This window comes from Nilaparvata lugens, chromosome 5 (genome assembly GCF_014356525.2).
Source record: "Nilaparvata lugens isolate BPH chromosome 5, ASM1435652v1, whole genome shotgun sequence".
Taxonomy (NCBI): domain Eukaryota; kingdom Metazoa; phylum Arthropoda; class Insecta; order Hemiptera; family Delphacidae; genus Nilaparvata; species Nilaparvata lugens.
In genome coordinates, this window is record NC_052508.1 from 24,154,708 (window position 1) to 24,226,796 (window position 72,089).

The following is a 72,089-nucleotide window of genomic DNA, read 5'->3' on the forward strand; positions in this document are numbered from 1 at the left end:
AAGCTACATGTAATTGCAAACTTTGTAATAACTGTTCAATTTTGTGGAGGAGAAAAATCATTTTTGGATTCAAAGGAAAAAAATATACGGTGAAGCTGGATTCTCACACAACAGTGACAGTGAAAGTATAATTGCCACAAGTTCTAAATATATTGGATTATTCCCTTTCAGCCAGCCTGGCGAGACAGTATACAATAATCACATTAGAGCGTATGGTAATTATATTTTCTTTTATTTCTGGTTGTCATAGCGTAGGTACCAGTTTAGAAAGTTCAATTTTCCAGAAAAATATTATTTATTCTGAGCTCAATTCACCCAACTACTTTATCACTCCTGAGTTCAGATACTCCGCAATTGGAAAAATATAATGAGAAGTAGAAATTATAATTTAAATCAACCTTATCTAAAAAATACTGAACGTTAAATGATTAAGTTTATAGTTGAATCATCAAGATTGACTTGAGAGAAATAATGATGGAGAAGTTACATGCACAGTGAAACGAATATGAAGCTACTAGGCATGATTAAATCATCAAAATCTACACGAAGTTTTCAAGGAAGAAGCTGCTGGCTTCAAGAAAATGTAAACACTTGCCTCCTGAACGTAACGTAAGGTGTATCATATGAGAACGACGGAGATTCTGAACAAGTACAACCGTGCGCGCCGATTCAAACTTGAAGCAAATCAATCAGAGTAAACAGACAGAGAGTGGGAAGTGGAAGATAAACCGCATTCCTCTCTTTACTCCTCTCGCTCTTTCTTTCTTCTACTATATTCTCTCTTCCTATCTCCTCTTTCGGTTGATATCAATCAGAGCCTTCAGCCTACAGTGGCTTACCGGCTGCACTTTACATCGGATTCCAATACAACTTGCATCCGAGCCAACTTCACAGCAATCTGTCCCCTACATCAACCTGGCGCCATTTCTTTCAAAGTCACATTAATTTATTTACGGTAGAATGTTTTCATTATTTATAATTTCCATTCATATGGCGCGTATGGCCATGTAATATGTACATTGATTATCATGATTAATTTGTTAAAAATTACAATTCTTTGATGGTGGCATCCACATGTAGGCTATAGCTTATCCAGCTTATCATAGTATGCTCACGTCAGTGAATAATATTGAATATTCTTGAGCTTTATATTGTTATTTTGCAATGTGACAATGTGCGTTCATAAAAATTTTATTTTGTCCACTATTTATTCGAACGATTATCAATATTATCGTTCAATATCATTCAATAAAAACATATTACACAGTTATTATAGGACAAATATTTAAGGTTCCCAAGATTATTATATAAATATATAAATCAAGATTCTTAATCATTAACATTGCTTAGTCGCGAAAGTAATATTCAGTTACTTATTTGCTGGAAAATATTGTCAAAGAAACCGTACGGGCTTAAAACTTTTTAATATAAAGATTCTAAACATTTTCTTTTTACTTTGCGAATTATTTCTATGTAATGAAGTAGATTGTTTTACTAAGTTTTCAAATGTATAGTGCCTACATTTACTACACAAAGGACAAGAGGATGATTACCGTACACATAGTTCCTACAATATAAGTATCATCACATATAAGTATCATTACATAAAAGTATCAACTCTACAACGCAATACTTTGTCCACATAGTCATAGCAGACATATTTACTCACCAAAATAATGGAAAAGAGGTTGAATAAAAACTGGTTACAGCACTGAAATAGATGCAGAAAATTGCATGCAACCCTCTCTTCAAATTCTCTCACTCATGAAACTGCTATTTTGTCATCAAGTACTTTGTAAAGTGAATAAGCTGAAAAACCGAATAAGATTTTCAATGAAAATTTATATTGCTACTGGAAAATAGGATTTTCAACTGGAAAGTTACAAAATCATGTTCACCCCAAAGGGCAGCAACCAAACATAGGAAATCTTATTTTCAAGACCCCCACGTAAAATATTATATCCGATAATAATTAAAAATCAAAGTACAATAATCACTACTTTCACAATACTTTAAAATATGTGATAAATAAAAATATACATTGAAAAGGCTAGGCTTCTTTGGTTATCAATTTTTATATAACTTGAATCCAAGAATCTTTGGACAAGTAAAAAATAAATATTACGTAATTGACCGAGCGAAGTGAGGTCTAAGTTTCTAGTCGACAGTTTGGCATTTCTCAATGTTTAAATGTTTATATGTTGCGCATTTACGGCGGAACGCGGTAATAGATTTTCATGAGCTTTGACAGGTATGTTCCTTTTTTAATTGCGCGTCGACGTATATATTATACAAGGTTTTTGGAAATTTTGCATTTCAAGAATAATATAAAAGGAAAAAGAAGCCTCATTCATACGCCAATATAAGAGTAAAAATCAGATTATCATAAATCAGCTGACAAGTGATCACACAGATGTGTGGAGAAGCCAGTCTATTGCTGTATTTCCATAAGGTCTATAGTTTCAATCAGGTACTTTAGTCCAGTCACTATATACATTGGTGCATGCAATTTATATTGTAGTTCTGATTTTCCAATATACTATTTGGGTACATGAGAGAAGTCCAGAGCCAATTTCTTCATGCAAAATTTCCTTGTGCTAGATACAGAGTGGCCCAAAAACCTCGTATTTTCGCCTCATTTTCCAGTTTTCAGATAATTTCTGCCAAATCACGTAATCGGACAGAAAAATTTGCTCTCGCCTTTTTTCTAGAATATGAAATTCTGAATGAAATGAGATCATTCGGAACTCTCTATCTTCAATTAGTACTGAGTTATGATTTTTCAAAAATGAGTGAAATCTGAAGAGAAAATCAATTTTTGATGAATTTTAGATTTTGATCAACAATATCTTCCGATTGTTAGCATCTAGATGTATAATTCAAAATCCCTCTGGGCGTATTTTTGTGCTCTACAATCTGAGATCAGGTAGAGCGCTCTATCTCATACAGATTTCCAGGTACACCTGACTACAATGCTCCTTGTATTGTGAAAAACACCTAATTTTCAGCTTCAACCATCATCACCAGCTACATAGTCTTCACATTGATAATTCGCACAATGACATAAGTTCATAAGATCATGTTCTATGAGAATCACCCGTTAGATGCACTTCATTTCAGTATTTCCTAGTGGAGAGGTGCGCTTAAGGACACCTCAAGGATCAAAATTTCAAACACTTAGAATTATCAATGTGAAGACTATGTAGTTGGTGATGATGGTTGAAGCTGAAAATTAGGTGTTTTTCTCAATACAAGGAGCATTGTTGTCAGGTGTACCTGGAAATCTGTATGAGATAGAGCGCTCTACCTGATCTCAGATTGTAGAGCACAAAAATACGCCCAGAGGGATTTCGAATTATACATCTAAATGGTAACAATCAGAAGATATTGTTGATCAAAATCTAAAATTCAACAAAAATTGATTTTTTCAGATTTCACTCATTTTTGAAAAATCATAACTCAGTACTAATTGAAGATAGAGAGTTCCGAATGATCTCATTTCATTCAGAATTTCATATTCTAGAAAAAGGGCAAGAGCAAATTTTTCTGTCCGATTACGAGATTTGGCAGAAATTATCTGAAAACTGGAAAATGAGACGAAAATACGAGGTTTTTGGGCCACCCTGTATCTAGCACAAGGAAATTTTGCATGAAGAAATTGGATCTTGACTTCTCTTATGTACCCAAATAATATATTAAAAAATCAGAAATACAATATAAATTGCAAGCACGCCCCCTTTTTTATGTCTATATTGACTGGACTACTTGTGGATGAGAATACTGCGTGAGGTCTACTGTTCACAGAACTACTAGTAAATATTATTCTCAGCTTTGATCGGAAAAATCTCTGGACGTTAACATTCAAGGTGTCGATTCTGTGATTAGCAGACAGGTAAAATATTACAGCACATCAATGTACTATTGGTAGTACTTAATGAATACTAGTAGTTCTGTGAGCAGTAGACCTCGCGCAGTTATAAACCGCAGCCCCCTCTTATACTGTCCATCAGAGTAAATTCTGTCTGTATGTCGCGTCGGCGAGATATCGGTGTGAAAACGGCTAATGGCTGTTGGGGTTGGTGTATCAAAAATACTAACATCAAAAGCTAATCTCCTTCAAGACATACTGGCATCAGGACAGCCCAAGTTCAAAGCAGAGAAAGTTCGTGAGACAATACTATGTTATATTAGTTATTAATTGCATGCAATCAATAGTTCATTTATTTATTTATTCACAATGGAGACAACAGGTTTCCCCAAATATGTCTCCTTAACAAAAAAAAAATTGTACAGATAGAAATGGAAAAAGAAAAATAATACGAACTTATGCAATAATGAATAATACAAACAACAAAAATACCACCTAATTCAAAAATGAAAAATACAAAGTCTTCAAATACTTATGAAAAAAGTAAAAATAAAACAAATTGGGAACTCGAAATTTATAAAAATTGAAGAATATAATAACAAATAATGAACAAAAATTGTATCAATAGAATAAATAGCATAGAATATATAACTGAACGACATCCCAAACCATAAGCACATCCACACTGATACACCAACTATTTATTTGATCAGATCATGCTTACACAAGATTTAATTATCATATAGGCTGATGCTTTCCGAAATTTAGCGCGAGAAAACCGGAAGACATCTAGACGCCCAGACAAGGTGTTATAAGTTCTTTGTATCCTATTTAATAGTGTATAAAAATTGCATTCAATGAGGCATGCAATTTATAGTCTACACAGCTGTTGATTTTTTACCAAGTTACATTAAGATATTGAATTGCATGCGTCATGGCATGCAATTTATAATAAACTCGACAGCTGATTTATGATGAATAATTCTGTAGTCTGATTTTTCTATATATATATAAAAGCGAAATGTCACTCACTCACTGACTGACTGACTGACTGACTGACTGACTCACTCACTCACTCACTCACTCGCAAAACTAAAAATCTACCGGACCAAAAACGTTCAAATTTGGTAGGTATGTTCAGTTGGCCCTTTAGAGGCGCACTAAGAAATCTTTTGGCAATATTTTAACTCTAAGGGTTGTTTTTAAGGGTTTAAAGTTCGTCTTTTAGCATGTATATTCTTCTTCTCCCAATCTCTCAATTATAATTAATTGAAATTTCCATATCATATGTTACTATAGAACTATAATCTAGATAGAGTACCTCTTCGAAACAGTTGTTAACTGGCAACTAAATTGATAATTTTGTCAGGTTGTCATTAAGTTGAGTTGACTTTGTTAGGTTGGCACCAAGTTGAAGATTTAAATGCATTTATCGCGGGAAAATTGATTGGGCACTGCTACTTCAATCCTGGGAATATTATATTACTAGCCATCAGGCTCGCTTCGCTCGCCATATCCGTTTAGCCAGACGTTTAGTCTGGACCCCCGACTGGATTGTCCTAACATATGATAAAAATTCTCAAATGAAAAATGCTGATCTCATTCCTGGACGATCCAGTCGGGGGTCCAGGGGGCGGAGCCCCCTGGCTAGACGGATATGGCGAGCGAAGCGAGCCTGACGGCTAGTACTCTAATATTGACGTATGAAGTAGGCTCCTTTTTCCTTTTATATTATCCTTCAAATGCAAAATTTCCAAAAATGCAAAATATACCTTGTAAATACGTCGACGCGCAATTTAAAAAGGAACATACCTGTCAAATTTCATGAAAGTCTATTACCGCGTTTCGCCGTAAATGCGCAACATATAAACATTCAAACATTTAAACATTAAGAGAAATTCCAAACCGTCGACTTGAATCTTAGACCTCACTTTGCTCGGTCAATCAAGTTTTTAGAAACATTGTGAGGGTAAATAAGGTGAAGTAACAGGTGAATTAAGACAGAATTGAAATTAGTAATTTTGACAATATAAAGTTGTTTTCTTTCAATATGAAGTAACAGCGCCCAAGTGGTCAAACTACACTCTAGAGTTATACCTATACCTCATTATTAAAAGATATTCATAACTATATAATTATTGATTCTTCCAAGTGACAACTTCAAGTAAGTGAACGCTTCTACTTCTACTTTAAAGTATTAAGTTTACAACTACCAGTTCGGTAAGGTAAATAAGAAGATAATTTTCAAGTTTAAAAAGGCCTTTTTCAAGATCGGAACAGGCAGTTATGCCTACGCCGTGGAAGTCAGATGATGATGATGAACTACCAGTAAAATCAGTGGAAGCAAGATATCCATTGATAATATCAAGTTATTTGTGCCTACTACCTCTTCAGCACTGACATGCATACTATCCACACAATTTCAGAGCAATTGCAATCAAAGTTCTTTTGCGCAAATGATAATTTTATTCTTGTAAATATTATGTGATTGTATGAATGAATTACTAGAAAGAACAGATACATTTGAATTTGAGAAAGAGAAATATCATGCGCTATCTCTAATACACTTGGAATCGGCGAATGGAGCTATTTTAGAGCTCACAGAAATTGATGTGTTCTTCACAAACAATTTCTTGTTAGCTAGTAATCTAAAGCATTTGTATAGTTGGATAGGTCACTCCTAGAGTTCTTACAGGAAAAATTGAAACGATTTGCTGCCACATCCTATATTATAGATTTTAATTTCATTTTTATTAATTTAATTTATTTACACATGCAAAAAAATTAAAAACTATTGAAACAACAGGATTAGCCCAATACTATTTCTCTCCCCAATTTAGGTAAGCTTAGTTGATGAGCCAGTCTGAATAAGGTTATGGCACCAATTCTTATATCTTTAAAAAAATATACCGCACAAATATATAAAAACTAAAATTCTAGAATCTGGCTGATTATACCAAAGAATAATTATTTTCATGAGGATTCCTCAGCAAATCGCAGAAGACGATTGACACTCGAATTTATTGTAATAGTTTTCAAATAGGATCACCACTTCACATGTAGCGAAGTGAATAAGTCAATTGTAAACAATATAAACATCGATTTATTCATGTAGCTCCAATAGAAATAAATATGAACAATCAGTAAAAGCTTCTGAATGTAATTTATACAAATATAGTAGTCTATTTATTTACAAACAAAAGTTATGTGTAATACATTCAGCTGCAGTTGAAGCATCTAGTAATCGAATACTTACTATCACCACGAACATAGAAGCACAAACTCATTTTAATGTTTTCACTATGAAGTGGGACACTGAGGTCTTCCCACTACATCATCACCACTTGAACTCGAAGAAGAGCTTCTCGCCCTTTCCAAGACATCCAGATTCCTGAGTGATATCGGGTTATCGCCCTGCAAAATCAATCACTTTTCAAAAAACAAGTTAACATGAGCATGTTTATGTGTATGATAGTAATAGTTGGTAAATTGATCTCCGTTTATAAACCAATCATTCATTGGAAATATAATCCACTATATCCGAAAACTGTATCTATTCAAAATTGAATCTATAAAATAGTTATAATGTTACGCTCAGGTTCAATATCGAAATAAATTGTAACTCTCATAACCTACAGTTTTGGACTGTGTGTTGTTTAAATTTGAATAAGAACAGCTTTGGGCTTCAACTTATTGTCCTTTCAGCAAATGAAGCAATTGGTCAGAAAAGATGGGAAAGGAATGAGGGATGGTACGATAATGAGTGCAGGGAAGCAATTAGAGAGAAGAATGAAGCCAGATCTCGAATGATACAACGAGAAACAAGAAGAAATTATGAAGATTACAAGGAAAAACGAAGAATTGCCAATAGAACATGCAGGACAAAGAAAAGAGAAGCTTTGAACAAACAGTTAGAAGAAATTGAAAGCTTATATAAACAGAATGAGACGAAAAAGTTCTATAGAGCGATGGAAAGAATAAATAAAGAATATAGACCAAGAATTATTTCATGCAAGGACAAAAGAGGGAGAGTTTTGAATGAAGAGGATAATATCATGGAGAGATGGGCAGAGCATTTCAGAGAACTGTTAACAGTAACAGATATCAATGAGGAGAATGTACATGAAGGAACAGGGGAGCTACTTAGTATTGAAGCGGAGTTTGTTGCAGGGCCAACATTAGAGGAAACAGAAATGGCTGTAAAGCACCTAAAGAATGGAAAGGCAGGTGGCCAAGATAATATATCGGCAGAAATGATAAAGTATGGTGGTGATGACACAGTCAAGAGAATACATGAGCTGATAAGTATGATATGGAGAGATGAAACTATGCCTCAAGATTGGAACATAGGTATAATATGTCCAATTTATAAAAAAGGCGATAAACTGGACTGTAATAACTATCGTGGAATAACTCTTCTCAGTGTAGCTTATAAAGTCTTATCAAGTATTCTTAACAATAGAATTAAGGCCTACACAGAACAAGTGCTTGGAGAATATCAATGCGGATTCCGGCCAGAAAGGGCAACAGCAGATCAAATCTTTACAATCCGGCAAATCGCAGAAAAATTTTATGAGCATGACCTGGATTTACATATTTTATTTATTGACTTCAAGCAAGCCTTCGATAGCATAGTGAGAAGTGAGCTATGGAAAACATTGGAGCAATACGCCTTACCAAAAAAGCTCATTAATCTAGCAAAAATGACAATGAGTAGGACTGCAGCAATGGTCAAAATTGGTAATAGAAGGAGCAGCACTTTTGAATTTAACACAGGTGTCAAACAAGGCGACGGACTATCTGCAATCCTATTCAATATTGCATTACATAGAGCTATTGAAGGATTAGACAGGGGAAATATTTTCCACCGAATGTATCAGGTATGTGCATATGCGGACGATGTAGCAATAATTGCAAGAAGGAAAGATGTCCTACAGGAAACGTATTTGTTGCTAGAAAGAGAGGCGAATAAGATTGGCTTGATAGTGAATGAAAGAAAAACGAGGTACATGAAAATATCAAGTAGTCAAGCAAGAAGAGTTCCACAAAACCTCCGAATTGGAAATAAAATCTTTCAAGGTGTAAGGAACTTCAGCTACTTGGGGGTTGAACTAAATAACGAGAACAAGATGGGTTACAGCATAAAGCAAAGAGTATTGGCTGGAAATAGAGCATACTTCAGTAACATGAAACTTTTGAAGAACAGGCTCATATGTAGAAACACGAAACTTAAAATATATGAGAGCCTAATTCGACCTGTTGTAACGTACGGCTGTGAATCTTGGACGTTAACAAAAGAAGACAAAAACCATTTAGGCGTTTTTGAAAGGAAAATCCTAAGAAAGATTTATGGTCCAGTTAAAGAAGGAGAGGAGTGGAGGAGAAGAACTAATTCAGAGCTCGGTCACAAGTATGAAGAATCTTGGTGCTACCTTTGATAGTGATTTAGAATACATACAGAATGGAAAGCATCAATCAGCCAATCCTTTTTACAAGTCGCCAATACTTGAGTCACAGAATACATAACAATAAGTGTTCTTTACTCCGTGCTTGACTCTTGGCCACCTTGAAAGTGAAGAATTTAGGATAGCTAGGAAATAATGAAAGATAAGCCCCATGCCCTTGAATGCTCAAGGGGGTTGGGGCTTGAAATGAAGAAGAGTTTGACTAGATGGTCAGATAGACAGACTAAAAGAGAATGGCTCACAGCCAAGTCAATAGAAAATAGCCATTCTAGTATTCAACAGTTCCAAAGCATGCATGAGAGAAGAAGGGTGATGGGAGAAGGGCTTTGGAAATTAATTCGATTTAGTTCTCCAAATCTTGGTCTCCATCCTGATTTGGATATCCAGGCGCACCGCGTGGAGGCTCTTCCAGCTTCATTAAAATGGTGTTAAGGATGTTTTGTTGGAGAAAACTTCGAAGCTGGAACAAATTGATTGTGCCCATATAAAAGAAGAAGAACTTGATCTGGCTGTGAGAAAGATGAAACTTGGAAGATCACCTGGACATGATGGCATCACACCAGACATGATCAAATATATGGGGCCAATAGGTAGAAAGTGGCTCTTGAGAGTGATAAGATTAGCCTGGAGATATAAGAGAATCCCCAAAGACTGGGAAGTATCTGTAATGATTCCCATTTACAAAAAAGGGGACAATAGAGAATGCAGTAACCACAGGGGAATATCCCTTCTGAGCGTACCGGGCAAGCTCTACTCAAGAATACTGCATGAGAGGCTGAAATGTTTTATTGAACCAGACCTTGAGGAGGAGCAATTTGGCTTCAGACATGGTACAAGTACTCAAGATGCCATTTTTATCCTGAGACAAGTCCTAGAAAAAAGTGTAGAGTATGGCAAAAACGTGTACTTGTGTTTTATAGACCTCATCAAAGCATTTGACAGAGTACCCTGGAATGCTTTATGGAAGGAATTATGAGATAGAAGAGTGAATGATAATTTGTTGAAGGCCATCCAGAGCTACTACAGAAGCTGTAGGAACTATGTGAGAGTCGGTAACTGCTGCTCTGAGCAATTTGAAACAAGAGCAGGAGTAAGGCAAGGAGATATTCTATCACTGTATCTTTTTGTTATAATGGTGGATGGAGTGATGAAGGCCTGCAAGGATAGAGAAAAAAGATTGACAGTTGGTCACTGGTGACTACAGAGAGTGAAAGTCTCAATGCTGGCTTACGCAGATAACCTTGTCCTGTTGGCTGCAAAGGAAGAGGATCTACAGCATAACATAAACATCTGGAATGAGGAACTGGAGAAGAAGAAGATGGAGATAAGCATAGACAAAACTAAAGTGATGGCTGTGGCAACCAATCACAGAGAGATAGAGATTAAGTTGAAAAATAGAAGAATTAAACAGGTCACCAACTTCAAATATCTTGGAGCTACCATACATCAAGAGGGCAGAATGGAGAAGAAATAAATTCTAGAACTGCTTCTGGTGGTAGACTCTACTATGCGCTATCAAGAGGGTTCCTCAATATGAAAGATGTCAGCCAGAAAGCGAAAATGGCAGTCTTATGAGAGAAGTAAAAGTAAGCTGCAGGCCCAAGAAATGCGCTTCCTACGTAGAGTTATTGGGAAGACAAGAAGAGACCGACTGAGAAATCAGGCTATAAGAGCGGTGGTCAACTCTAATCCAATTACTCAGAAGATAGAGGAAGGGCAGCTTAGATGGCTGGGCCACGTAATAAGGATGGGCGAGGAGAGGCTACCAAAACAGATATGGGAATGTAAGGCATTGGGAAGAAGGCGAGCTGGAAGACCGAGACAAAGATTGTCTGATGACCTCCGGAGAAATTTGGAGTCTAGGGGAGGAGATTGGAGAGTGATTGGCCGTTTGGCGCAGGATCGTGTTAGATGGAAATCTCTCGTAAACTCTACACCACAAGGTAGAAGAGGCTTCGATTAAGTAAATAAGTACTCCGTGCTTGAGTGCACCAAGACCACGTCATGCGACTGCATCATCTTGTTAGAAATTAAAATTACCACTATCCACGTATTTTGGCTCGCGGCAGTGAACGAGACCGATTGACCCGGATCAGTAAAGTGATCTGAACCTCCCATCAATACTATAGTCAGGTCCACGTTATAATGGTAGTGGATAAAGATAGAAGAATAGCAATGCCGATTCTCTGCATTAATTAATAATATTTCTACACTGTCAAAAAAATAATTGGCATCGTTGTGGTACTAGAAAAGGATAGTACCACCGGCTTTGTCGAATGATAGACTAGGATAGCAAAACCAAAGTTGATCAAATACGGTCATTATAGCGTGGACCTCACTATATTACAATGCTGAACTTTCTTTAAAGATGGCAGATTTTTGCGTCAGGATACTAGCCGACTTTTCGTTCTGTATCGTATTCTGTGATAGTGAGGTCCATGTTATAATGGCAGTGTTTGATTAGCAATAGTATTGTTATCCTTGTCTATCATTGAACAAAGCGGATAGCGCTATCTCTTTCTGGTTTTGCTTTGTTGCCTGATCGTCTTTCAACAATGTAGAATCAATAATTAATAAACAAAATATTGCATCTTAATTATGAACATTCATTATGAAATTATTGAAAAATATAATTTATTGCTTAATAAAATATGATTGATTATTTTAAACGAGAATGAACAGTTAATATTACATCAATAAACCTGTATCAGCTATCGTCTAAAGAAAGCATTGACAAGTCAGAGGTTCGGCAACGTTGTTCTCTTATCTTTCTCCACTGCCATTATAATGTGTCCTCACTATAGTAAACTTTTATTAGTTAATAATATTATGGGAAAGTTAAGAAGACAACTTGGAGTTATGAGATGGATTGGGAGAGGAAATTCAGGGATGCCTGCCCAATGAACACACTCTATAGTGTGGTCCACCTTATTATGGCAGTGGATGAAGATAGAAGAATAGCGATGCCGATTCTCTGCATCAATTAATTATATTTCTATACTGTCAAAAACATAATTGTTATCGTTGTGAACCTAGAAAAAGATAGTACCACCGGCTCTGTCAAATGATAGACAAGGATAGCAAAACCAAAGTTGATCAAATACTGTCATTATAACGTGGACCTCACTATAGTGTTCACTTGTCCGATGCCATCTGGAGTAATCTTTATTCATTCATACAATAAGTACATCATCAAAATGATAGGGGGGAAAAATAAGGTAACCTTGTGCTATTCCTCTCCCAAATTTAGATAATGTTACACATAGTCCGAAATAGGTTAAATCTTGTAGTTGTTCACAAAATGTTCAGTCCTTAATTATTTTCACAAAGTAGATTTTTAAATTTAGATGCTTCAAAACCAAACATGGAAAGAAATTTAGTATGCTTCCATTATTTGGAACGAATTCAAATTCAAATTGTTTTATTCATAAAATATTACATATTCACAAAATATAAAAGTGTTATAAATTACATGAATAAATTCTCCCTGCCTGGATGATTTGTCCGTGTGCAGGGAGGAGTCGCAAATTATCAGACAGAGGGCAAACACTAGCAATAATAAAATAAATTACAAACTATGAATAATAAATAAATTTGAAAGAATAATAAGAGAGTTTATTTTAATAATACATTTTAAAACTAAAGATAGAAAAAAAACAATAAATAAATAAAATAAAAGTGTCAGCTCGACGGCGTTTAAAGGGCTGAGTTGGGAGTAATATAGCTTTATTAGCGTGGTACTGTGTGTAATATTTGAATGTTATTCTGTGTTCAGAACTAGAAATATTCATCTATATGGAGAATGTAGAAGAGCCTCCGCAGCATCTGAACCGATGCACGGATGCAGAGCAGCCACCCGGTCACTCTCCGCTTGTAGACGGCAACGCTAACCCCCTCAGTAGTTGAAATCTCGGCCGGTACATTACGGTAAAGCCAATGGGCTAAATGAAAACAGTTTCCAAGTTGAATTGAATTACTTAAACGGGGAAATTGAATATGTTTCTAGTGGGATAATAATGTTGAATTTCATTGAAGACAAAGTTACTTTTTTTATAAAGACAAGTAATTTTTTTATAAATAATTGTTTTATATTTAAAACAGGGAATTCTTGGAAAAGTAAATGTGTTGGATATCTATGATTTTTGGCCAATAGTTTTTTAATAAGTGCTCTCTGTGAGACCGCAACAGGACGCAGGACACCCAAGGAGGCACCGCCCCACGCCAAGATGTCATACGCAAGCGTACGCAAATGTCTGCACATATGCATAGTAGACAGAACAACAGTGTCCAGGACTCAGGAACCTTCCCAGCTGTGCAAAAGCATAATTAATTTTACGCAACCTCTGCCTGAGGTACTGCTCATGGTCCACCCAACTCAACTTGTGGTCGAATATTATGCCAAGATATTTGTGAGTTAAGACTTGTTCTATCTCAGGACAGTTACAGTCATTGGAGAATGGGTCACCACATGAATGCATCCTGAGCACCCTGGGCCCGGGGCTATTACGAAGGAATATAGGTAGACACTTGGATTTCGAAATATTAGTTGACAACACATTGTTGTCAAACAAATTTTTTAGTTTAACGAGATCAGAGGAAGCATTATTGAATGTTTCAGTCCATGTGCAGCCTGTAGACACAAGTGCCGTGTCATCGGCAAAGAGGAATAATTGACCATGTAGGTGCAACCTGGATATGTTATTGATGTAAATGAGGAAAAGTAGGGGGCCCAAGGTACTCCCCTGCACCACTCCATAATCAACTGCAATAGAATCACTGTCTGTGCCATTTAATGATATTCTCTGTGTTCTATCTTCAAAGTAGCTTCTAAACCATCTTAAGGTGAGATTCTTGAAGCCAATTGCTTCAAGTTTTGCAAAAAGTATATTCCTATCTATTGAATCAAAGGCCTTGGCTAAGTCCAGAAAATAAATTAAAACTTGTTTATTGCTAGATTGTGTGGTAACATACTTGTTAATTTTAAAAAGAGCATCGGATGTGTTTTTAGAGGTTCTAAAGCCGTACTGGTTGTTAGAAATGATATTGTTGTTGTCTAAGTAGTTATTGACTTGGATTTTCACGCATTTCTCAATTATTTTAGCTAGAGCAATCAGAAGGGAAATTGGCCGGAAGTTACTTATAATTGATTTCGAGCCAGATTTGTATAAATAAGTATAACTCTAGCCAATTTGCAAGACTCCGGAAAACTGCCAGAGGAAATACTGAGATTAATTATGTGTAAAAGCGGGATGAGCAGCCCATGCACATTATCCTTCAACAGCTGAGTCGGAATTGAATCCCAACCCGGCGCAGAACGCCCCCTCATGCTGCCCACCACAGTCAGCAATTCATGCTCAGCAACAGGACAAAGCTCAAACACGGCACCGGTAGCGTAGTCGGAGTCCCTCACCTCAGATGGACCAGAGGGTTGGATCACCGCAGCCAGACGCACCCCCACAGAGGCAAAAAATCTATTGAAATCATTAGAAATTTCTTCCACCTTTGGGGGAGGAGCAGGGTTGCCGTCATTGAAAGCGTCAACCGGAAACTTATCTTTATGAGTGGGCTGACCAGAAATCTCATTAACAACTGACCAGAATTTTCGAGGGTCTCCTCCCGCTGTATCTATTTTATTTTTATAATAAGTGAATTCAGCTCGTTTTATATTTGAGTGAAGGACATTTCTATACCGTATATATCTATTTTTTAGAGCCAGGTTGAAAGGTTGATTTTGTGACTGTTAACCAAATTATAAGTGATCCATGGTTTTAGCCTCGAATTTTTTGCGTTATTAACAACTTCAACAGTATTGGATGATATTATATTTTTATTTTGTAAGGTACTGATAAAATTAATTGAGGATGTGTTTAGATCAGTTACAGCTGTTACGTGATCCCAGTTTTGATGAGATATAGAAAGGTTGATATTGGACCAGTTACGTATTAACTTTACCTCCCGTTGTTCAGGTCTTTTGTTTTCTCGGGTGTGAAGTATAATACATGTAGCAAAATGATCTGTCACAGCTGATTCTATTACTACTGATTTTGCAACAAATTTACTAATCCGTCTAAGAAAAAAATGGTCTAAGCAGCTATTACTGTCCGGTCTTGTAATGTTCTCTATGCACGGTATCAGATTTGCCTCACATAGCGTGTCCAAATAATCGTCACGTAATGGATAAGGATTAGGCTGTAGAAGATCGCAATTAATATCTCCACCAAATATACATAATTTGGAATGGCGAAATTCATTATCATAGTACGCAGAGAGACCCTCGATGAACTGTGGAAAGCTGGAATTAGGACTACGATAAACGGCCAACAGATCGAATTTAACCCCCTCCCAATTGAAATTAAGAGATAAGCTCGTGGCCACTCCACCCAGCAACAGCTGACTGCAAGTAACGGATAGGCTACTATCAATATAGACGACAATACCATCGCTACTATTTAAGTTATTATAGGACCAATTATTCAGAGTGTATCCTTGAATGTTATTTAAATCGCTATCATCCTTAAGCCAAGCTACCTTGAGGATAATACAATGAAATTTTACTTGAAGCCCTTGCAAAAGAACTACGAAAGAATCAAAGTTTTTATTATAACTACGAATGTTTTGGTGGATAACCCTAAACGCCGTCGATTTGTCAGCATCAATGTTAGCGAAATTATTTATATCATTACAGATAACACAGTCTATTAAAGGAGAATCATAAGCATCTGCATCCAGATTCATTATCTCTGAAGTAGGCAACAAAAGAAAAGAAGAAGAAAATGTACAATAATTGTCGTCGCTTGCCACTCATGGTGCTTTATATGTTAAATATAAAATTTAGCAAGCCGCAAAAAGATAACAATTCATTAAATTGGATAGAGTTTAAAACAAAGTTATCATATTAGGCTTGGTAAGTTATAAATCATGTACAGTATTTGAATTTTACCTATGTATTTTTTACTGACAATGCCTTTATACATGTGTATGTTTTCGGACAGTCGCCTTTAATCTAGTAGAAATAAGAACTACTTATTGGATCTACTTACAACTTATTGGATAGATTATGATTATGATTGAATAAAAGAGATCCTCTAAATAAAACAAATAATATCAATATATATAAAAGAATAAAAGAAAAAAATATGAAAAAGCAGTTCACTGAACTATCATAATATTATAGAAGAATGTACATATCGTGTACAATATGCTGAAGAAAACAGCATAAGGATTAAACAAAAAATTCTGTACTCATTGCCGACATCCTTCACTGAAACTTGTAAAAAGAAATGAAAAATGTTTTACTTTATGCAAGAATATTTATCAGAAGTTTCATTTTTATTGCACTCTAATGTTTGGAAGTTTACTTTTTTATTGCTTGAATGAAAGTTTGTGCTGTAAAATGAAAAAAAAATGTATATATGTCTATTTTTTACAAGAAGAAAACAAATCTCGTCCGATAGAAATGCTTATAATCCAGTTGTTTCACAACTTCAGTAAGTTGAGGATAGTATTACCGTATTGTATTGGTTTTCTTATACTAGAGTGAGTATAATATAAATATTGAACATTTTCCATCCATTGAATAAAATCATTGAATGCATGGGATAAGTGAGTTGAAAACTGTCATCAATAAAGCCATTTGGAGGAATTTTACTTTGTTGAATGAAATAAAAGAAAGTTCAGCTAGAAGAACAAAAAGACATCTTCATGCTCAGAGGAATCAAAAACGTAATAGATGTCTAGTATGGCAAAAAAACAGAAATTGGATAAAAACAATTTAAAAACAGAGTATCCTCTTCCACACCGATCATAGTGCTATCATTATCTCAGATTTTTGAGTGGAGACTTATCACCACTAAATCTGCTTTACTTATCAACAGTAATAAGGTAGATACAGCACTTTTATCTTAACTCACAACACCTCATTAAATCGTAATGTTGGATTGTTCGAATGTAAAATGTCTATTTATACAGTTCAAACTTGTAGAAGAATGAGGAGGTCCCTTTAATAGGAGAAAAAGGAAGAGGATCATGGATATAAGAAAAAAATTAATAATATTAGAACGGAAAGGATGAAGCGAAAAATATGAGTAAGCAAGAATTTTAGTGCACTACATAAGCATGATGGGCTACATTAAGCTACATGTTAGCTTATGCATTTGCTAGCATTCAGCATGCAAACCAGAAAGTATTATTAATGATATGCTTTGATTTGTACATAATCAATTATTCAATAGAGTGAAGGAAGGCTTTGCGATATAGTACACCACAATTCCTCCCTCAATATCTATGAATACTGTTGAATAAAAATTTAATTAACTGAATGAATAGTTTTGTGATCTAATTGAAAAGATAATTGTTCTATATGAGAGTGCAATTCTAAATACAATTTAAACAAGTGGGTTCAGCCTACTTGTAGCCAACAAAATAGGTTATAATGGAAATTTCTGAGGAAACCACATTTTTTCGCTTATAAGAGAGGAGTATGATTGAGAGAGAGGTAAAGGAGTTATGGAATAAATGATAATAAAAGCACTCACTGATTGTCCTCGTCCTCACCACTCTTATCCTCGCCATCATTGATGTTATCTGTTGGTTCAGGAGTTTGGGATGCGGATTTAAACCCCTCAAGTTGGTCCAAATTCATGATCCGGAAAACAGGGCTTGTTGCGCTTTTCCTGGCTAACACTCTTCCTTCGCGGACCCATACGGAAGCCAGTTTGTTCGTCTTCAGCAGGGCTCTCGCAGCATTGAAAATGGAACTCGTATGCTGCGCCAGATGTTCATTGATGTAAATCTGTCTGTTTGGAAATTGATTATGAAGTTCTACGGCAGAAAGACCTTTCCTCTGCTTCCTCGCATGAATCCATTCACTTTTCGTCAAACGAGAAACAAAGTTCACGACAATGGGCGGCGGGTTATTTTTATTTCTGTTAGGTAGCCTATGCGCTGCTGAAACATCATATTTATCGTGTCTAATGTTCAACAAGGCTGCTATTCTTTGTAAAATGAAGAAAACATTCTCACCCTTTGTAACAGGGATTATAACCAGTGATTATAACATTGTTTTTTCTTGTGTGTTGCTGAAGATCAGCAACCTGCAATTTCAAGAATTTCACTTCACCACAGAGACGAGAGTTCTCAACCACCAACTTATCTATACTTTCTGTGTTCTTACCACATTTTTTTTCAATATCATTGAATTGAGTTTTTAGCTCACTGACGTCTTTTTTTACTGATGTTAGATCGACTTGGACTTGATCAAGTTTAGCATTTGTTTCTATTCGGAAAGCTTTGATAATAGAAGCTACACTGTCTTGATGACTACACATTTCGCACTTCCAGTTTTTTCTAAGGCTGGATTTTTTATTTGGGTCACTAGACTTATCGTCCAAACAAGCAGGGTGAAACGCACCATTGCACGCTGTACACTTGAAGCAGTCTTGCTTGCTCACTTGGACACTGGAATTACACTTTTTGCACGTGTCTGACATTTCCAAAAGTGATAGAAGAAAGGAACCCAATATATTATAACCTATAAACTTGAGTGTTAATAGGAAATGACATTGGGTAATACGGCAAGGCAGAACATCCAAAAGGATCTCTCTGCCAATAAAAGCCATATGAATAAATAAATGAATAAATAATTTTATAAAGTGTTGTGAGCATACAAGCATAATACACCACTTCCAAAAACTTTTCAAATTACTGAGATTTAGAAAATACTTGAACGAAACTAAACAAATTTTTTTAACATAAAGTAAGACTTGAATTTCTAGTGGACATCGGAAAGGTTAATCTATTAGGAGAAAATAATTTAATAATAATCATCACATGATATTTAATAATTAAGTAGTTGATTTAGCGAAATAGTCAATCGGAGGATTGAAAAAAGTATGTAACAATGCAACAGCATTCAACTTACAATGCCTTCTTCATCTCCAGCCATCCATTGAACAATGCTTTCAGTATTTTTCTCCCAGAAATATATGTGTCCACAGTCCGAGCCAGAAACTATGAACTGACTCTTCGGTCCGAAAAAATTCACTCCCTTAACTGAAACGTAACATAATATATCAGTTAAACCTGATCAAATTAGTACATAGAAGGACAAACTTGACACGATGTCAAGTGCTTTGGACTGTAAATATTCATTCAGTTCATCTTGTAAATGATAATTAAATTATTGAAAAAAGTCACTTATGAATCAATAATTCTGTAACGTGCGATATGATTGATAGATTTGTTTATACTGTATTGTTCGTAACGACTTCCATAACTTTTTAAATATATCTGTTTCCAATGTTTGTTATTCCATAAATTGAAAATGTCCCATATCATAAGATACAATAAGATCGGGAGAGGACAACAGGCAAATCCCAAAACTGTCCCTCTCCGAATTTTTCTGAATAAAGTTTCCAAAAAATAAAATATTTATGAGTAAAAATAAAATAATCATGTTCTTTACTGGACCTTTGAATCAAATTTGAAGACCGCTTTTTGGTCTCTTCTAGGTAAAGCAAGATTCTATTATTTCATATTGCACAAACCTGTCACGTGATTTCTATGGCCGCGATACCTATGAACGTAATCAGAGCCATCCGAAAGTTCAGTATCGAATAGGTAGATGTCCTCATCATTGTATGAGCCAAGTATCTCCTTGCCATTGTAGTTGAATATTGCGCATGTCACATTCACAGCGACGTATCTGCCTACCTAATGCAAAATACAGAGACAGTCGTGAAGCAAACTCTCCACTGACATGTCAGTGGCGATGTTCAAAATTTCATTTTGAATACATTTCAAATTAACAGTTTGCTTCAGAACATTTATAAATTCAACAAGAAGCTCAAAAGATTAAAATTATTTCACAATAGGTTCAAAATTGGATCATACCTTTCATCAGATTTTTCACAAAAAGCTCAAAAGATTAGAATTATTTCTCAAAAGGTTCAAAATTGGATCATAGCTTCCATACAATTTTTTAATAACAAGTTGTAAATTAAACTTTGACGTAATTATTCCACTAAAATTTTAGAACTTGGCCGGAATGATAAGGAAATAATCATGTGTTCATTGAGATATTATGAAGCAGAAAGAAATTTGAAATCAGGTGCAGACCTACAAGAAAAAAATCATCCGGTCAATAGAACGTTTTCGATTGTACAACTGTTTCCTTAATAATCCAGTATCATTTTGTCAAATGAGACAATATAGTTTGTCAAAGTACTTTATGGAGTATTTCGGAATTCAAAAATTTGAAGAAAAATATTTTTCTTGAATTTCATAAAATTTGTCAGAAATTTCCTAAAGAATTTCAGTGCTTATTAAAAAGTTTGTCAACATTTTTATCCTGAATAAAACGGTCTACATCCTGAATTAGTGGGTTTTAATGAGCTGTTATTGCACTTTTCACTAACAGCTAAAGAGTATAAATCTCAAAACACAAAGGAGGCGCGCCGCGCCTCGCAAATAAAAAATATTCCGATCAATACGTAGCATCTATAGCCCATATAAAATTACTTTTGACTTGGAGGAATATGCGGTGCAGATAAAATTGAGGGAGATCAGCCAATTACAGCTATTAATAGAGTCATAGGTAGAAGCACAGTTGTCAATTTTTCGATTAGACTCAGTCGACTCAGTGCTTCCAGACAGGAAACTTCGTTTGTGTAACATGAGCACAGGAACACTCACTAGAAATTAGAGTACGCTGGCCGGTTTTGAACGGCAACATCGCATATCCCCACATTTCTCTACTGCGCATGTCTATCCAAGTCAAAAGTAATTTTGTACGGACGAAAGTAAGTTAGATTGCGCACGCTGGAAGCGTGACTCCTGTGTACTTTAAGCTTTAATGTGAAAACTATAACAATATCAATGCAGGAAGATAGGTTTTAAAATGTAAATCTACTATGTTCCCGGAACATAGTAACATAGTAAGTAGAAGCAACCGTTACCGTTTTTGAAAAGACATTCAAGCATAGATGAAGAATTATTCAAACAGTATAATTCCAGATCTTGAATTGTTAAGGAGGAAAATCATAAATTAATTATAAAATATAAAATTACCAAATGATTAGGGCAGAATTTTTTCAGTGGCACTTTGTTCCCAGCTATCATTCGTTTGTCGTATAATCGAATATATTTGTCATCTCCTGCCACACAAAACTCGTGACAGTTCATTGGGTTGTTATCAATACAGAACAAGGGTATCCTGCCGACCACTTCATCTCTCACCACCAAAAACCTGAAAAGTACAATAAATTAGAAATAATTGGAGCGTACTTTTCAACAGTTTATCAATTCAATTCAATTGTTAGCTGTAAGACAGTGACGACTGTTCACGGAGTGAGTCGTGAAATGGTACGTCTCCAAATGGTTAGAAGCGGATGACAGTACATTATAAAAAGTACGCTATCAATACTGGAAGTAGATAAGCCGAGAAGAATGAGGTGTAGTACGAGAGGATCCGGTCATTGTGTCAGAAGTTATAATATGTTCTTATAAGCGCAAGCGCCTTCCCTTTAAGAAATCCTAAAATTAAGTGCATCTACCAGATGATTCTGATAGAACATAACCCTCATATGATATAAAATATTGATTTGATTGGTTAGAAATACCCTGAAAAACTAGCACAATGAAAATTTTGTATTTTGGCTGTAGGACAGGACATGGTTCTCTATTTTTTCTAGTATTCCCCCTCCCCCTATACTAAATTTCAAAATTTCTGAGGAATCGTGTTTAGAATTAAACGAATTTTCACATGATAATCATGAATTTTATCATCATTACTTTATATTACTCCATTTTATATAAGTTGTATAGAGTTACAACTTATGAAGTATACTTTTAATAAAGAAGTATACTTCAAGTAATAATTTTATTATTACTTGAAGTTTACTTCTATACTTATACTTCTAATGTAAGTAGTAAGTTTCCAGAATTTTTGAAAAAATTTTCCGAAGTTTTCGGAATAAAACTGAAAAAAGTCTCAATACTTGGGGGTTTGTAGGGGCGAAGCCGCCCTCTGGCGATTCAGCAAATTCCATATCCAAATTCAGCGCCTCAAAATACATATATAGTCCGTACAAATTTACTTCAGACTTGGAGGAATATGCAGCGTAGAGAAATTGTGGGAGATCAGCCAATTACAGTGATTAATAGAATCATAGGTAGAAGCGCAGTTGCCAATTTGTCAGTCGTCTGACAGCTTTCAGACAGGAAACTTCGCATGTGCAGCATGAGCACATGAACAGTTTGTGAACGCTGGCCGCTTCAAAGCGGCAACATAGCGCCTCTGTATCCCTCCCACTCTTTGCTTTCTCTGCTGCGCATCCATCTGCTGTCCATCCCAAGTCAGAAGTAATTCTGAACAGAGTATAAATACGATGAGAAAAATTTTTTCGGTGCTGTTTCGTGAAAAATGACCATTTGACTGGACTATTACTATTCTATCTATTCGACTTACTTTTTGGCGCGGGACTCGCGGACATCGATGGTTGTGACGAGGCCGTCCTCGCCGGCGCTGTGGAAGACGTGTGGCGTATCGCTGAGTGTGGCCAGCCGACTGACAGGCCGCTTGTGACGGAACAGCTGACGTGTCGACTTGCACACGCCCGTGCCACTCAGCACGGCCAGACGCACCTGGCCGTCACGAGCCGACGACACGATGTGCCGGTCGCCCGACAAACCCAGGAACCGAGCCTATGCCATCAACCAAAACAATCACACTACAATCAAGTATAAAACTTGCTAAGTTTAAAAAGTTCAAGAAAAATATCTTCGTAGGTAGATTCTAATAACATGAAGAAGTAATTCCATAGTAGGCTACCCTTTTGTTTTTAAAACGTTTTTTTTATATAAAACAAGCTACAGGCTGACGCCCAAGTGCATGAAAACAATGGAAATATAACAATAAATCATTAGTAAATAGAAACTAAAATAGCTACAGAGTAACTAAAACAAATTAAACTAGGCTATAATACTGAGGCATATTGAAATGAATTATTACCGGTATTCTATTACAACCAATGAATCAAATTCATAGAATGAAAATTCGAATGCCATCAACAGTTTTATAGTAAAGTATTGGAACTATTTCAAAAACTGAATTCTTAAAATAAATTATCCATTCTCAAGTTTTGGAAGTTGCTTGAAGTAGTTTTGAAAGAGCTGAAAATATTTTTTATCACACGATTTTGCAATCGATTATCTGATTTTGAATTCCTGGAGCATAGAATAGTATACCTGCAATACGTTGCTGGTGTGACCACTCTCATATTGCAGCATGCATTTTCCCAATGCCCAGTCCCACAGCATCACTTTGCGATCATCCGATGCGCTTGCAAGTATTGTTCCTGACGGATTGAAGTTGAGCGCATTCACACACCCTTCAAACACAACAAATATTCAATTCAATTTGATAATTCTATTTTCATTTTATGCATCGAATATAATACAATATTAACACAAGTCATAAACATCACATCAAACAATAAACATGATAAATACACCACAAATTATTTCACCTCAAAATACATGTAATAAAGTCTAAATAATTGAAAAAAAGAAGTTAAATCACAGATGGAATTGAAATTGAATAAACTAAAAACAGTGGAATCAAAAGTGTCCAATACTTGGAAAAATTACAGATAATAGAATTAAGTTAGATATTTTGAGTTTTTACTTGAACAAAAAATTGTTATAACTGAATCAAAAGTTTACCAATGTCATAAAAACATTTCTAACTTGAACACAATTTTAATTCTCTCTTAAAGACCATTTCAGAATTCAGTTCACGAATTTCAATTGGAATAGCATTATACACTTTTCTGGCCGTATGCTGTGAGCTCGCCTCAAAAAATGAGGTTCTGTGGGCATCCAGTCTCACCATCTCCCTGTTCTGTGTGTTGTGAGAGTGAATGTCTGCACCAGTCGTCCAGCCATTTCAGTGTTATTCTCGCCAAAAAAATAAATGTACAGGCAGAAAACCGGAAGAATGCCCGCTGTCACGAATAAGTCCCTGCAAGGATGGCGAGGCTCCCTTTTGGGTAAGGAAGACATGACGTCCATGGATTGAAGCTCCCCATGCAACTATAGCATAATCTAAAAGGGGCTCGAAGTAGCCATGATAAGCCATGGTAACTAAGTTCTCATCCGAAATCCTAACCAATTTGTGGAGTTGAAATAGGCGAATTCAATTTATTTATAAGGATCTCCACGTCAGGCACTGATCAATGAATAACCATGAAAAATTTAGTGTTCTCCACCCGTTCAACATCAGCATCACACATTCTAAATTGAAGTGATGTGTGTTCTTTTTGCGCTCTGATCGGAAATTTAATGAAGCTTGTCTTTGAGACATCAACTAGAAGTTCATTAGCCCTGCACCATATTTCTACATCCATCAAGTAATTTCCGCACTAGTCTTGAAACTCTCTGGTTCCTCAGATGTTATAATTAAATTTACATCATCTGCAAAGAGTATAGTTTGTGATAAAGGGGCATTCGCAGGCAAGTCATTAATGAGAACAAGGAAGAGCAATGGCCCCAAAATAGATAGTGGCACTCTTCTCTTTACAACCTGGGGTTGTGAGCGATGAGTTTAGTTCTGAATACGAACCTGCTGAGCCTCCAATTTCACAACTTGGGACCTGTCTCTCAGATAAGATTGTATCAGCTGCAGGAAGTTCTCCCGGACACCATAATAACTCAGCTTATCGAAGAATATCATGACTGAGCATGCCATATGCCATTTTTAATTCCACAAACCAGTCACCATCTAATGAGTCTAATGAAAAAAATAAAATTAAATAATTATAAAAATAATAACTGTGAAGAATGCCATGAATTTATTTGATCATTCTATTTCAACCTGAAGCTGAAAATTGCCAAAACTATATCATTTGCAGACACTGCCGCTATTTCCTATGGTAAAACATATTAACTGTATTGTATATATGCCAAAATAACCAAGAAAGTAGAACATCATATCAACAATTGATTAAGAGCAATTATTTTTCTACCTATGAGAAGTTGTTGTTTGATTGCTGATAATCTGTAATCCTTTTAGTGAATCCTTCTTAGACTATACCGTTTTTTTTTAACAAACACCAGGTCTTATGGGTTTTCCCATCCTATTATACCTTCCTTCCCTGCACGTTTCCTAATTCCTTTCAACTCTTTCAAGAATTGATGGTATTCCTAGTGCATGGTTTCAACCACACTTGGAAAACCTAATAATCCTCCTCGATTTTAGCACACTGCACTATGACGCCTGTTATTTCGTATTTGTGCTTGATATTTGTACTTAGTATTGTTTTTGTATTCTGATTTTTATTGTGTGTTTTTGGTTTATGAACTTATTTTTATTAGAATTTTTGATAATTTGAAAAACGCTTGTAATTCTCGACAGAATTTTAAAAAACCTTCAACCCTCTTTACAAGAAAATCTTTATTTGTTCTATGGTTCTATATTATATTTATGTAAATTTCATACTTGAGATAATGAATATTGAATAAATCCTCCACCAAACCATTGCTTCATATATTTCATGTCAAACATGATGGACATTATTTATCAGTCTTATGACTAGGGAATGGAGAAAGTTAGAATGATTGAACATGTCAGGCCTTTCATCATTTGATATTAAATCAGTGCAAATGCGTAAGGATTGCAGAGTAAGTCACCACTTAAAAATTATTTTAAAAAATTCTTAAATCTGATACAGAAGCTGAAAAAATCGGGGATCGTGAAAACATTAGAACTCATTGTAATCTATGTCTTGGAGATGAATAGAATAGAATAGAATTGTTTATTGATCAACAAATATAACATAATATATATGGATCGTGTCAAGTTAAAAACTACAAATAAAAAATAAATAGGCTATAATAGGTACAGTCATGCCATGAGAAAATGTCTTAAATTAGTTGCGACAATAAGTTATTCCGTACAAGCGGCAAAACAAGGTGAGTAGTTCATTCTCATTTTAAAGTTAACATGTGTAAATTTAACATTGCAATATTTGACTATCGAGATATTCCTCTATTGTATAGAATGCGTTACGTCTCAGCAGTTCTTTTACTATTCTCTTGAATTTGCTGCTTGGAAGACTTCTAAATGTTAAGGGAAGTTTATTGAAAAGAATAACCTGCTGGTATTTATGGCTTTTATAAGTCTTGTGCAGCCTTATAGAAGGTTTTATCAAGTCAAATTTATTTCTTGTGTTGTGATCATGATTTTCTTGCTGTTTCATAAAGTTATCTTCATTTTCCTTCATGTAAATTAGATTTACATAAATATACATACTAGCAAGGGTTGGGACGCTAAGTTTCTTGAAAGCATCTCTACATGACTCGTTGAATTTGAGTCCTGCAATGCATCTTATGGCTTTTTTCTGCCATAGAAACACTCTGCTGGCAGAAGAGCAGTTGCCCCATAAACGGAGACCATAATTTAAATGTGAATGGAAGAGACCGTAGTATGCCATCATCAAAACTCCAGGGCTGACTGATAGTTTAAGTTTACGTAGAAGAAAGGTGACTCTTGATAGTTTTTTACAAAGAAACTCGATATGGTCTTCCCAGCATAGCTTACTGTCCAGCATTAAGCCCAGCAATTTGACCGGCTTCGTGTAGTTTTTTAGGCTAGGATCTATTCTGCTCTTCAAGGAAAATAATATCCTCTCAGTTTTGGTCTCATTAAGACGGAGGCTGTTGGCATTGTACCATATTTTTGAGGTTTTGTTGAAACGTCAAGGTCATGAATAAGATTTTCCGCATTCGCACCAGAATTGAGAATTGTAGTGTCGTCGGCATACAATATTGAAAAGCATGGTATATTACAACTGAAATCATTTACGAACACTAGAAATAAAAACGGCCCCAAAACAGACCCTTGAGGGACGCCTGTTTTCACGGCTTTTGGGCTAGATAGTTTATTATTTACTTTTACCACCTGTTGTCTATTGCTCAAGAAGCTTTGAATCAGAGTCAGCTCGCTACCTTCAATACCATAGTATCTCAACTTTTCAAACAATATTGAATGTGACATGGAGTCAAACGCACGACTCAGGTCCAGTAGATCACCAGCAACCATACATTGGCTTTCAAAGCTCTCAAGAATGTAGTTGACAACCTTTTCAATCGCCATAGTTGTTGAATGATTTGGTCTAAATCCAAATTGATTGGGGTTGAGCAAATTATTTTCTACAAAGTACTCATACAGCTGTTTCAGTAGACATGCCTCAATGATTTTACCTACGATCGAGACTATTGCTATTGGTCTGTAGCTTTCTGGCAGTTCCTTTTCACCTTTTTTATAGATTGGATTTATTATCGACATTTTCAAGCATTCAGGAAAAGCTCCAAGTATCATAATCAAATTAATTACACATGTCAGTGGACGGAGAATCGAATCGATAATGTTCTTCACCGTATAATTTGAAAGACCAAAGGTATCCTCACTTCTTGAGGAACTGAGATTTCCCACTATGGACTTCACCGTTTCAATGTCAACCTCTTTCCATGCAAATCTTGGTGCAGCCACATTTTTTAAATTGATGAGATTACATTTTTCCAGCATATCTTCCATTGTAACTGATGTAGAGATAGACATATCCTGAGCATGAACTCCTGCACTAAGAAAAAAATCATTCAGTTTCTCAGGAGGAATGTTGATTGTAGTTGATGACTTATTCTTGTGTTTAGATTCATTGTTGATGATTTTCCATGCTGTTTTACATTTATTGTTAGATTCTGTCAACAGCTTGTCGTTGAGTGACAACTTTGCCCTAGCAATCGCTTCAGTGTAAAGTTTTTTGAAATCTTTGAATCTCTCTTTGTCTTCATTGGCACCTCGGATCTTCCAAATTTTATACAAGACTAACAGGTGGTTCTTCATGGTCTTGAGTTCAGGAGTGTACCAACTATTAACATGCATGTTTGAGTCCTTGGCTCTATTTTTGTGGGTTTTCATAGGGCAAAACGTCGTCAGGTATTGAGACAGTATATTCATAAATTTTTGTACTACCTCGTTCACGTCCCATACATAGAATATCTGTGACCAGTCCAGACTTGAAAGGAATTGACTTAGGTTGTATAACCTACTAGGAGACACTACTCTTATTAAACAACAGTTGTTTTCGTCATCCTGTCGGTTAGGCCCTTTGAGAAGAAAATTATCTTGACGAATATGAACCAAAACTCCGGCATGATCTGATACAAGGTCTTGCTTATAGATTTCACAATCATATGAATTAGTATCAATGTTAGAAAAAATATTATCTATACAAGCATGACCTCTTGTTGGATGAGAGTGCATGCTATACAAATCAAACGATCTTAGAACATTTATAAATTGCTTTACGTCTGTCTTCTCATAGTCAGATATGTTAATGTTCATGTTGAAATCACCAGCTAAGACAACATACGAATATGGTTTAGAAGTAATATATATTAGTAGCTCCTCCAGCTTGACAAGGAAATCCTTAACATTGGAGTCTGGTGCTCTATACAGACATAGGATAATACAATTCACTGGCAATAATTTAATGGCAGACAATTCAAAGAGGCTGTCTGATGTGAAATCTGATACGTCCATTCTCTTGAATCTCAATGAGTCTCTAATCAAAATAGATGAGCCACCATGCGTTTTTGTATTCCTACAATATGAGTCGGCCAATGTAAACCAGTGGGCACATAAAATGATACTTCATCTTCATGTAGCCAATGCTCGTTTATGCAGAGGATGTCAATTTGTCTACTTTCAGCTATCAGCTCTATCGCTATTGAATAAATCCTCCACCAAACCATTGCTTCATATATTTCATGTCAAACATGATGGACATATTTATCAGTCTTATGACTAGGGAATGGAGAAAGTTAGAATGATTGAACATGTCAGGCCTTTCATCATTTGATATTAAATCAGTGCAAATGCGTAAGGATTGCAGAGTAAGTCACCACTTAAAAATTATTTTAAAAAATTCTTAAATCTGATACAGAAGCTGAAAAAATCGGGGATCGTGAAAACATTAGAACTCATTGTAATCTATGTCTTGGAGATGGCTGCGATATGCCCATTGATGGAGGTGCCAGGAAGCATGTATGTGAGAAAAACAATAGAGGATGAAAAACGGAAGAAAATAATATTGATTTCAAGTTAGTCGATTTTTGAAGAGAAAGAGATGAAATAAGAAATTGTTTAAATAAGATTGATAATCCATACTGTTACAAAAATACCTTCTAAATGCAATTCTTTGCAATATGAAATACAAATATTTTCTAATAAAAAAATTATAATAGTTATTTGTGCAACTAGTGCGCAAAGTGACCGTTTGCTGCACCAAAAGAAACGTTTACGCACGAGCCTTAGGCGAGGGCGTAATGGTTTCTTGAGTGCAGCAGAGGAACTTTGTGCACGTATTTCACATTAAATTTTTCCTACAGTTACCATTGAATATGAAAAGTGGTTGATTATGGGTAAAATGATGACTGAAATCCATCAAATGATTGTCTGTATAATTTTGTTATTAATAACAACTTTAATTTATTTTAAACTTGATAATCCAATTGAAAATTAATAATCGATAATTTATTCAAATTAAAAATTGAATTAATCCAATTAATTTGAATAATTTTGAGTAAATCTTAATTTCGAAATAATTTTTCAACCAATCAATTTATGAATGAAAAAATATTTTTTGAAATAATTAATTATATTCAAAATGTTTAATTTAATGATTTCTCATTCTTATTTATTTGAATATCAGAAAAAATATAGATAGAACAAATTCACATTCAAAATACATGTCAACAGCTGATTGGGATGGCTGCAAGATAATACGCAAAGTAATAATTTGCGCACTAGAGCGGAAAAGTGATTCGTTGCGACCTGCAATCAGTGCAGAAATGGTCACTTTCCAAGGTACCTGTAGGAAAAAAATATTTTCTAATGAAATGCAAATTATATTATAGACGGTGACAGGAAAAAGAAAAGCAGAAATCCCTACCTTAGCCCCCCTAACCCCCCTACCCAGCAACTGTAACTATTCTATTGTAACTAAGTTAGCTGATGTAAAATTTAATATGCATAATCATTCTATATTATAAATACCTTTATGAGCTTCAAGTTTGTACATGAGTTCGAGCCTTTGCACAACATGTAATGATCCATAACAGCGCTTCTGAAACAGCTCAGAAGCATGTAATCGACTGCTTGTCCCCAATTCCCTGCAAATATGACAATCGTTTATGACACTACCTAAATACATTCAATAATACAATAAGCTGAAACAGGACTCTACAATGATACTCTCCACTGGATATTTGATGTTGCTCAAAAAAGAGATTGATCGTATATTTATATGATATAAATTTTCAATAAGTCTGTATTAAAATGACGGTGTGATTCCAACTTGATTTTTTTCAATAAGAGTTTGAGATAACTTTTCAGATGAAAAGTTACTTTACATTACACGTTGAATTAAACGTTATAGCAACACTCTTATTGAAAAAAAATCAGGTCAAACCACACCGCCATTTTAATACAGACGTTTTTTGAAGTGTTCGAGGCTTCTGTTTTTCTATTACATTAATGTTAGAATTGCATTGATAATGCTAGTCTTAAGGTGCGTACAGATATACGCGCCGCGAACATGAGCAATTCACTTTTAATCAGCTGATGCCAAGCTTTTTATATCAGTATCTTACCGTTTCTGTAAAAATGCAGATATAATCAGCTGATTAAAAGTGAATTGCTAATGTTCGCGGCGCGTATATCTGTACGCACCAATAGATGTTTTTGGATGCATGGATTCAAATAAATTTCCTACCATTTTCTACGAATGCAGCAAATCAGAGCATTAATCAGAGTAAATTCTGTTGAGTTTGAAGTTTAAAACTTCAAAAATTTGAAAGCAAATATGAAAGAAAAAAAGTAAAATTTATTCTACCTTTTCATGACTTCAGGTACGACGAACCATTTATGTCTTGGTTTAGGCTTTGATTCTTCTTTGTAGGGAATAAAACATTTCATGGACGCTCTATCTAATGAACTGTCGGAGGAGCTTTGTGAATTGGAGAGTCGAGGTGAGTGAGTCAGGTCTCGAAGCCAGGCATCTTCTGCTTGAGGTACCTAACAATCAAGCAAATCAACAATTATTTCACCCTTTTAGATTATGATATACAAAAAATTACTTATTATAGACTGGCCTATACAGTGGTCTACACAGCATAGTTTGCTTTCTTCAAACTGGACCAGTTTTAGTACTGTAGGCCGTCGTTCCCGGCTGCCTAATAATAGTCGTTTGGCCATGTCAGAGGCCCAAAAATTGATCAAGTGCGACCTAAGAACTCTGACACCAGACCTGAGCCAGCCAGGTCACTCAATATCATAATTATTATTAGTATTGTAGGCCTAAGCCCCACAGGGGAACTTTCATTATGAAAGTTAACGGGTGTGGCAATCCCGGGAACCCCAGCAAGTGGTGGATGCTGTATATTGGCCTCACCTCACAACATCTACAGGCACTGTGATTAACACCGCATTTAAGCATCCACTGCGCCCCTGCCTAGGGTTACAAGGTGACACCCGGTCAACGGCCTCGAAGGCGGATTAGGAGAAATCCCAACGGCGGAGAGGGCGGAAGAGCCTAGGGAGTAAACCCGAACAAAATCCAGGATAGGCACACTCTGAGAGAGTTATGGTGAAAGCAAGTGCCTGGGAGAGGGCAACTCAAAACAAATGACCCTGGTCATCCAGGTTGGGGGTTGAGCATGGGGTTAACTCCTTCATCTGATGAAAACAAACTTGTTAAGAACAAGAACGAACTTGTTAAGCACACAGATCCTCGGACGGACGGATTTCACGGATTAAATGGAAATGGAACAGAATCACAGAAACGGAAAATGTTGAAACGATATGACTTGAAACTGGCCACATGGAATGTAAGAACAATGCTCATGCCTGGAAAAATGCAAGAAATTGCTGGAGAAATCATGAAATTTGGTATTGATATTGTTTCATTGCAGGAAATAAGGTTAAAGGGACAAGGTGAGATAAAGAGAAGTGAATACACATCTTATTATAGTGGAAATGAGCAAAAAAGTGGACAGAGAGGCACTGGATTTATGGTAATGAGGAAATGTACCAATAGCGTACTGGGATTTGAACCAATAACAGATAGGCTTTGCAAATTGAGAATGAAAGGTCGTTTCCGCAACATAACACTCATATCAGCATATGCGCCAACTGAGAATGCAGAAGTTGCAGTGAAAGAGGACTTCTACAATGAGCTTTTCAAGGCAATTGATGGAGTGTCACGATACGACATGATCCTGATACTAGGTGACTTCAATGCTAAGGTAGGAAAAGAGGACTTTCTGAGAGGCATTGCTGGGCAACACTCACTTCATGATGACACCAATGAAAATGGATTGCTAATGGCAGAGATGGCAGCAGCACACAATCTCCTCATTAGAAGTACAGCCTTTGATCATAAAAATATACATAAGGGTACATGGAGAGTGCCAGGAACTAATATGATGAACCAAATTGACCATGTGATTGTTTCTTCACGACATGCCTCATCAGTTATTGATGTTAGAGCCTGCAGAGGCCCTAATTGCGATTCTGATCATTTTCTTGTCAAGGCAGTTATTAGAGAAAGACTATCAAGTGCGCAGAATAGACGTCCTCAAGAGAGGAAGAGATGGGACTTGGAAAAGCTTAGTGACCCTGATGTAGGTGACAGATACATAAGGTCAGTCGAGCAGGGTTTGAGAGAGATGAAGAATCGAAGTAACGGAGAGGAACAGAATGAGGAGAGATGGAGATGTGTGAGAGACATCATTGTGAGAACAGCTGAGCAAGTCATAGGAGAGAAAAGAAGGGTGAAAATGAATGGTTTGACCGGGAGTGCTTGGATGCAATTGAGGCCAAGAACCAGGCTGGGAAGCAACTGCTGCAAAGACCAACTAGGCTGAAACAGGAGATGTATGATCGGTTGAGGAGAGAATCATGTAAATAGAAAAAGAAGGAAATGTGGAGGAAGAAGCTGGAGTCCATTGAATTACTGAATTAACAAAATGAAGTGAGAAAATTTTACACAGAAACAACATGGTTCAGGAAAGGTTTTCGCCCACATCTGACTGGATGCAAAGACAAGATTGGTGAATTACTGGGTAAGGAGGCCGCGGTAACTGAAAGGTGGACAGTGCTTTTCCGAGAACTCCTTAACAGGGAAACAACTGATCAAGAGGTAATTGAACGACTGGAATATCATAGCGCAGAGCCAGATATACAGATCCCAACACTGGCAGATGTTGAGTGCGCAGTTAAGAGAATGAGGAATCATAGAGCCCCTGGTGAAGATGGAGTAACCAGTGAGTTGTTGAAGAGTGCTGGAAGTGCATTGATTAAGGAGCTGCATGCAATAGTTGTAAAGATATGGAATGATAAAGTTATGCCAGAGAGTTGGAAGATAGGTCTGATATGTCCAATATATAGAAAAGGGGACAAGATGAAGTGTGCCAATTATTGAGGTATAACCTTACTTAATATAGCTTATAAGGTTTTCTCAAACTTCCTACTGCAACAACTAAGTGTATACTCAGAAGAGATTCTTGGTGAATACCAATGTGGTTTCAGAAAGCAAAGAGAAACCGTTGACCAACTTTTTGTCATAAGGCAGATGATGGAGAAAGCATACGAGAATTCCATTAACCTACACATGCTGTTTGTTGACTTCTGTGAGGCATTTGACAGCATGAACAGACATGGTCTATACTGTTACATGGAGCAGAAAGGAGTGCCCAAGAAGCTTGTCAGGTTAGTCCAAATGACGTTGAATGAAGCTGAAGGTACTTGTGAAGGGTAGAAGAGGAGCTCGCTTCAGACTGTCAAGAGGGGTGCGACAAGGGGATGTTCTATCGGCGACTTTGTTCAATATTCCTATTCAGAAAGTTTTAAAAAGCGTTAACGACACAGGCTGTATCGTCTACAGTTCGCGACAAATCTGCGCATATGCTGATAATGTTGTGCTCATTTCCAGGAACGAGAGAGCTGAAAGGAATGTTTGAGGAGCTTCTGACAGCAGGAAAGAGGATGGGTCTGGAAGTAAAAGCATATGACAATGTCATGAAATGCTGCACGAAGAGTGGTGAATGACTTTGTGGTCGGAGGATTATCTTTTAAAAGTACACAGCAATTTTCATACCTTGATGCCGATGTAAATAATGCTAACAGATTGAGTGATGAAATAAAGCAGAGAGAAAAAGCTGGCAATCGTGCCTATTATGCCAATATTAATTGATCACCTCTCGATCTCTATCTAGGGCAACCAAACTGAAAATTTACAAAACGCTGATCCGACCAATAATCACTTATGGCTCAGAGACATGGAATGTCACCACTGTTGATACCTCTAAACTAAGAATTTTTGGAAGGAAAATTATCAGGCGAATATATTGGGGTGTCAACGACAATGGAGTGTGGAGAAGATCGAATAGTGTAATAAATGAAATTCTTGGAGGTGAGGATGTGGTCCGTTTCATTAAATCACAAAGATTACGCTGGGCTGGTCATGTTGAGAGAATGGCAGAACATCGAATGCCAAGAGCAATTTATAAGGCCAGGATGGAAGGCAGAAGACGACAGGGGAGACCACGCAACCGATGGAGTGATGAAGTGGAGGATGATCTCCGGAAGATCGGGATAATAGCATGGAGACGAAAGGCATGTGACCGTGATGTGTGGAGGGCTCTTGTGCGAGAGGCTAAAGCACACATCGAGCTGTAAAGCCAGAAGAAGAAGAAGAAGAAGAATGTAGGCCTAAAATTGATAAGGTGCGACCTAAAAACTCTGACACCAGACCTGAGCCAGCCAGCTCACTCAATACTATTAATGTTATTGGTACTGTAGGCATAAGGTATTTAGTGCTACGGTTCAAAAACCTTATTTCCTCAGATAAGCTATTCAATTAAGCAATACCAGATTGATATGCTACAGAAGGTCCAGAGACGTTTTGTGAGAATGCTTGGCTGCAGGATGGGGTTTGCATACTTTGATGTGCCTGTGGAGGAAATTGAGAGACATTTTGGCCTTTTACCTTTGGCTTCTAGGAGGAGACTCTTCGACTTGATGCTTCTTTACAAATTGGTGAATGGAGCATTGGACTGCCCGGAATTGTTGGCTGGCATTGATATCTGTGCTCCAAGAGGGACCCGCTCCAGGACGATCTTCAGACGACGTCTTCATACAACAGCTTACGCATACAATAGTGGTTTGTCAAGGGTGCTGCAATCTGGTTGTGAGGCTGCTGCGGCAGGAATTGATTTCTTTGATGTGTCCGTGGTAGCTTTCAGGAGGGCAGCCATGCGGTGGGGACTCTAGCTCCTTCTTTGTTGTTAGCTGATATTTATATATCTTTCGTCTTATCATCCTTTCTCCTTTTGTTTTTTTCTGCATGTATTTTGTTATACCCTTTGTGATTACTTGTTAGTGATCTAATGCTGAGGTTTGCCTAATTTATTTTTCTCTTTTATTTGGCTATAGGCTACTTTGAATGCTTTACCTTCATTGCTTTGCTTTAAAATTTAGCTTCATTATGTAATATGTATACTTAGGGGGCACTAGCCAATCCTCTTTAACTTAGCTTGTTATTGTTATGCTTGTTGTTATGCTTATTATTAGGTTATAATTATGCTTATTAGTATTAGTATTATTATTATTATTCTTATTTTATATGCTTCTTTTTTGTGCTTTTTGATTGTTGTAATTGGTGTGTACCGTTGGAAAATAAATAAATAAATAAATTTATAAACCTTCACTATTCACTGATTTCACATTTATAACTCTGTACTAAAACGCCGTTTATAAATGTCACTAAATTTGTCGTCTAAACTTGATTTTACATTTTTGACCCAGTCAAGATAATGTATTTAAAAATAAAACACCAATCAGCTTATAAAAGACCGCTAATCTTAGTTTAATTCAAACCGCATGTAATTTGGCCCAATGAAAAGTTATAGTAACTTCCATTAGATCAGCAAAAGTAATTTAAAACTGTTCGGTACACTTTTAAATTTAAATTTGATAATCTTTTTCAATATAATTGTTAAGATCATTATAAGAGTGAGAAAAAGTGGCAACTGAAATTTTTAAGTGGTCTAATAAGCGAGTTAGGGGTTGTTGAAGTGCTAACTCCGTTTTCTTTCCAGATCATAAACGGATCATTTTGCCTTTGTTCAAATATGCGTTTTTTCGCGATTAATGCCAAAATAAACAAGTTATCGAATTTACAAAAAGTGTTAGGCTTACTTTTTTATTTATGAACGATATGGGGAATAAAATGTTTTAGTTTGAAAGTTACATTTTTTGAATTTTTAAGAGAAGCTCTGTTAATATAGTCGAAACCGTTATGATCTGGAAAGAAAACGGAGTTAGCACTTCAACAACCCATAACTCGCTTATTAGACCACTTAAAACAACTTGAAAATTTCAGTTGCCACAATCTCAACAATTATATCGAAAAAGATTATCCAATTTAAAAAAAAAGTGTACCGAACAGCCAGCCTTAAGGACAATAAAAATTTGAATTGCCTGAGAAATATATTATTTTCTTTTTCAATATTATAAATACTACTTTTAGTAACAAAAATAAAATAAAAATATTACACCCCTTTTTAAAATACACCTTTTACTCATTTAAAAACAACAAACTCATTTAAAGTATTAAAATATGTTTGTTCAATGGTTTTAATATTTCAAAGAAGTTGGTTATTTTTTAAAAGAAGTAAAAGGTTTTTAAAAGGGGAACTATTCTCATTTTATTTTCATCTTCTTTTATATTGTTACAGTAGCCTATGTAAATGTAGCCTACTCCAACTTTGGAGTTATTTTTTGAAATTTTAAAATTTTCAAGGTCCAAAAGTAAATAAATGTTGAATGAGTAATAAAAATTGAATAAATAATATGAAAAATTCTATATGCAGTCATTACTATTGGCATTACACTACTTCAACAACTTATGCAGACAATATAGTAGCTATTTATGTACATACGTCTCTATCTCTAGCACACTCCACTTACCCTCTCACCATGTCCATAGTCTTCATTTTCATTACTTCCGTCTTCTTCGTCATCATCATTATCATCCTCATCATCATCATCTTCATCATCATCATCATCATCAAGATCACGCGTGGAACGAATTGTACTAATCGTATCATCTGCAGACGAATTGTCATCGTCAGTAAAAAACAATGGACTAGAAGAATTACTGCTGCTTCTTTCTGGAGCGACCACGTCACCTACCTCACCGGAAGGGGAAGGGGTTACTCCAGATTCTGAAGAACCATCTACTCCTCCTGAGAAATTTTCAGCTATCACATTTTCTGATCTAGGAACTGAGTTATCGGTAGGATGTTCTTGCATTCTATTGCACATGGTTATATCTTCATTGATCCGATCGGTGAGGGAGGAAGTTGTAGTACCACTCGTTCCCGCATCATTATCACTTGAACCATTGCTGGATGACATTGTATCATTTACACTGCAATAGGAAAGAAAACAATAAGATTATCACTTTAATTTAGGCACTCAATATTATTTACTTTCAACAATAATATTTTACTATCCTCATATCTATAATTACAAATTGTTATAGCCTAAATGAATGGTTTCATTTTCATATACAATTTCACATCTCAGGGATTAAAAGCTGCATTTAAAAGCTTTCTAGACTCCAGAACTTAACTAACATGTCAATTAACTTTTTTTTTCAAATAGACAATTTACATTCTTTGATTTCTTCTAGAAAAATGAGGTTTTTATTAATTCCTTTTGAAATATTCATATCTCCATTTATGACGTGTAATTCTATCCAATATTTTAAGCAAAATAACATAACTTATTTTGGAAGCTAAACCGCCAAACCCGGAAGCACAAGTTTGATACTGAGGACTTTTATCAATTCTGATTTGTATCTGATTCATGTTTTGAACTTTCTTATAACTACCTATGTGCTACGAATGGGGAAAATTGGGTAATGAATTAGTCAAGCTTGCTTAGGACCATATTTGACGAGCAACTTCTCCACAAATTAATAGCACACAAAAATGATGATCTTGAATTACCGGAGTTCAATTGTCAGAACGTTTATTAGATTACAAATAAGCAGACCAAAAAACTCATAAGAACGTGGCTTCTGATGAAATTTATTGAAAATTTTGTTGTTTTGGATGACTCCCAGAAAATAAAAAATATTGGCAGCATTCCAATAGTTTTTACGGAAGCACCGAGATAAATTTAATATAAGTAAGAGTAGTCAAGAAATAATCAATACCATGCTGGTTATTAAGTAAAAGAAATATCTTGATAAATGAATAACAATAAATAAATGTTACTGTCTCAAAAAAAATAAAAACCAACTTCTACTATTCAATACCGTAAATAATTTTCTACCTGAGAAAGCCGACAATTTTCTTGGGTTTTGTAAATTGAACGGGCCTATGCTACCTGCTTCAATGTCAATGCTAAAATGCTAGGTCGTAGAACCTTCAAAAGTGCAAACCTTTAGGAACCTGCAAAACTTTCTACCTTTCAAAACTGCAAAATTGAAAAACGATAACCACGGTTGCAGGTAGCCTGGTCAAGAGATGTCATTCACAAGCTAAACCCTAACTTTTTGTGTGAAGGTTGATAATGAGTCTTTTAGTGAAGCAGGATGATTTCAATAAGTGAATAATTATTTACACTTTTTTTGAATTCAATGGTCATGAATATGGAGTGAAAATGATTTGCTGTTAGAACAATAAGTGAAAATAGTTCTTTTTCGAATATAATTTCTGCTAAATGTCCTCCATTGGAACATAAGACCCTCTCAAGTTTCCCATGATATTTTACAGCATATTGACTTCATACCGAAATCGTTGTTTTTGAGCTAGGATAGTTTTTATTCAGAGTTCAGGATCGAACAGTGTGGTATGTTGCTCCGTGAATAACATCGCAACACTACAACAGTTACCATGAGCGCTAACAATGCTTTGATTCCTTTCCAGGCTGTGTCATTTCCCATAACTACAGGGATGAATCCGTAAATCTTATAATAATTTAACGAATGTCATTCTAAAGCTTGAATGTTACATTTTCAGGTCAGAGGCTAGGTTTTAGCATTGCATTTGTTAAAGTAAAATTAAATCTAGAGCTAGAAGTAAATATCAAAATTTTATGCAAATCGGACTAGTTTTCAAATGATCACCATCTGTTGTTCTAACGGCCATGCATTTTCACCAGACAACATCATTGGCGGCCGTGAGTGTAAGGGTACAACCACACTGAAAGCGGAGCGGAGCGGAGTGAACTCTTGGCGTTCTAGAGCGTAGCGTGGTGTGGCGTGGTCATAGCGTTCATGATACACACAGGAAGCGTCTAGAAAATGGCGTTGTCTAGTTTTCACGGACATTACTTTGTGAGAATAATTACTTAGGTATTGGATATTAGCTAAACCTGCTAGGATAGAGTGGGTTAATGAAATTAACTTAAATCATCGACTATCACCATCACCATCTGTTTAATGTGTTAAGAAAGCATGAGTCCTAATTTTTTGAGTACATGCTAATTTCAACTTCAACCTTTGATAAACTATCTCAGTTTACAGAGATTGACAATGGTGTTACCATTATAACCGAAACCGGTCTTTCTAACTATCAATAAATCTGTGGTTTTTGACAATATCTTAGTATTTTAATATGAATAATTACTACAATATCAACTTCTCAACTACACAAAAAAGCTTTGATTATATTTTGACGAGAGTGGAGCCTGATTTGGAAAAACAAGTCACTAATTGGAGGAATCCAATATCGGCTGAAGAAAGACTTGTAATAACACTAAGGTAACCATATTTCATAGATAGCCTATATGAATGAAATGGATTAGAATAGTCTTACTTCTGATTTCAAAGTGCAATAGATGAATGTTCTCTTTTGAATAATCAAATAATATACATTACAGGGGAATTTGGGCAAACATTAAATTAATATACTACCGTAGTGTACTAGATGGTGGGAAAATGTAGTAGAACAAGTGCATTATTATTTAAAAGAGTAGACCACTAGTATGTACATTAGAAGTGCACTCGCACGTTGAAGCTTTGACGCTCCAAAAACAAACCAGCTTGTTCCAAAGTTTGACGCCACGCTCCGCTTTCAGTGTGGTTGTACCCTTAGAGCACGCTGGGAGTGACACAGTAGAATTGGCTGACAAACTTTGGAGTCTGGCTGGTGCTTTACTTGGGTCGCTAGCCCAGCAGCCAAACCTGGATCCTGGCTGCCCACCGTTTTATTTGTGTCCTGGAGTGCTCTTTACATTAGGTCGCCTATGATTGGCCTCTGACGATTAGTTAGCCGATACTAATCGCTTAATCAATAATAATAAGAGCCAAAGTGTTATATTTAGTAATAATATTAAATAGCAGTGGAGCAATGTATAGACTTATGTTTGGTTTGGTTAGAGATAGCGGTTTAGAATATTAGTTAAGGGAAACTATGGGCTAGACCCATTAAATATTTAAAATTTATTGAAATGAGCTCGTTAAATGTACTTTCTCCAAATTGATTCATATTTAAAGGCTAATATTAGAAAAGCGCGTACCTATTATTTTCTCTCTTTTAAACATATTAGTTCACAACGTACCACATGCAAGTAAACACATAAAGCTTCAACTATTCAAGTACCTATTTTAAAAGTTTGATATGGATTTATAAGTACACTAGCCGTCAGGCTCGCTTCGCTCGCCATATCCGTCTAGCCAGGGGGCTCCGCCCCCTGGACCCCCGACAGGATCGTCCAAGGATGAGATCAGCAGGCTCGCTTCGCTCGCCTGCATTTTCATTTGGGCATTTTTATCATATGTTAGGACAATCCAGTCGGGGGTCCAGACTAAACGGCTGGCTAAACGGATATGGCGAGCGAAGCGAGACTGACTGCTAGTAACATAATATTCCCAGGATTGAAGTAGCAGTGCCCAATCAATTTTTCCGCGATAAATGCATTTAAATCTTCAACTTGGTTCCAACCTAACAAAGTCAACTCAACTTAATGCCAACCTGACAAAATTATTAATTTAGTTGCCAGTTAACAACTGTTTCGAAGAGGTACTCTATCTAGATTATAGTTCTATAGTAACATATGATATGGAAATTTCAATTATAATTAAGAGATTGGGAGAAGAAGAATATACATGCTAAAAGACGAACTTTAAACCCTTAAAAACAACCCTTAGAGTTAAAATATTGCCAAAAGATTTCTTAGTGCGCCTCTAAAGGGCCAACTGAACATACCTACCAAATTTGAACGTTTTTGGTCCGGTAGATTTTTAGTTATGCGAGTGAGTGAGTGAGTGAGTGAGTGAGTCAGTCAGTGAGTGAGTGCCATTTCGCTTTTATATATATAGATAAACTAAAAAAAAAAAGGAATCTCCACCATGTATTACAATGTTGTCGATTTCAAAGGATTAGCTGAACAACATGGCGAAAAATTAAAAGAAATCTTTCGATTTTCATTTTTCATAATTTGTTCTGGCTACAACAGGTTTAAAAATGATGCAATCTCATGTAAAATTTGACGAGGAATCCAATAAAACCAAGAAAAAGGAATATCTGCTAAGCTGGAGGCTTTTTTCAACTTAAGATTATGTCCAAGACAATAATTTCAAAACAATACATTCAAATAATTTGATTGTGTAGTAGAAAATGTAATATTGATAACTTAGGTTAAATATACCCATTTAGTTAATTTTAATCTACAACTAAAATATAGAACAAGTAAATGTTTGGTGAATGTGAATATAATTATTTTTATTTAGGTTATGTTTCATTCCAAAAATACTCTCAACTCAAACGGTATTATTTTCATATGAATAGACTTACTTGAATGCAAATTGTTCATAAATAGAATTTATCTCGTGGAAGATGACGTCAGTAATATTTTACGTTGTTTCATTATTTTAATTTTACAATTTAGAATAAGTTAAAAGACAGAGAAACGCAATAATTATTATTTTAAGCACAGTTGCAATTTGCAATGCAAGCAACAAAAGCACTAAGCAGACTGAACTGAATTCTGCAGATGCAGTCGGGTGTTGAGACTCACGCGAGGCAGCGCACACAATCCACGTTTCACAGCGCAAGTCACGCAGCCGATGCAGCACTCGAATGTGTTTTTTGAACACGCTCATCCCAAGATCGTTGATGATAGCAGCTCCTTAAGTCAGATATGGAAATAATAATTGAATTTTTTTTCTATTATTTGTGTTTCCAAAAGTTGAGCATGAAGATTCAATTCAATCAATCAAAAGTGCTGCATGCACAAAAGCCGATAGAATTTTTATCATGATTAATTCCACAAAAACCAATCAGAGAAGCCGTTTAAACGGCTTGTCAAAAGGACCTTCTCTGATTAGTTATTATAAAATTAATCACGGTTAAAATTTAACCGGCTTTTATTGTGCATGCCTGAATATCATTATTTGAATAAATTGTCAGGAAGGTTTCAGTTACTCACGCAGCGGCCATTTTGCTTTTTCCACTTTTTTTTCAATGAATACAATATTTACAGAGATTGGAAAACATAAGAGGTAGCCAAAATTCAAATGATTTGCTCGAAATGCGTGTATCCGAGAAGGTGGACGGCATTTCGAGGAATTTATTTCGAGGAATTTATTTGAAGTTTGGCTATGTTTTCCAACCTCTGTTAATAAACTGTATTCATTTTATTTTGTATTTTTCTTTCAGAATATATATTGGAGTTTCTGAATGGATGTAAATAAATATATTAGTCCGAGCGCAAATGTCATGAATAAGGCACTCTGTGGTCATTTTCGAGTAGCAGCCATGGAAGATGGTCTCAATTTCTTCGTTAGGTCTAGCATAATAAGGATCGGGATGATAATAAGCATAGCCACCTCTAATACAGAGGTGGCTATGAAATTACAGGCAAACACCTCTGAAACAAGATGGCTGCCAAAATTTTCAGGGTTTTGCTTTATCAGTTGTATTTCAATAACCGTTCAAGATATTTAACCGTTTTTTTTAGAGAAAATTATTTTTAAAATCTTCCTCTACAATTTTTGTTTCATAGAATTTTCCTCTAACACACATATTTTTTTAGTTATAACCTTCAAAAACCCCAAAAAAAAACATTTTTTCCAAATTTGTTCAAATTTCTTTTCATTATAACTTTTTTTGTGCAAGAGATACAGATGAATTTCGAATCTATGAAATTTAGAGCGCTTTTTCAACTTTGGAACGATATACACACATGCACTGTACGTCAGAAAATGAGTTCTCCAGCTCTCTCCAAAGAAAACCCTGCATGATTTCTGGTGCGTTTTTCCATATGCATGAGGTAACAAGCTAGAACTATAAAATCGATTTTTTCATGACCACTTCAAGATAGAGACTTGCAAAAATGGTCTCAATCTCTTCGTTCAAACAAGACAAATCAGAATATTGATGACGGAAACAACGAAAATATTCGACATCATTGAAAAATACAAGATGGCGGTCATTATTGACAGAAATTTTTATATCGCTTGTTATTCAGTTTTTGTGAGAAATATCGGATTGGTTTTACTACTAAAGTGTTTAGAATTAACCAAACTATGATGCTCGAGAAAATCATCTCTTTTCGACCACTCTTTTCATGATTTATTCAACTTCAGAAACTTGAAACATACATTTTTCGGGGACAATATTTTACTTTACACTCTGTATATGTATTTTCAGTAGATAAACACTAGTATCATTGGCACAGTATTGTAGAATATTCCCAAAGCTTCAAAATGACATCTGGTTGGAAGCTGTAAGTCCATATTTTACGGCTTGAGCGTCATCGGAAAAAGAGTAAAAAGTACTGTATGCAGCGGAAAACATGCTTTTTCCACCAAATGCCAATCCCAACAAGTAAAAAACAGTGTAACTCATGACTCCTTGAAGGTACAGACTTGGAAATGGTATCAATTTCTTTATAATGTTGTCTAGAAAGAGATTATCCATGATGGCAATCTCAAAGAAGTTTGTCATCATGAAAAAAACAAGATGGCGGCAAAAATATGTAGATTTTCAAGAAATCGTCTGTAATTCTAATAATGTCAAGGATATCGGATCAATTCAGCCATCTGGAAGCTCAAAAATAATCATAATACAATATCTGGAAGATTTCTCCAATTCCAACAACTTTTACTATGGTGAATATAACTTCAAAACTCTTAAAATCAGATTTTTTGGGAACAAAATTTTATTCTTCACCCTGTAAATGTATTCAGTGAACAAACACCAATATTATTAGCACAGTGTTGTAGAATATTAAAGAAGCTTCAAAATGACATCTAGTATGTAAATCCATCTTCTATGGCTGGAGTGTCATTGGAAAAAGAGAAAAAACTACTGTTTGCCGCAGAAAACACTCTTTTTTCACCATATCCCCAACCTGAACATTTAAAAAACCATGTAACTCATGACCACATGATTAAGGTACAGACCTGAAAATAGTATCAATCTCATCGTGAAGATGTGTGGAAATAGGTTATCTATGATGGCAATCTAAAAAATTTTTGTCATCATAGAATAATCCAAGATGGCAGCCAAAAATCTGATTTCAAGAGTTTGAAGTTATATTCACGTCAAAAAATGAGTTCTCCAGCGGCCTCCAAAGAAAACCCTGCATGATTTCTGGTGTGTTTTTCCAAACGCATTAGGTAAATGCATATGGAAAAACCAGGACCTCCTAAATACAGGAATTTAGGAGGCCCTGGGAAAAACGCACCAGAAATCATGCAGGGTTTTCTTTGGAGGTCGCTGGAGAACTCATTGAGAGAGCACATATAGATATATCGTTTAAAAGTTGAAAAACCCCTTCAAATTTCGTAGATTTAAAATTCATCTGTATCTCTTGCACAAAAAAAGTTATAATGAAATGAAATTTGAACAAATTTGGAAAAAAAGTTTTTTGGGCTTTTGAAGGTTATAACTAAAAAAGTATGCGTGTTAGAGAAAAATTTTATGAAACAAAAATTGTAGAGGAAGATTTTAAAAATATTTTCGTCTAAAAAGCGGTTGAATATCTTGAACGGTTATTGAAATACAAGCGATATAGCAAAACCCTGGAAATTTTGGCGGCCATCTTGTTTCCGAGGTGTTTTCCTGTGATTTCGACTTATCATCATCACGATCCTTATTATGCTAGACCTAAAACGAAGAAATTGAGACATCTTCCTAGTTTTTCTCTACTCAAGTAAAATAAATTACAGTTATTCTAAACTTAAGTCAAGACCAATAGGGTATGTAAAATTAATTATTTTTTGAAATAATCTAAAATAGCCTACAAATGACATACGAAGCAGATGGAGACTGTTGCATTGTTGTGGCAGACTATAGCCGCATGCCTTGGCATGCACTGCAACTATAACCCCCCAGCGGTGTCCTATCACTAAAGCTACCATGTTTCAGTTAATATTGGTCCAATCTGAAAACATCAAGTACCAATCGATAAGTAATTAAATTCACTAAAAAAAGTTATTCTTGTATTTTTTTAGTGAAATGAACGGTTTCTGAGTTATTTAAGAAACAACATTTTTAATAGCCACCATTTTGTTTTATGGATTTGAAAAATTATCATAATTTTATTTTTTTCAGCTTTGTTATAAATGATCATGCAAAATTTCAATTTTGTAAGTTTAAACATCATTTAAAAAAATATAATACAGTATGTGAAAAAAGCAAAATGGTGGCCGTGTGGAAAACTGAATAAGACTTTATCACATTACTTTTGGTAGAGTACGCTTAGCCTCTTGCTTGGCGTCAATTGGTAGAGCATGAGAGTTATTTTAATAATTATAAAATCTGGTCGTGGCTTTACTAGGATATAATCTCACTAAAATCTTCATAGGCCCAGACATGAGCTTTCACAATAATACTGATAATTTATAAAAAAAAAATATATATATATATAAAACTTATATCCTATAGTATTGAGGAATAAAATGAATAGTACACCATAAAAAATTTGATACATATATTAACAAATATCTCAAAAAATAAGTCGAAACAAAAATATGTAGAGCGACAGAAATATATAATATAACAAGAAACGAAATCAATAAAATATCACAGGTTAATATTATTTTTCAAGTTCTATAGCACGAAATGCTACCATGTGCTTTCATTTCATGATCATATGCATTTATCTGCATGTAGCTTTGACATCAACTTGCTGATGCTTGTCGACTTGGATAATTCTATTTCAAATATAAACTTCTCAAATCAGAGCATGATAAATTGACAAATCAATAATCCAAATATATATTAATTTCTATGGTTTCCAATAGATTTCTTTATAATAAATATATTTATCTCAGGGTGCGAGATTCGGCACCTGACGGAATAGATAGATCAATTCATCTAGTGAATCAGAGTTACACTATGTTATCACAAATTATATTATAACAATTAATGAAAAATTAATTGAACATTTGTATTATCAGCCTAGAACTTAGTATTCTTTTGATTGGTGTATCTTTTGATATATGAATTGACTCGTTACTATCCAATAAAATAACTCTTATACAATCTTTAAACTTGTGCAAGTATTTTTACCAATTTCTTGATTTATAAAACCCTTTTGACGAGCTAGCTTTGATTTCTTATTCCATTCCAAAGCACTGAGGGCGCCCTATCACTATTTCAAATATCATTCACTCACATGCTGGAATTTTCTATGAGCTGCTGATGACGATCCAAACTCCTGGTGGTCCTGGATTATTTGTAGCCGAAGTCGTCTCTTCCAAGGGATTAAAAATTATTTAAATGACTTTTGCTTTACAATAGCATCACAAAGTCTAAAGTCTTGTACACACGTCCGTACAGATTCGCGCGAACAATCGTATGTACACATGCCTCGGCATTCACTGTACGTCCTTGTGGACGCGTTCCACGTATGCCTCGGCATTCAAAAAGCTATCTGATTTGCAGACGACATGAAGACATGGTAGATGTAAATTTTCCACATCATGACAACAATGGCGTCATTCCAACCGCCGTGAAGCTGGCCCCACCATATCGAGCCCAAAATTTGAAACATATGCCAATATTTAGGGCTTTTTTTGGGCTTCCAGAATAACCAAGTTTCAATTTTTGGGCTCAACCGGAAATGGGTTTTATAAGGGTTTATACATTGGCGGGCCAGCTTCACGGTTAGCCCGCCACCATCACCGATCTTGAAGATGAAGGTGTCATTTGATAGAGTGAATTTTGGGCTTTCATTCTATACCAGTTTCAAATTTTTGGCTTAAAAAATACGACCGTGAGAGACTTCGAAAGTTTTCAAATTCGGCGGGCCAGCTTCACGGTTAGCCCGCCACCATCACCGATCTTGAAGATGAATGTGTCATTGGATAGAGCGAATTTTGGGCTTTCATTCTATACCATTTTCAAATTTTGGGCTCAATAATTATGCTGCGGGCGGAGGAAAAACGTTATAGGCAGGGGGAGGGGGGGTTAATGTATTAAACCAGGTCCCTTGTCGCCGCCAGGAAAGTGTATTCCAGAAAAAATTGATGAGAATCGATGGAACAAGTCTTCAGCTATCATATGATACCACTTTCAATTTTTGGGCTCGATAATCACGCCGTCAGCGGGGGGAAGGGTTGTAGGTAACCAAGTCCCTTGCCGCCCCACCATATCAAGCCCAAAATTTGAAACATATGCCAATATTTAGAGCTTTTTTGGGCTTCCAGAATAACCAAGTTTCAATTTTTGGGCTCAACCGGAAATGGGTTTAATAATAAGGGTTTATACATTGGCGGGCCAGCTTCACGGTTAGCCCGCCACCATCACCGATCTTGAAGATGAAGGTGTCATTGGATAGAGAGAAATTTGGGCTTTCATTCTATACCATTTTCAAATTTTTGGTTCAATAAGTATGCTGCTGGCGGAGGAAAAACGTTATAGGCAGGGGGAGGGGGGAAATGTATTAAACCAGGTCCCTTGTCGCCGCCAGGGAAAGTGTATTCCAGAAAAAATTGATGAGAATCGATGGAACAAGTCTTCAGCTATCATATGATACCACTTTCAATTTTTGGGCTCGATAATCACGCCGTCAGCGGGGGGAAGGGTTGTAGGTAACCAAGTCCCTTGCCGCCCCACCATATCAAGCCCAAAATTTGAAACATATGCCAATATTTAGGGCTTTTTTGGGCTTCCAGAATAACCAAGTTTCAATTTTTGGGCTCAACCGGAAATGGGTTTAATAAGGGTTTATACATTGGCGGGCCAGCTTCACGGTTAGCCCGCCACCATCACCGATCTTGAAGATGAAGGTGTCATTGGATAGAGAGAAATTTGGGCTTTCATTCTATACCATTTTCAAATTTTGGGTTCAATAAGTATGCTGCTGGCGGAGGAAAAACGTTATAGGCAGGGGGAGGGGGGAAATGTATTAAACCAGGTCCCTTGTCACCGCCAGGGAAAGTGTATTCCAGGAAAAATTGATGAGAAACGATAGAACAAGTCTTCAGCTATCATATGATACCACTTTCAATTTTTGGGCTCGATAATCACGCCGTCAGCGGGGGGAAGGGTTGTAGGTAACCAGGTCCCTTGTCGCCCCCAGGGTATGTGTAATCGAGAAAAATCCGATATAAATCGATGTAACAAGTCTACAGCTATCATATTATACCACTTTCAATTTTTGGGCTCGATATTCACGCCGTCAGCGGAGGGGAAGGGTTGTAGGTAACCATGTCCCTTGCCGCCCCCAGGGAAGTTGTATTTCATAATAATTTAACGGAAATCTATGTAACAAATCTACAGCTATCATATTATACCACTTTCAATTTTTGGGCTCGATAATCACGCCGTCAGCGGATGAGCGGATGGGAAGGGTTGTAGGTAACCAGGTCCCTTGCCGCCCCCAGGGTATGAGTAATCGAGAAAAATCCAATATAAATCGATGTAACAAGTCTACAGCTATCATATTATACCACTTTCAATTTTTGGGCTCGATATTCACGCCGTCAGCGGAGGGGAAGGGTTGTAGGTAACCATGTCCCTTGCCGCCCCAGGGAATTTGTATTTCATAATAATTTAACAAAAATCGATATAACAAGTTTACAGCTATCATATGATACCACTTTCAATTTTTGGGCTCGATGATCACGCCGTCAGCGGGGGGGAAGGGTTGTAGGTATCCAGGTCTCTTGCCGCCCCCAGGGTATGAGTAATCAAGGAAAATCCGATGGAAATCGATGTAACAAGTCTACAGCTATCATATTATATCACTTTCAATTTTTGGGCACGATATTCACGCCGTCAGTGGAGCGGAAGGGTTGTAGGTAACCATGTCCATTGCCGCCCCCAGGGTATGAGTAATCAAATTGAGTTAAATGGGCCACATCAATTCTTATCAACACTGATGGCTTCATGCTCTCATCTCCCTTCAGAAAGTAGAGGCATTTGTCCACGTAATTCATTGTTGAAGACTCTCCTCCAAATGTTCTGCATATGGCTGAGATGAGAGCTGCCGAATCATCTACAACGACCTCCTTTGGAATCGGCGCACCAGCTCGTGCCCATTCTGAAAGCCAATATGCTATGGCATTCGCATTATGCCTTTCCGAGAGCATTTGCATCACTGGTATCAACCCTTTTCTTGTATACCCTGTTCTTCTTTCAATTTCTTCCATACGTTGTCAGTAGGCCCCCGTAATTTGCCATCGGATATAATTCTATCTCTATTGGATATAAGTATATGCTCCATAAACTTATAATCATCCGTTGGCGGTCTACCTCTTTTGTTCTTCTGAAATAGAAGAATAATAATTATTGCAAGTCAATTCCTCTGAAGTATAATGGAATCATGAACAGGAAGAATAATTATTATAATAAGTATGTAAGTAATATTCAAATCAGTTGATTATAGCAATAAAATGTATTTATTATGTAACATAATAGTGGGAATCTTTTATAACATTATTACTTTAATAACATCAATATTACTACTATTGAATACTATTATTATGAATTTATATAAGTATTATACGGAAATGTATTATTTCAGTGAATGACTAGGTGGAACATAGATGAATTGAAAAGGTTTAAGGCCAAAAAAGGCAAAAAATTGGAGAAAAACACTATCCTTTCAGAAATGTCACACCTTGAGGCTTGGATACCGGTATCTCGAAAACTATTACATATATAAAAAGAGTTGTTGAATAAATTTTGTTTGAAATTTTGGAACTGCCGTGAAGCTGGCCCCACCATATCGAGCCCAAAATTTGAAACATATCCCAATATTTAGGGCTTTTTTTGGGCTTCCAGAATAACCAAGTTTCAATTTTCGGGCTCAACCGGAGATGGGTTTCAATTCACAGCTATTATATTATACCACTTTCAATTTTTGGGCTCGATAATCACGCCGTCAGCGGAGGGGAAGGGTTGTAGGTAACCAGGTCCCTTGCCTCCCCCAGGAAAGGTATACACCTTGTTGCCCCCAAAAATATGATACAGTACCAAGTTCTGTAACGCTAAAATATCATTGAATAATCATTTTTTACAAAAATAAAATGAAAACTCGAAAATCAGTTGAATGTTCAAGTCAGAAGGTTGGATATTATTCAATTCTGATTATTTTCTAACATCAAATTCGTGAAATTCTTATAACTTTGTTAGTTTTGAACAGATTGATTTGAAACTTCATGGGTGTGTTAATATTGTATGAAGGGAAACGTTCATGATTTTTTGTAGAACTTTCCCACGTCCCCTTTTCCCTCCCAAACCAAAAAAACATAATATATGGTAGTTCTGATGCTATATGCGAGAAAATTCAAAAGTTGCGCTATTCTGAGCTTCCTCTGTGCTTCGCGGCAAGGAAGAGGATTGGATTAAATCACCCGCTGAACAACGCTATTGGTCTACTCATTAGCGCTACTTTTGAATCCTCTCTCATATACCATCAGAAATACCATATGTTTTCGGTTTAGGAGGGAGAAGGGGACGTAGGAAAATTCTACAAAAAATCATGAACGATTCCCTTCATACAATTAACACACCCATGAAGTTTCAAAACAATCTGTTCAAAAATAACGAAGTTTTAAGAATTTCTCCAATTTGTTGTTAGTTTATTATCAAAATTGAATAATATCCAACCTTCCGACCTGGACATTCAACTGATTTTTGAGTACTCATTTTATTTTTGTTAAAAAATTATTAATCAATGATATTTTAGCTTTTCTGAGCTTGTGATCATATTTTTGACGAGTTTCTTCATACCTATATCCAATCAGGTATAAGTTATCTTATATGATACAGTTCTTGAGTAATTAACATTCATTTTGTATATTCTTGTCATTGAGTACATACCTATCTGGATGAATACTTCTTGTACAAATCAATAATTCATAATCCATATAATTCAGTAATATTCTAGTAATTTGAATTAGAATAAAATATTATATGAGGAACTGTCTTAAGGCTGTTGGAGAATGTTTATTATAGAATGTAGTAACTGTTTGTAGCATTCAACGTTTTAATTCAAGTTCAGTATACTTTCTTGTGCATATCATTTATCATTGCCATATACTGTACGATAGGTATGGATTGAAACTTGGAATAAATTTAAATGATAGGCGGTGTATTCAAAAATAATAATAGGCGGTGTTTGGCAAAGATGAATTCCAAACAATATTGTGATTGTGATGTCGAAATGCAATAAACATTAGCTGCAATAAACTTGTATATCTGAGAATGTTTTTATTCTTCGACTTGTCTATCCACCTCCTGCACACGTTATTCAGCTGTAGGTCGGTCAGGCCAGTTTTTCTCTATATTATTATTGTAGATTAATTTCTACGTATAGAGTGAGATGATGTTTTATTCGTCTATACTTCTCACGTCTATAATATCAAATTGAAAGAATCATGAAAAATGTCATATTCACCAGAATCTCGAGATACGTTAATCATATATATTATCATATAAATTAATAAATTCCAATTATCCATAGATGTGCATGTAATTCATCGTTCGGAACAGTATTCAAAATATTCTTATTTAATTTCCTTTTGATAAGAACGTGATTTTTCGATTTTTGATTATCAAATAGCAAAATAGATGTATTTATTGAATTTAACAATATTACTGAAACTCTGTTCATGATCAGAGTGATCACAACTTTTCAAATTTTCAAATCAAGTGTACTTCTCGTGAAATCACAAATTACCTATAATTTGGAAAATTCTAGAATTTTAGAAAATTTTAGAATTTGGATATCAATTATTTAGATTGTAATTTATTATTTAGTACATATTAACATGGATTGATATTTTCTTCGAAATACGGGGAACATTGTTATCTGGTGTATCTGGTAATCTATATGAGATAGAGCTGTGTATCTGGTCTTAGGTTGTAGAGCACAGAATTTCGACCAGAGAGATTTCTAATTATACATTTGAATGACGACAATCGAAAGATATTGAAGATTAAAAACTGAAAGTACGGTAATCAAGATATTTTTTCCTAGTGTTGAAATAATGTGACTCAGTAAGATTGCCGAAGGCTCTTAAGATCGTCAAGACTATTACAACAATGAAAGTTCAACAACATACAAAACATTAAAAAGCTATGCAAAGGCTAAAAATAAACTTTCTACTGGTGATATTTTTTCAATTTTTTTCGATTTGTATATCATCAAGCTATCACAATGAAAAAGTTTTCTCGGGAAAACATTTTTTTCGATCATTACTTTCTGAGATATGAGCGCCTAAGTTTAAATTTATTGGACATTTCAAATTCGGTGAGAAAAAAATTCATGAGATTTAGAGGATAGATTCTTTATGGTATTGTTGATCTAGTGAAAAAAATTTTTTCTGAAAATATCAATTTATGAGAAAGTTATTGAATTTAATAAAAACTAACAAAAATACCTTTTTGTTGAGTTATTTTTGGTAAATTGAATAACTTTATCAAAAATTCATATCTTTAGAAAATTCTACTTTCACTAGATCAATAATAGCATGAAGAATCAATCCTCCAAATCTAATGGATTTTTCTCTTACCGAATTTGAAATTTTTTGTATCAAAAATTTAAACTTGAGGCGCTCATATCTCAAGAAGTAGTGATCGGAAAAAATGTTTTCCCGAGAAAACTTTCTCATTTTGATTGCTTGATGGTATACAAATCGAGAAACTTTTAAAAATATCACCAGAAAAATGTTTAGTTTTAGCTTTTGCACAGCCTTAATTGGTTGGGAATTCTTTTTTTGCATAAGTACCAAATGAATGTACACTACTAATTTTTTTACTTTCAGAAAATTATTTGAGTAGTTCATGGAAGTTTATATATAAATATATATATACCGAATATATTTTGATTGCATAAAGGAAAAATTCAAATATTTTTTCACTTTTCAAGAAATGTTTCAGGTAGAAATATCACGATAAATCGCTTTCGTTAAATCATGATAACTTGTTTGATGATTAGTATTTGTTGATAATGATATTGTAGCCTGTGTATCAATGTAGGCCTACATTATTAAATAATACAGACTAATATTTTCACAAAGAGAAGATTTCCCATGAACACTTGATATTGAAACCATGACACAAACTATTTTTAAAATAACAATAAATTAAATAGCTTCACATGAACATTACAATATTTAATTTCTGTTTCTCAATTACATGGAATGAAACCTCAAATAATTGATATAACTCGAATATCTGCTTAAGAATTTTCTATGAATCTATTTCTTGAAAAGTTGAAAATTATCTGAATTTTTCTGGTATTCAAATCGGGCCAGGTTATTAAATTTCTTCAAATTTATTTGAATATGTGTGTGTTTTATTAAAACATAAGGTAAAAATTTTGCTGAGTTTCAATACCAAGATAAATATTTATATTGAAAATAATATTATGATGTGTGATAATTAAGCTGTGTTCAAAATAAATTCCTACCTTGTCCATGGTGTTGACAGCTGATGGCAGCTGTTGACAGCTCACTCTGGAAGAATGAATGGCAGCATCAGCGACAAACTGAAGAGAACCAGACTCACCACAGATTTCAGGTTGATGGTATAAATCTGAAAATAATAAGATATAAATTTCAGTTTCTGCAGTCAGCAAGCGAGGATTTTAACCTATAGTATAAAATAATGTAACAGATAATGCATCAATTGTTTAGCCACTTGGCAATTTCAAAAATATACTATATTAAAGTCCATACGAGGGGTGTACCGTATATCAATATATATTTTTCAAGACAATGTAATCTTGTGATACAAAGAAGACAATCAGGTTGTAAGAGTGATAAGAATATTATTATGATGATAATTGTCAGTGATGAGAATTATTATGATGATAATTGTCAAAAAGAAACAAATTGTTAATGTAGAATGTCAAAATACAATGCTATTAAAATTTCAATATAATACTATAATCTCAATAGAAATATTGGAATAGTAATAAATTATGAGAACTTTAAATCGCAAGAAATAATTTATTTTCAATGAAAAAGACTGAGAAATTGTCAAAAAACCACTAATTTATTGATAATTAGAAAGACCGGTTCCGGTTATTACACCATTGTAATTTCTCAGTCTTTTTCATTCAATATGAATAACTTAATTACCACAATATCAACTTCTCAACTACACAAAAAATAATTTATGAGAACTTGAGAGTCGTTTTGTTTATATAGAAAAGAGGCGGTTCTAGTCACTTTTATGATCATTACATAAACAATTTAAGAACCTTTCATGATGCCCCAGTTTTACAACAAGAACAATAGGTAGGTAATCTCTTCATTAAAAGGATAGATTCTTTTGAAACTATTTCAAATGAACCTAGCTTATACTCTAAAAACCAAATATTTCAAGATTTCGATGTATTTGCAATAATACAAGTAATATATATTGGAGTTATACTGTTATAACAATATTATAATGTTTACAATTATATATTAAAATAATATATGTGAAAATATTATTATGTAATAAATTTTGATTGAATTTCGGTCAAGAACTAACAGGATAATTCGTAGTGCACAAAGGGTAGAAAGTAGATTGTCATTTATTATTAACTAAGAATTAGTTTGAAATTGATTGATATTAAAGTTTTACATAGCACACGAATGAATGTGGAATAAACAATTACCATTATTCTTATTATCCAAGAGTGAGATTGAAAAAAGTTTAAATTGAAATTTCTTTGATATGGGGCTACTGGGATACAAAGAAATTAATATTCTACAATGGAATCGATAGTGGAATCTCTGTGAATATTATCTTACCGTATTGCAAGGCAATTTCTGTCTTGTGATGCGTTTTGATGTATCCGAGGATGCTGTTCTGATCTGCGCCGAAGACACTGCCGTTGTAAGAACACAAACGTTTGAATTCAACTGAAGCCCTTAGTATTTCTTAACTTTTGAAGAAAGCTCTCTAGTATCCCAGTCTAAAATGGCAATGGCCAATGGGGTGACGAGAAAATGACGTCAACATGGAAAATTGTAAACATGGACATGTGAGGGTTGGCTCTCCATCCAAAATCATTCCTTCAAAGAAAAACATACTGGGGCCGCACTTGTAAAACAAGCTAGCGAAACAAAAGTCTATTCATGAATTCCGAAACTGAAAACGAGCAAACTAGGAGAATATGCACGCTCAACTTTTGTTATTGACTATAGAAATGTATCTGCAGAGACTAGGGTCGATTCTATTGTAATGATTTTCAACATCTCCTTTATTCTCTAAGAACGCTTTAGAAACAAAAGTGTCGGAGACAATTCTGATATATTGATTTTGTCACTTAGGCTGAATATCTTTAACTAACACATTTCTAGAAGAAGCCTTTTTATTTATTATTACTATTCTGAGCTTTCATGCCCAAAGATACCGCCTTGTGTCAAATTATCTTTAGATTCAGCCGATTCGTGAAGACTGAATAAGTTTCTCGTCACTCTGACGCCGAACCAAAATACAATAAACTTCCTCCCCTATTCAAAGCTTTGGAAGGAAGTATTCAATTTTGAAGTGGAGAAAGCAGGATGGATGAGTATTGCACACTGAAAGCCAATATTGAATGACATCGTTCTATCTGGAAATTCCCTTGGTTCCATTAGCTTTCTTTTGATTCAGCCAATTTCAAATGACTGAATATGTTTTTCGTCACTCTGACACGGACCAAAATTCCATGAACTTCCTACCCTATTCAACACATTGTAGGAAGTATTCACTTTCGAATTCAATAGAGAAAGCGGGGTAGTTGAGTATTGCATACTGAAAACTCATATTGAACGACAAACTTCATTCTGAAAATAACAATACAAATGTTCAACTCGATATAATCGATATAATCTAGTGATACTTAATTCTAAAGACATTACTGCAAGTGAAACCGAAACAATAATACACGTACTGATTATTGTATGATGATATTTTTAAAATACATGACCTTTGATTACATCTCTGAAAATATTCCTTCCCTGGGGGCGGATAGGGACCTGGTTTCCTACAACCCTTCCACCCCCTGATGGCGTAATTGTTGAGCAAAAAATGTGAAAGTGGTATCATACGATAGCTGTAGACTTGTTACATCGATTTCCGTTGAATTATTATGAAATACAACTTCCCTGGAGGCGGCAATGGACATGGTTACCTACAACCCTTCCCCTCCGCTGACGGCGTGAATATCGAGCCCAAAAATGAAAGTGGTATAATATGATAGCTGTAGACTTGTTACATCGATTTCCGTTGAATTATTATAAAATACAACTTCCCTGGGGGCGGCAAGGGACATGGTAACCTACAACCCTTCCCCTCCGCTGACGGCGTGATTGTCGAGCCCAAAAATTGAAAGTGGTATCATTAAATAGCTGTAGACTTGTTACATCGATTTCCGTTGAATTATTATGAAATACAACTTCCCTGGAGGCGGCAATGGACATGGTTACCTACAACCCTTCCCCTCCGCTGACGGCGTGAATATCGAGCCCAAAAATTGAAAGTGGTATAATATGATAGCTGTAGACTTGTTACATCGATTTCCATCGGATTTTTCTTGATTACTCATACCCTGGGTCCGGCAAGGGACCTGGTTACCTACAACCCTTCCCCCCCGCGGACGGCGTGATTATCGAGCCCATAAATTGAAAGTGGTATAATATGATAGCTGTAGATTTGTTACATAGATTTCCATCGAATTTTCCTTTAGTCCAGGCGCTGGCTTACATTGAGCATACATGAGAGAGGCAGAGAATTTGACTTCGGATTATTGTTAGGGGGTCTTTAGTGTATATGAAACTCGATGTCGTCACGTCCCAGGGTGGTCGACAGCTTGGGGGGAGGGGGTAAGTTGTAAAAAACGCGCGTTTATAAAATCGCCTGTCCTGCAGTTACTATCCATAGTACAGCTTTTAATTTTTTCTCAATATTATGTACACATAACTGGCTTCCAATGTGGTCCTATACATTTTTGCGATAAACCGCATAGTTTTTCCGTAAAAAAATAAAATATCTCGAAAAATGTATTTTTTTATTATGGACTTTTTGTTATTTCTCAAATATTCAAGTAATTAGCCGACTTAGAGGAAAAGGCTCCCAATAAACGTTGTGGGCCGTTTCTTGCTGAATCCAATGATATATATAGTTTGGGGGTTACGATCATAGATGCGGCGGTGGGAGGGGGATAAGTAGCACTGTTACGCTGCGGCGCGGTCCTCCCCCATGATTAATGCGCGTAATGGCCTGTCTATCGCATCGCTCCTACTAGTCTATGCATTCAAATTATGTATTTCAGGAACGCTATCTTATGTATTTTCGGTCGCTGAACACGATTTTTCAACTCTCAAGCCTTAATAATTGATAATTATCATCATAATATACTAATTATGGTCAAAATTACAATAGTTTGTGCAATGGTTAAAAAAATAGTTTGTGCATTTGCTCAAAAGTAAAAGCTTTTGCTCAAAATTGTATGAATAAACTAGAGCATTTGCTCAGCTTTTGAAGCAAATGCTTCAATAAAGGTGAGTCTAGTCTAGAGCAGCTTATCACTTTCGCTCATAGTAAAATGGCTCAACTAATTCATATGAGGAAGAGGAAACTATACCAGATATGATCACAACCAATAGTTGAGTTCTATAAAACTCATTTTAGATTCATCCATGATATATATCACCATTATCCCTACAAAAGAATAAATACAAAAGATACCTATATCCGATATGAAGATAACCATCACAAAATATGAAATAGGCATTTAAGAAGATGAGAGTATAGACGATTATAAGAAGGCTATTGATATTATAAGAATATGCTGAAGATTATTATAGAGATGAAATTTTTTCACGCTATTATTTCAAAATTCTAAACTCAACTAACCTAAAACTCTATCCATAAATAGAAAACAGAGCAGATGACGCAAACACAAGCAGTGCGCACCCTTACTTGCATATTTAGCGTTTCCGTGAGCTATAAAAACAAAGTAAGGCTACAAAAGCGAATCAGCTGATGGAAATCTTTAAAATACGTGAGCATTTGCTCCAGAGTTCAGGAGCATAAGGTAAAGCTTATTCATATAAAAATGAGCAAATGCTTTTGCTTCTACCTACTTTTGCTCATGAGCAAAACCTTATGCTCCATGGTCTTGCTCATGAGCATTATTTGCTCTGGTTTTATCCATATGGGCCATTGATATATAGCATGGTAATTTTTTGGAGATGAAAAACATAAACTCACCAAATACTTTTTCAGTATTGATATAAGAGTGGGACTATGTAATTTAAATTTATTTTGTTCAAATGTATTAATTCATAATATGATATGGAAAATTCACATCAACTCGAGGAAAAACGACATATTTCACAAAGCGCAGTAAGCTTTCAGGTAACTGTGACCATTGCCGGTCGTTACTCTGTATCTGAGACAAAGAGAAGCTGCTAATGCCAGTGTCATGGCGCGGCGCATACGTCTATACACCTCAATGGTTAGCACTTCTCAAAACTCATTAAATTTGAATTTTCAACTATGGAACTATTTAACCATCACATTGTTAATTCTTGAGTTGGCCAACATTTGATTTTTAAAGCTGGGTTTACACCGGAGTTGATATCACGAGTTATTAACTTGACTGAATCGAAAAAAAATTCTCTTAACAAAAGTTAATAATTCGTGTTTTTAACAGAAAATTCAGTCAAGTTGATAACTTTTGTTGATAATTCGTGTTATTAACTCCGGTGTAAACGCTTTAGCTGCGTTAATGACTTTATTAACTTTGACTTTGACTATGACTTTGACATGATGTTAATGACTTTTGTAATTAACATCAATTAATAACAAAAATGTTATAAACTTGTGTTATCAACTCTGGTGTAAACGCAGCTTTAAGTTACTATAAATTAAGTTTCATTTACTATTTGATGCATTTAACTGATCAAATAATCTATTAAATAATAGATTTCCAACATATCACGAGTTACTAAAACAAAAAATTCATTGATGTTTGGAATTCTTGCAAATAATATTGATATTTGCAGGCACTGTAACAAAATAGAAAAAATAGGCTAATCATGAAAAATAATTTAATAAAAAATTCAAACATCAACATTTTTAATAAAATATTACAATAATATAGTGAATAATGCAATAAAACTTATTTGTAAGTACAGTTGAATATCGCATCCGAAAAAACTTGATAAGATTTTTCTCTTGAAAACAAAAGTTGTACAATAACGAGAATACATCAAGTGATGTGAGGAGCATAATGTGAGAATATTACCAATAGTAAGTTACGATTTTAAAAAATCAAATTAGTTGAAATGTTGAAGACATCTAAAAGGAATTTGTCAAATCACAGTTTCCGATTTATAGACCTTCAGTTAGCATTTTTCATACTATGATAAGAGTCTAAAATAAATTTACAAATACAGACAAAATGATCGATCTGTATCAAGGTAGATAGATCTGTATATAACATAACTCACTTTCGAATAATTCAATTCAATCGGTGAATTACTGTCGCATTGTGGTAAGATATAGCAGTGACTCCACACTTAGCACCAAAAAATCCATATTCGAATCTAATTTTACAAATTGAAATGTCACACTTAAATTATTTAAAAATAGGACACACGACTTTTGGATAACTCTACAGATTAAAAAAGGAAAAAATTACTTTTATAAATTTTCAAAAAATCTGCTTATCTGGAGTAAAAAGTGTGTGAATTTGAGGATAATAGCATAATTTAAAAAGAGGAAAACTAAAAAAACTTTTCAAAACTATTGCAAGGAATGAAAATTAGATAAGTACAGTTGAACAGTCTATAAATAGTTGAAATCATCAGATTAATTAACTACCTATATAGTTATAGAATTGAGATGATATCAACTTTTTTCTATGAGGGATTCATGAACTAAAAATAAAGAGCTACAAAAATTGTGAACTGTAAAAAATGTGGATTAATACGTATACTAAAAATTGAGAAAATCAAAAACTAATAAAATAGGAATGACCAAAATAGAGTTAGTACACAGTAAACGAATACAGTACAACAGCTAATTTTGGTTTGAGAATACAGTTGGGGTATTTTGTAGTTGATGTGGTATTACTTAATATCATCACTGTACACAGAAAAATAAACTTTGTTGTAGTCTAAACAGTGTGATTCAACGTTACTAGTGTCGAAACACAGTGTCTACACTACAACAAGGTAATTATAGTGTTTCATGGAAAACAACATCAATTACAAAAATAAAATTATTTGATTTATAAGGCATATTGAATAATATCACTTATAATTTATAATTATATTTAGGAACAAATGTAACAAGGAGTATAAGGAGTGAATTAAACAGGGAGAATACCACAATAAAACCTCTAAACTCATGAATAGAATAAGACAGACCTTGAGATACGTCTAGAGATTGTAACTAGATACTAAGTAATTATTATTGATGACCCTATTTATCGAAGTGGACTACTCCAAAACTTATTCTACAAAAAGAGGAAAGAGGAAGAAACATTTCATTCGAATTGAGTATCGTGCTTTTTAAGGTTCAAACACTACGATGGTTGTGATTGATTCATATTTCTATTCAATATATCACAAGCGTATAACAGCATTGTAACTGTGTTACTTATAACTTGAAAACAAACTCACAGTTCTAACAAATAAGGAAAGAAATTGAAAATTGATCACTTTGACAATACCGAAGGTAAAAAAGCTTGATATTAATCACGATATTCTTGATTGTATATTTCTAAAAAGTCACCCTATTTGAAGTGACTGACACTGACACAACCAAGAAAGCACCAAAGAATCGGAATTGAGGGTGAACATCATAAAGCTATAATGATAATTATACTTGATTTCATTCAATGTGGCAATATGTGACTGGAATCCTTTTACTTGATATAAAACTTGGGGGTCGATACAACACCGGTTGTAAGTATTCTTGTAGTTCTTGATAGTTCTGAAAACAACGGTAAATCTATAAAATTATCATTAATATTGAGAAGATTTTAACAGATCCACTAGAAACAATGCCATTCTGCTATCTTATGTATTCCATACTATAAACGATTTTCCAAGTTCGGTTCGGTTGCCTAGAGATCACGCATGAAAATCATTGATTCATACTTTTGGTTTCCAAATGAGTTCATTCTTGAAAATATATTTATGAATACGGCCTTGGAATACAACGCTGATCCTGAATCACAGATCAGAAGAGTGGTCCCAAGAAGGCACAATGAAATATTATGAGTTTAGGCCGTCAAATAAATCAGTTGATCTAATCTATGGTTTGAAGCGTTATAAATTCAGTCTGCTATCGGCACCTGTCATTCCAATTCCGTCCGAAATTTATAGCATGATCTCACACTTCATTACAAACGTTCAAGTTTGTAATGCCCAGTTGAACAAAAAGTTCAAGCCCGGTTACACAAAACCTTTTAAATTTAAATCTGATTCAATTACATAAGAACCAATCAGAGAAGGTTTTTCTAAGAAGAAAGCATCACTGATAGGTTCTTGTTACATTTAATCGGGATTAAAATTTAACAGACTTTTGTGCAACTGGATCTTAGTATGTGATTATTATCACAAAAATTAAAGAGTGAATAAATTAAAATGAGGGAGACACAACTAGGAAATGGTTGGTACTGAAGCGGCACATCGAAAACCCAAATTGCCAGATGAGCTGTCTGGTGTGTTCTGACTTCTGGCAGCGCACCTATATCTGTAGCAGTAGCTCTTGTGGCACAAATACGAGCCACCCTTTTTCACCTTTTCTGTTCCGGTAGCAGGCCCTTTCTGAAAATAAAATAAAAGCCAGTCAGTCAAGGGAGAGCTTTCAATCTGGACAATAGTATGCACATAATCTACGAAAGCACAATTTTGAATTTGTAACTCAAGAAAGTTGAGCTTGGTAGACTACTAAGAAGACGAACCCCTGAAGAAACGCATTGTTATGGGCGTTACAAAGCTTTTCTTGATTATAGTTAATTGAGACCGTTTTGATTTAAATTCGAATGCAATGACCATAATATAGTACTCCAGTTGTACCAGTATAGTATATTTCGCACCTAGAGCAGAAAATGAGATTTTTCCAGCTCGAAATCGGTTTTCAAGTCCGAGGCCGTAGGCCGAGGACTAGAAAAGATTGAGAGCTGGAAAAACATTTTTGCCCGTGGTGCGAACGATATTTTTCGCCACACTACAGGTATTGCTGACAAAATAAATAAAGAATACAAAATAAAGAATACTCGTTAAGCTATCGTACCTATCTCTTGATTTTAGTGGTAGAAGATTTGCAGTCAGGATTTCAGATTCTTTTAAAATATCACTTGGAATACCACAGTCATCTTCAAGCATTTTTAAAAATTCGGAATGCACTAATCAACAATAAATAATTGAATAAAACTGGTTGCGAAGCGAATTAGTTTGATTCGAAACTGGAACTCAAATCATGGCAACTTCAGCTGATGATGAAAGTGGACACTCGACCGATCTAGCGGATGACTTATTAACTACTTCCATGAGCGGCTGGAAAGAGACAACTTTCTGGCCTAGACCGGAAAAGAAACCCTTTTCTGACGTCGTCTGCAAACAAGGTCTTTCAGATCTACGTAGGGACTGGAAAACAGCTGCTTTCTGTGCAGTGTGGCGAAAAATAAGTAACTACATTGACCATCTATTGCAGGTGCACGGGCTCATATCTTCAACCTCGAGAAGTGAGCCAAAATCAAACAGCAAATATATATTTTCATCATGAAAAAAGTATTATACTTTACAAGTTGAGATTAAAAAGTAGAGAACTTTTAGTTTTGAATCTACGCGTTGGTTATACATTTTTTGAATCTTTTGAAAATAATGCAGATATTAATTTCAACAAAGATCGATGATCATTTTCACCTAAATCTCAACTGTTGACTGTAGCTGTAGCCTACTGAATAATTATTGACTTATCGATATGAGGTCCCTCTTTACTTTCCGCAACACTGGATTATCTCATTCATATATTTGGAAACCATTCATCTTGATTGTTGATTGATTGATTGTTAGCCGTTGGAATAAAATATTTTGATATGATTTGTAGGATTTTGAGCCAATGATTTCACCTAACTTTTGAAATTTGTAGAGTTTCCTGAATACTTGCTCATGGAACTTTAGAGCCCTTATTAAGTAAAATTATATATCTCATTACTGTAATCATTGCTCATTGGAACTCAGAATTTTAAAAATCTACATGTTTAAATAAGATGAAATTCTCCTTTATGCTTATGAGTAACATATCAAGAAGTCAGTAGAATGAGCATGTTATTCTTGTGTTCATAGTGTATGATGTAAGATCCTTACAGGGTTATGCGCATGTTGTTTGAGTGACGAACAGTCCACCAGTCCGAGGTCCATTCCCAGACGTTGCCGACCATGTTGTGCAGTCCAAAGCTGTTGCTGGCAAACTCATCGACTGGAGCAGTCGAAACAAACCCATCCTCCGCCGTGTTATTAACAGGAAACTCCCCTTGCCAAATGTTCATTCTAGAAAAAAAAACAATAAATGTATCAATTGAGAAATGAGAAGATTTGGTTTGATATAAATATGATGTGCTTTTCCAATTCTGTGATATCAAATGATTTTATATAGTTAATTGAAAGAATAAGACTAAATACATATTGAAAGAATATGATGTTTTCAATACCAGCATATTTGACAGCATCAACGTCTTATTCTTCCAATTATGGAGAAATATCACAACATCTCCTCTCATACAATAACATTATTTTTAGATAAATTCTATTATTGTGGCATTCACTTAGAACTGCTATTGATCCTCATATAAGTATGCTTTGCAAAGAAGTTATATCAATTTATTGTATGTATAGATAAATTCTATTATTGTGCGATTCACTTTAATCTGTCAACAATCCTCATCACAGATAGCACCAGTGCTTCCCGTCCAAACGATAGACACCGTTTTCGGTGAATCTTACTGAAGATAGCTTGGAAATGTTTTTGAACAGTATCCTGCATGGGCCTATGTGATGATTTTCTATTAATAATAAAGATGGAAGTCACCCAATGGAATTATGGATCCCTAATTGAAAACTGTTTATTTTTTATTTATTTATACAATAAGTACATTATCAAAATGATAGGGAGAGGAAAAATAAGGTAACCTTTTGCTATTCCTCTCCCAAATTTAGATAACACATAGTCCGAAATAGGTTAAGTCTTGTAGTTCCTCAATTCACAGAATTTTCAGTCCTCAAGTATTTTCACAAAGTAGATTTTCAAATTTAGTTGCTTCAAAACTAAACATAGAAAAAATATTTAACATTATTATAACTAAAATAGGAAATATTCACATATTAAAAATATAATTTTGAAGAATTACCGAAAAATAATCATTATTGAACAATAATGAGCGATCAAAATCTATAGATTTCATTAAATGAGTATAGATTAATTTGTTTAAAAAATTCAGTGAATGATGGGGCAAAGATAGCCAAGAATTAAGTAATTGTGATTGAGCTTGAAATAGTTGATAAAACCCAATTTAAAATGCAACATACAAGGGTTATAAATTAATTTATGCAACTAGCTTCTGCCTAGACGTAACAAGTAAAGTCAATTCTGACGTCACGAATGTATTTATTGGCTCATTCTCATCTCTTCTGGAGGGTCTCAACCCTTTTTGAATCTTCACTTTTGGCGTCACCGTAATTTACGATGAAGGAGGAAATTGAAGCTTCAGCCAGGAGGATACTCTTTATTCAGGAGAAAAGTGGCTCACACATATTTGAACAAGGGAATAGTTGTGTGATATGAAAGAGAAAATTGTAGCTCCGACCAACTTGAAAATTCGTTTGAGCATTGCTCGACAAACCAGGTGTTTATTGATAAGTATCGGCAAGTGCTTGAATTTTATAGAGGTTGCACAAGGCCAAAACAAACAAGCAAACGAGGTTAGGCATGTATTTGATGAAATCGAGGGCTATGCTTATGGACAGAGTTGATATTGTGGGAGGGAATTACACATTTCGTATGCATATGAGCTATGAGCTTCTCTAATTGCCTTCATCTCAAATTCGATACAATGTTAAAGTATGTGTGATGCGCATGCCTACTGAACAAAAATTCACCCACGCCACCAATGATTTTACCAAAATATTTTAGAAAAAAATCATAGTGTACTGTCTTGAATTGGCCGATGATTACTTTTAAATTGTAATCGTACCGCAATTTATTAGATGTCCTTCGGATGAATAAAATATATTCAATAAATAAAACCTCAAGGTAATCAGCGATGACCTCCTGTGCGAAATAGCGGGATAAGGATATAACACCGATCAAACTGGGGTTTTGTTATTTAGGTACAGCGTTGTAATTGTAAGGCTGGGCACACACCGATTAGTCAAGACAAGACTACGTTTAGTCACAATACTTTACATAGTTGTTTATGAAACAACTCACACTGATTAGTCATTGCAATTATACATGTCTTAATAAGTAACTATGTGAAGTATTGCGACTAAAGTGTCTTGTTTTGTCTTGAATTGTCTTGACTAACTGGTGTGCGCCTAGCCTAATAAACGAGTATTTTGTTTTCTGAAACCATTAATAAAGTTTGATTTGAGATTTGGAGTAGTATACTCTAGTAGGATGATCCATTAGGATGCTCCAACAGCAGGAGAATGGTGTAACTATAACTATAGCTGGTCAGCTCGACTTGAAAGCAGTGGAAAGCGAGTAGACTTGAAATAAATAACTTTTAATGAATCGGCAATATTTTTCATACATACTCCTAGCAAGCTGAAAACTGAGCCTACACCTAGTATTACAGCGTTGCTAGCCCGTTGGGAATGCCATCCTACTAGAGCTAAAATCCTCTAATAATTCCTGAAGTGATGGTCAGACGTTATACATAGTTGAAATCGCAAGCATGAGAATATGCAATAGGTTTTGGAATGCCATTTCAATATTAAGTTTTATACATACACATGATCTCTATTAAAACATGTCTTGGAGCCTTTAATACAACCTAGGTGAAAAGTAAATTTCAAAATAGGATATTCTATATTCACATTAATTGGAAGATCAAATTCTGAAATGCTCACAGCATCAGCACAAACTTGCTAAGACTATCAAGGCTAAAATGAAATAAATCAATTGCTGTAATCATCAAAAAAGTAAAACAAGAATAAAAATGTTCATAAAAAAATGTCTTCAAATTTTATGAAGAGATGGATTTGAGAGGAAAATTGGCGTGAAAAACAAATAATTGAGCTGAAGGACATGAAGGGAGAAGATTGAATTTCTGAAGCAGGTTGTTGATAGAAAGATTAGTTTTCATTCACTACACTCACAAGTTTTGATTGACGAACAATTGAATAGTGTAGAATAACTTTTTATAGCAATTGTGGCTCTATTGACGTTGTGATAATGCTCTCAAATGCACCATGAATGACTATGAATAAAGCATGAATCATCAAAGTCGAGCATCAGAGTTCTGCTTATTAAACAGATTATGTTATTTATTATCGTTTTTTTTTACAGTTCCATGTGCCCTTACTGAAAGAAGTTCCAGACGAAAATGGAAAGGTAGAAAATTACACTTGAGACATAATGAAACAAATTTGACGTACCAATTTATTGGAGTAACTAAAAAATAAAACATTATCAAATTATATTATTTGTATACTAAAAACTCAAGTCGAATGATATTACAGTCATTGTTTTATAGCATTACTGAGGAATGTGATAAATTTTACGTTGTATCAAAGTTGATAAATAGAGTCCAAATGTAGCGTTGGTATTTATGTAATAATTTAAAGCGTTTGAAATTATAAATTGGATTATCTGATTAACAATACTAGTGAATATCATTTTTTATGAATGACGCATATATTTCATTACTTACATGCGCATTTTAAATTGCCGACTTCTCAATATGCAACAAAACTACTTCAATAAATAGAAATAGAATTTCAATAAAATCGCCGACTTCAATAAATGAAATATATAATTATCTGCTACGCTGAAAATATTTATTTGATTAGGTAGCATATTGTAGACATTGGGCAAAATTGTATTTTTATAATGTTTTATTCGGTTGGCCTACTGAAGATTGCTTGTTTACATCTGCACAGTCGCTACTGAAACCCAAAATCCTGGCCAATAGAATAGAATAGATTTTATTCCTTTAAGCATATAGATTACACAATCGAAAACGTCACAATGTTCAATAAATACAATAATAAAAAACAATCAAAAACACTGACTATCATATGATTCAGCTCATACATAAATAATGTCACAAACATATATAATTCAAATATATTATCATACACTAAAATTATTGCCAACCTAATATTAATACATTATGGAACGACATGGAACTAGACATGCCGTATATATCTCTACTAGATGAAGATTTCATTTTAGAAACAATAGAAAGAACTTGATCAATTGAAACCTCCTTCATCTCAAATCTCAAATTAGATCCTGGAGAGAGAGCCAATAAGTCTGATGCAGAAACCCCAGGTGAGTCAATATTCATGTGTATTTGCGATATTGCATCAAGAAAGTATTGATTGAAAGCATCAGGAGAGACGGATGTTTCACAATGTTGAGGTGGATTTGAACATTTTCGAACGATTGTCCATGCTGCTGAACACTTGTTGTTTGCCGATTCAATAAATCTGGCACTGGAGTTCAACCTGAATAATCGCAATTCTGATTTATATGATTTTCTTAAGTTAAGATAGGTGAGTCTTGCATTTTCAAGTCTACTTTGCTTGTATTTATCATATGCAATCAGTAATAAATTCCTCAAATTATTCAAAGCAGGTGAGAGTTGATTAAATCTTTTAGATTTGCCAAAGGTAGCCTTCCTAGTTTTCAGCGGGAAAAAGCTTTCAAATATATCATAAAATATGTCGAAAAATGCTTGAAAATTATTTTCAGAGCCAATATGGATAAATACTCTGGAACAATCAATAACACAAAGTTGACAATATAACTGATTGGTTCCAGCAGCTGTTATTGGTCTGTACTGCCTATTAGCATTTGAGGTATTTAAAACAGGATTGCCGCCTAAATTTGAGTTTGAATTTACATACAGCATCATGGTCTCCCAAGGCAACTGGCTCAACAGCCACATCAAACATACCAGGATGAAGATCAGTTGCAACATTGTCAATGCAGGAATCCATCCTTGTTGGTTCAAAATTAGTAAGATATAAGTTATGGGATTTGAGAAAATTCACCAACTCAGTTACTTTAGGGTCTGTAGCTAGTATGTTCACATTGAAATCCCCTCCTATAACAATATAGTGATCATGCATGTATCTAGATAAAGATAGAATAAGTCTATCCAAGGCATTAAGAAAGAGAATTAAATCACCATTCGGTGATCTATAGAGAGCTATAATAATAATCTTTAGTTTCTTATTCCTAATAGCAATAAATTCATGATGAGTTTCATTGGAATCGGCCGAGATATCAATTACTTTAAAGTCATTAACACATTTTTCCGAAACATAAACTGCTACACCACCATTCTTAGACATAACTCTACAGAAGGCAGAGGTCAATACAAAACCATCTATGTTAACCAGGTTTAAATAGTCTTCCTTCAACCAATGTTCTGTTAAACAAAGCATTTCATAATAAATTATTGCTACTGTTTATAACATTAATTTCCTGTATTTTATTACTTAGACATTGAACATTGCAGAAAAATATAGATAGAATAGGAGAGTCCTCAACAATTAGATGGATCTGTTCAGGATTAGGTACTAATGAGGCATACCTAAAAAACTAGTTCCATATTGGATTGGGTATCACAATTGGGTGATTGAGCAGTCATTGATTCCAGAAAGGATGAGAGAGGTGACACGCACGTCACCTGCCTCACTTTGTATCGCAAAAGGATGTTCAACGTTGTCAGTAGTTGATGCTCTTGGTGTGACTGATGAATCTTGTAGCTCGTAACTGGGTGAGAATCCATGAAATTCTATGATAGAGTCATCTTTATCTATAGCTGCCTCAGATCTCACTGCATGAATGTCATTGATAGAGTCAATCTCGGTCAAACAGTCTGAACTCTTCCTTTCAGCAGCCTGAGTCACATTCCTCGAATTTGCTGTAGTTCTGAATATTTCCTCGCAAATAATTCGTTTACCCGTTTTGTTATAATGCAGGCCATGACGAGTGAAGCGTCTACGGTTCAAGTACTGACTTGTATCTTTGAGGGTAAAGTTGAGTTTTCCATTATATTTCTCCACAATATTTCTTATTGGTAAATTAGCGAAATATATGTCGTTATTCAGGGCAGTGTTGTCGAAACAATAGGGTATCGTGTGAAATATCACATTTGTCTGATTAGGTATAGAGCATAGAGCATCGAGTCCTTGCTGTATAGTCAGCTGATTTGGTTCATGCATATGCATGTCGTTGCTTCCCGCCAGAACAACAACATAGTCTTCCTTAGTCAAACTACTTATAAAACTCTTCCCTCTCTCAATTACATGCTTCAGTTTAGCGCTAGATTACGTGTAGACAAAGCAGTCAAATTTTTCATTTAGTCCTTGAACATATCTGGAGAGATTTCTACCCTGACTGTCAGCTAATATGACAATCTTATTTTTCTTGTTTATTACCGGCATAGCCCTGTCCATACGCATGGGTTTTTTATTTTTAGTAATGCTCTTTCGATTATTTTGATATAGAGTTTGCTGAGATGATGATCTGTGTACCTGAGCCTCTACATGTATTCTACAAGGTGGGGCAGAGCCGACTGACGAGTTTGGAGGGGGCACTGCTCAGCCTGTGGTGGGAGTAGGCAGGCTCGGTGGGCGTCATTGTACAGTCCCGGGAGAATAGTTTTTAGTGTGCATCATGAATTGGACGGGAGAGCATCGCGGTTATGTTGTTCGCGCTTTTTACGAAAATCAACATTCGATTATCCCAGTTCAACGGGCGTTTCGACGACATTTTAACATTCCTGTCCACAAACCCGTCCCATCTGTGAACTCTATCAGAGCGTGGGTTCGTCAACTCGAGTAAACTGGTAGTACACGACAAGAAAGAAGACATGGCGCACCAAGAACAGTGAGAACTCCCGAAAATATTGAAATTGTGAGAGCAGCAGTCGAGCAATCACCGAGGCGTTCTGCACGCAGGCATGCAATAGCTTTGGGGATGTCCAGCCGTTCAATTAGGAGGATTCTTCGTGAACATTTGTTTTTTCATCCATATAAAATCATGATTGTGCAAAAATTAAATGCCGCCGATTTTTTGAACCGCAAAAATTGTTGCAAGGAAATGCTTTAACGCATCCCGGCAATGGCGACTCTTTTCTGCAGTGACGAGGCTCATTTTCATCTGTGTGGAGCTGTCAACACACAAAACTTCCGGTACTGGGCAGCAAATAACCCTCGACAACTTCATGAAAGACCACTTAATTCACCAAAAGTGACAGTTTGGTGTGCCGTTTCTCAATTTGGAGTGATAGGGCCATACTTCTTCGAAGATGACAACATCACCGTCACTGTCACCTCCGAGCGTTATGTCACAATGTTACAAACGTTTCTGCAACCCAAATTGGAAGAACTTGCTGAGGAACAGACTTGGGGGAAATATGGTTTCAGCAGGATGAAGCTACAGCCCACACAGCGCGCATTTCAATGGATTTGTTGAGAGAAATGTTCCCAGGGCGACTTATCTCTCTGAGGGGGGACGTGAAGTGGCCGGCACGCCCACCCGATTTGAGTGTCTGTGACTTTTTCCTGTGGGGCTACCTCAAAGAAAAGGTTTTCAAACATCGCCCACACACTTTGGAAGAGCTTAAGGAGAAAATCAGGGAGGAGATTCAGGCCTTACCAGTGGCAATATGCCAAAATGCGTTTGAAAATTTCAAAAATAGGCTACATCAGTGTATAGCTGCTGATGGCCGCCATTTAACCGATATAATTTTCAAAAACTAACACTAAAAACTATTTTTCGAGCTGAATTCAATAAACCAAACCATTTTTTTCTAAGTTTCTCCGTTCATTATTTATAACCCTTTCAAACTCGTCAGTCGGCTCTGCCCCACCCTGTATGATGCATCGAATTGGACGGTCTATCTGAGTATAGAACAGAAAATCTGTTATCAGTCTTAATAGAATCAATATTTTTTTTGTCCGTTCCTAGGCTTA

At 35.3% G+C, this 72,089-nt stretch overlaps 3 protein-coding genes across 3 annotated transcripts in view; all 3 read right to left on the bottom strand.

The window, feature by feature from the left end:
• Positions 1 to 19,053: 19,053 nt before the first annotated feature.
• LOC111055327 (DDB1- and CUL4-associated factor 8) lies at positions 19,054 to 42,463 on the bottom strand. Its single transcript, XM_022342500.2, has 9 exons — positions 42,265 to 42,463; positions 37,424 to 37,886; positions 31,287 to 31,468; positions 30,449 to 30,564; positions 23,578 to 23,720; positions 22,799 to 23,034; positions 21,400 to 21,577; positions 19,878 to 20,043; positions 19,054 to 19,383 (listed from the first exon to the last, which is right to left on the bottom strand). The coding sequence occupies exons 2-9, from the start codon at positions 37,871 to 37,873 to the stop codon at positions 19,244 to 19,246; spliced, it is 1,611 nt and encodes a 536-aa protein (XP_022198192.2). The 5' UTR covers positions 37,874 to 37,886; positions 42,265 to 42,463; the 3' UTR covers positions 19,054 to 19,243.
• A 17,486-nt stretch (positions 42,464 to 59,949) lies between these two features.
• Positions 59,950 to 72,089, bottom strand: part of LOC120351296 (formylglycine-generating enzyme-like) — a 46,610-nt gene continuing 34,470 nt past the window's right edge. Inside the window, 1 exon segment of the mRNA XM_039428007.1 lies at positions 59,950 to 62,538. Within this exon segment, the coding sequence (XP_039283941.1) occupies positions 62,529 to 62,538 (10 nt within the window). The 3' untranslated portion in view covers positions 59,950 to 62,528.
• The window catches only part of LOC111055325 (formylglycine-generating enzyme), a 19,229-nt gene continuing 7,089 nt past the window's right edge, over positions 59,950 to 72,089 (bottom strand). Inside the window, 3 exon segments of the mRNA XM_039428002.1 lie at positions 59,950 to 62,696; positions 64,242 to 64,264; positions 64,267 to 64,424. Of these exon segments, the coding sequence (XP_039283936.1) occupies positions 62,529 to 62,696; positions 64,242 to 64,264; positions 64,267 to 64,424 (349 nt within the window). The 3' untranslated portion in view covers positions 59,950 to 62,528.

Bases quoted from the DNA above. Each gene is read 5' to 3' on its own strand.
- LOC111055327 (XM_022342500.2), bottom strand. From the start codon at position 37,873: ATGTCATCCAGCAATGGTTCAAGTGATAATGATGCGGGAACGAGTGGT. The intron at 30,565-31,286 runs GTAGAATAAATT...TCATATTTGCAG, and splicing joins GTACCTGAAGTCATGAAAAG to GGAATTGGGGACAAGCAGTC. The intron at 20,044-21,399 runs GTAATTTTATAT...ATTTTGCATTAG, and splicing joins AATTCTGCCCTAATCATTTG to GTAGGCAGATACGTCGCTGT.